General features: G+C 52.8%; 2 protein-coding genes and 1 pseudogene across 2 annotated transcripts; 1 reads left to right on the top strand and 2 right to left on the bottom strand.

Moving 5' to 3' along the window:
- Positions 1-12223: 12223 nt before the first annotated feature.
- Positions 12224-26456, bottom strand: LOC129031342 (intestinal-type alkaline phosphatase). The gene is made up of 13 exons (XM_054477512.2): positions 26249-26456; positions 23165-23297; positions 15815-15931; positions 15585-15700; positions 15211-15385; positions 14962-15134; positions 14582-14716; positions 14414-14486; positions 14149-14283; positions 13875-14066; positions 13536-13652; positions 13020-13424; positions 12224-12509 (listed from the first exon to the last, which is right to left on the bottom strand). The coding sequence occupies exons 1-12, from the start codon at positions 26375-26377 to the stop codon at positions 13111-13113; spliced, it is 1809 nt and encodes a 602-aa protein (XP_054333487.1). The 5' UTR covers positions 26378-26456; the 3' UTR covers positions 12224-12509; positions 13020-13110.
- Positions 26457-26484: 28 nt separating this feature from the next.
- Positions 26485-32092, bottom strand: LOC134737734 (DIS3-like exonuclease 2). The gene is made up of 4 exons (XM_063648226.1): positions 31959-32092; positions 30572-30755; positions 29775-29861; positions 26485-26619 (listed from the first exon to the last, which is right to left on the bottom strand). The coding sequence occupies exons 1-4, from the start codon at positions 32090-32092 to the stop codon at positions 26602-26604; spliced, it is 423 nt and encodes a 140-aa protein (XP_063504296.1). The 3' UTR covers positions 26485-26601.
- A 20683-nt stretch (positions 32093-52775) lies between these two features.
- Positions 52776-60948, top strand: part of LOC129031624 (endothelin-converting enzyme-like 1) — a 10530-nt pseudogene continuing 2357 nt past the window's right edge.

The following is a 60948-nucleotide window of genomic DNA, read 5'->3' as shown; positions in this document are numbered from 1 at the left end:
ATACTATACCCAGCAATTCTGTCTCTAAAAAATGAAGGTGTGATAAAGACTTTCTCAGACAAAAACTGAGAGGGTTTTTGTTTTAGACCTGCTTTACAAGAAATGCTAAAAGGAGTTTTTCAAGCTGAAGGAAGAGGATGTTAATTAGCAGTAATATGAAAACATATGAAAGTATAAAACTCATTGGTAAAAGTAAGTACATTGTCAAATCCAAAACACTGTAATACCATAATGGCAGTTAGTAAATCATTTATATCTCCAGTACAAATGTTAAAAGGTAAAACTATTAAAAACAACTAGAGCCACAGTGATTTTTTAAAAGATACAAATTATAAAAAGATGCAAAGTGTGACATCAAAAACATAAAATGGGAGGAGGAGAAGTAAAAGTGTAGAGTTTATATGTGCAATCAAAGTTAAGTTGTTGTCAACTTAAAATAACCAGTTAAGTATAAGATGGCTTATGTAAGCCTTAGGGTAACCACAAAGCAAAAGCCTATAATAGATACACAACAGATAAAAAGAACAGATCCCAAGCATAGCAGTATAGAAAGCCATCAAATCACAAAGGAAAAAAAACAAGAGGAAGAAAGGACAAAAGATCTACAAAATACCCAGAAAACAATGGACAAAATGGTACTAGTAAGTCCTTACCTATCAATAATTAGTTTGAATGTAAATGGGTTAAATTCTCCAATCAAATGCACAGAGTAGCTAAATGGATAAAATAACAAGACCCAACATATGTTGCCTACACAAGACTCACTTTGCCTTAAAGGACACTCATAGACTGAAAGTGAAAGGATAGAAAAAGATATTCCACGCAAATTGGATAAAAAAGAGAAGAGAGGTAGCTATACTTATTTCAGACAAAATATACTTGTGTGTGTGTGTGCGTGTGTGTGTGTGTGTGTGATGGAGTCTTCCTCTGTTGCCCAAGCTGGGGTGCAGTGATGCGATCTCAGCTCACTGCAACCTCCATCTCCCAGGTTCAAGGGATTCTCCTGCCTCAGCCTCCTGAGTAGCTGGGATTACAGGTGTGCACCACCACGCCTGGCTAAATTTTGTATTTTTAGTAGAAACAGGGTTTCACCATGTTGGCCAGTCTGGTCTTGAACTCCTGACCTTAGGTGATCCACCTACCTTGGCTTCCCAAAGTGCTGGGATTACAGGTATGAGCCACTGTGCCTGGCCCAGACAAAATATACTTTAGATGAAAAACTGTAAAAAGAGACAAAGTCATTGTGTAGTGACATTCTATAGTGGTGAATTCATCAAGAGGATATAACAAGTACAAATATATATGCACCCAACTTTGGAGCACCTAAATATATGAAGCATGCCTGCAATCTCAGCACTTTGAGAGGCCAAGGAGGGAGGATTGCTTGAGGCCAGGAATTTGAGACTAGCCTGGGTACCATAGCAAAACCCCATCCCTACAATCCATCAATCAAGCAACCAAACAAGCAAACCTTAAGGGATCTGAAGAAAGACGTAGGCTACAACATAATAATAGTAGTGAATTGCAGTTCCTCACTTTCAGCATTCCTCACAGATCCAAACAGAAAGTCAATCAGGAAACATCAGATTCGAACTACACTTTAGACCAAATGGGTCTAACAGATATATATAGACCATTCCACCTAAAAGCAACATAATACACATTCTTCTCAAGTGAACATAAAACATTCTTCAAGGTATGTCATATATTAGGCTACAAAATAAGTCTTAACAAATTTAAGAAGATTGAAATTGGCCGGGTACAGTGGCTCACTTCTATAATCACAACATTTTGGAAGACTGAAGCGTGAGGATCACTTGAGCCCATGAGTTTGAGACCAACCTGGGCCACATAGAGACGCTGGACATGGTAATGCATGCCTGTAGTCCCAGCTTCTAGGGAGGCTGAGTCAGGAGGATTGCTTGAGCCTGGGAGTTCGAGGTTGCAGTGAGTGGTGATCAGCACCACTGCACTCCAGCCTGGGTGACAGTGAAAGACCTTGTCTCAAAAAAACAGAAAAAGATTGAAATAATATCAAGTATCTTTTCCAACCACAGTAGTATGAAACTAGAAATCAATAACAGAAGGAATTATGGGAAATTAACAAATATGTGGAAATTAAACAATATGCTTCTCTGAACAACTGGTGAATCAAAGAAGAAATTAAAGGGTAAACTTGAAAATATCTTGAGACAAACAAAAAATGGAAGCACAATATACAAAAACTTATGGGATGCAGCAAAGGCAGCTTTGTTTTGTTTTGTTTTTTGAGATAGGGTCTCACTCTGTTGCCCAGACCGGAATGCAGCAGCACAATCACTGCTTACTGTAGCCTTGAACTCCTGGGCTCAAGCAATCCTCCCACCTCAGCCTCCCAAGTAGCTGGGACTACAGGCAGGTGCCACCATACCTGGATAATTTATTTTTATTTTTGTAGAGATGGAGTCTCACTATGTTGACCAGGCTGGTTTCAAACTCCTGGCCTCAAGCAATCCTCTCGCCTCAGCCTCCCAAAATGCTGGAATTACAGACATGAACCACCACACCCAGCCTAAAGCAGTTCTAAGAGGGAAGTTTATAGCAATAAATGCCTATATCAAAAAAGAAGAAAAATCTCAAATAGGCTAATATTATGCCTCAAGGAACTAGAAAAAGAAGAACAAATTAGCAGAATGAAGGAAATAACAAAGATCAGAGCAGAAATCAATGAAATAGAGACTAGAAAAACAATAGAAAAAAATCAACAAAACTAAGAGTTGGTTTGTAAAAAGCTGAGCAAAATTGACAAACCCTTAGCTAGACTAATAAAGAAAAAACAGAGAAGACTCAAATAAAATCAGAGATGAAAGAAGAGTTGTTACCATTGATAACAGAAATACAAAGGATCATAAGAGACTGCTATAAGCAATTATATGCCAACAAATTGCACAACCTAGAAGAAATGGATAAATTCCTAGACATATAACCTAAATACTGGATCATGAAAAAATTGGAAATCTGAACAGACTAATAACTAATAAGAAGATTGAATCAGTAATTAAAAGTCTACCACCAACAACAAAAAAATCCCAGAATGAGATGGCTTCATGGTTAAACTCTACCAGATATTTAAAGATGAGCTAATACCAATTCTTATCAAGCCCTTCCCAAAAATTGAAGAGGAGAGCATACTTCCAAACTCATTCTACAAGGCCAGCTTACTCTGATACCAAGCCAGACAAAGACACTACAAGAAGGAATAATTATAGGCTATATCATTGATGAACGTGGATGCAAAAATCCTCAAGAAAATACTAGATAACCCTATTCACCAGTACATTAAAAAGATCATTCACCATGGGCCAGACGCAATGGCTCATGCCTGTGATCCCAGCATGAGGTTGAGGTGGGTGGATCACTTGAGCTCAGGAGTTTGAGACCAGCCTGGACAATATGGCAAATTCCTGTCTCTACTAAAGATACAAAAATTAGCCAGGCATGGTGGTGCACGCCTGAAGCCCCAGCTACTAGGGTGGCTGAGGCATGAGAATTGCTTGAACCTGGGAGGCGGAGGTTGCAGTGAGCCAATATTGTGCCACTGTACTCCAGCCTGGGCAACAGAGTGAGACTCTGTCTCAAAAAAAAAAAAAAAAAAAAAAGATTATCTCTGGGATGCAAGTTTGGCTCAACATATGCCAATCAACGTGAGTCACCATATTAGCAGGATGAAGGACAAGAAATCATATATTCATCTCAATAGATGCAGAAAAAGCATTTGACAGAGTTCAATCCTTTCATGGTAAAAAAAACTCTCAACACACTTTGGGAGGCCAAGGTGGGTGGATCACGAGGTCAAGAGATTGAGACTTTCCTGGCTAACACGACGAAACCCCATCTCTAGCAAAAATACAAAAAAATTAGCTGGCATGGTGGTGCGCACCTGTAGTCCCAGCTACTTGGAAGGCTGAGGAAGAATGGCATGAACCCGGGAGGTGGAGCTTTCAGTGAGCCGAGATCACACCACTGCACTCCAGCCTGGGCGACAGAGCAAGACTCTGTCTCAAAAAAAAAAAAAAAAAAAAAAACACTCTCAACAAAGTAGGTATGCAAGGAATGTGCCTCAATTCAGTGAAGATCATGTATGACAAGTCCACAGCCAACATCATACTCAACAGTGAAAAGTTGAAAGCTTCTCCTCTAAGATCAGGAACAAGGCAAGGATGCCTGCTCTGTTCCACATGGTACTGGAAATCTTAGCCAGAGCAATTCGGCAAGAAAAAGAAATAAAAGGTATCCTAATAGGAAAGGATGAAGTGAAATTGTCTCTGTTTGCTGACATGATCTTATATATAAAATATCCTAAACAGTTCCCCCAAAAAAACCGTTAGAACTGATAAACAAATTCAGTAAAGTTGCAGGATACAAAATCAACTTACAAAAAGCAGTAGTGTTTCTTTATACTAACAACTAACTGTCTGAAAAAGAAATTAAGAAAACAATCCCACTTAAGAGAGCATAAAAAAGGTCAGAGTGCAGTGATGCAATCATAGCTCACTGTAACCTTAAACTCCTGTGCTCTCACAATCCTCATACCTCAGCCTCCTGAGTAGCTGGGACTACAGGTGCGTGCCACTATGCTGAGCTAATTAAATTTTTTTTTTTTTCCAGAGATGGGGCTTGCTATGTTGCCCAGTCTGGTCTCAAACTCGTGGCCTCAAGTGATCCTCCCACCTCGGCCTCTCAGAGGGCTGGGATTACAGGCACGAGCTACTTTACCTGGTCTTGGACAATGGGGAAAGGACGGTCTCTTAATAAACGGTTTTGGAAAAACTAGATCTCCACATACAGAATAATGAAAATGGGACTTTATCTCACCCCTTATACAAAATCAACCCAAAATAAAGACTTAAATGCAAGACCTGAAACTATAAAACTACTAGAAGAAACATAGGGGAAAGGCTCCATGCCATTGGTCTGGGCAGAGATTTCTTGGATATGACCCCAAAAGCACAGGCAACAAAGGCAAAAAGAGACAAATTGTATTACATCAAACTAAAACGCTTCTGAACAGCAATGGCAACAGTTAATAGGGTGAAGAGACAACTCAAAGATTGGGAGAAGATATTTGCAAATCATACACTGGTAAAGGGCTAATATCCAAAATATACAAGGAACTCAAATGACTCAATAATAAAAAGCAAATAACCCTATTTTAAAAAGGCAAAGGACTTGAACAGACATTTCTCAAAACAAGACATATAAATGGCCAACAGTTATATGAAAAAGTACTCAATATCACTAATCATCAGAGAAATGCAAATTAAAACCACAATGAGATATCACCTCACACCTGTTAGATTGGCTGTTATAAAAAAGATGAAAGATAGTAAGTGTTGACAAGGATGTGGAGAAAAGGGAACCGTTATACACTGTTGGTAGTATTGCAAATTAGTACAGCCATTTTGGATAACAGTATGAAGGTTTCTCAAAAGACTAAAAATAGAATTACCTGGAGGGCTAGGTGTTGTGGCTCATGCCTATAATCTCAGCACTCTACTCTAGGAGACCAAGGGGGAAGGACCGCTTCAGGTCAGGAGTTCAAGACCAGCCTGGACAACATAGTGAGACCCTATCTCTACAAAAAAAAGAGAATTACCTGTATCAAATAATCCAGCAACCCCACTACTGGGTACATACCCAAAGGATTGAAATCTGTATGCGGAAGAGATGTCTGCACTGCCATGGTCGTGACACCATTATTCACAATAGTCGAGATATGGAAACAACCTAAGTGTTCCTAAACAGATAAATGGATTTTTAGCACGTGGTGTATTTACATGACAGAACACTAGTCAGCTTTATAAAAACAGGAAATTCTGTCATTTTCAACAACATGGATGAACCAAGAGGAAGTGAAATAAGCCAGGCATAGAGGGGAGGTGAACGGGTAAGGGGAGAGGTTGGTCAACAGGTACAAAGTTACAGCTAGTAGGAGGAATAAGTTCTGCTGTTCTATTGCATAGCAAGGTGACTATAGTTCATAATAATGTATTGTATATTTAAAAATAGCCAAAAGATGAGATTTTACTGTTTTTGTTTTTTTTTTTTTTGAGACGGAGTTTTTGCTTTTGTCACCCAGGCTGGAGTGCAATGGCATTATCTCAGCTCACTGCAACCTCCACCTCCTGGGTTCAAGTGATTCTCCTGCCTCGGCCTCCTGAGTAGCTGGGATTACAAGCGTGTGCCATCATGCCCAGCTAATTTTTGTATTTTTATTAGAGACGGGGTTTCGCCATGTTGGTCAGGCTGGTCTTGAACTCCTGACCTCAGGTGATCTGTCCTCCTTGGCCTCCCAAAATGCTGAGGTTACAGGCGTGAACCATCACGCCCAGCCAAAGATGGGATTTTAAATGTTCTCATCACAAAGAAATAATAAATATTTGAGGTGGCGGATATGCTAATTAGCCTGACTTGATCATTCCACAATGTATACATGTATTGAAACATCACATTGTACCCCATAAATACATATAATTTTTATTTATCAATTAAAAATAAAATAAAACTGGCCAGGGCATGGTGGCTCACGCCTGCAGTCCCAGCACTTTGAGGGGCTAAGGCAGGTGCATTGCTTGAGTCCAAGGGTTCAAGACCAGCCTGCACAACATGGCAAAACCCTGTCTCTATAAACAATACAAAAATTATCCAGGTGTGGTGGTGTGCACCTGTAATCCCAGCTACTTGGGAGGTCACTTGAGCCCAGAAAGCAGAGCTTGCAGTGAGCTGAGATAGTGCTTGGGAGACAGAGCTAGGCCCTGTCTCAAAAATAAAATAAAATAAAATAAAAAAGAAAGAATAAACACACACACAAATAAAATAAAAGCTATAAACACATCCACATATAAAGCAACCCCATTGGTCACAGTGAATGCTTCCTCCTCCCCACCCTCCCCACCACCCTGGTGCAAGGTTCAAGGTGCCAGAGGGCTACACCGTTCAGTCCCGAGCTGGGCCTGTGTCCAGCATGAGCTCATCAGGTTGCAAGGGAGTGAGATGGGTTCCTGGCTTCCCCAACCTCAGCTGCCACCCAGGATCCCGTAGCCTCTGGCAGCAGCTCACGGCTGGTTCATTGGACCGGCAGGCAGCTCAAATCCCCAAGAAGCTGTCACATGGGGCAGTCAAATCGCATCTTTCCTTGTCTATATTTTGCATAAATAATAATTTTAAAAAGCTTCTACGATCCTGTGGAACCAAACCATTGTAGGGACTGCTGTCAGGAATCTGTGTGGAGAGATCTGAAGGTAGCTCCTTGGGGAGAATTTTCCTTTACTCTAAGGAGCCCAGACAGGGTGGGTGGAGGTGGGGAAACTGTGCTGGCTGATAAATTTGCAAATCTGGTGAACAAAGAAAGTGCCAGAAGAGGGCACCAGGGCCTGGCCACCTCCCTGTTAAGGGTGGATGGTGGCCTCATCTTTTGACAGGGGGCTTCTGTTTCCTCCTTGAAGGGCAGCTCAAGAGCCATGTGGCTGGTTCCCAGGCACCATGCCAAGTGCATTAGCAAAGACTGGCATCCCTAGTGGCAAGGTTCTATCAAGGGGAGCTTCCAGCTGCTTGTTGGTGTTGGGGTCTGGTGTGTGCACTGGCAGTAAATGGTCAGCTGGGGTCAGTAGACCCTGGGGCCGCCTTAGATGAAGGGGTGCAACTACAAATCCCACACAGCTTTGGGAAGGCCTCTGGAGCCCCTCTGGGAGGCTGAGATTCAGGGAGGCTTCCTCTAGGGGCAGAGGCCAGTTATGCAGCTGCTAACCCAGTGGGGAGGCCTGTTCCTAGAACCAGTGGAGCCAGGGCATGATCAGATGCAACGTCAGCACCCAGGCCAGAAGGGCACAGCTGGGATCCCCCTTGAGTCCTCCCGAGAGGCTGCAGGGAGTGTGCTCCTCTCCCTGGATCATGAGGCTTCCTGTGCCAATCACTGGATCTGTGCAGGGGCAGGGGCTCAAGGGAACTCAATGGGCAGGGGTCTTCGAATCTGCTGGGAACTGAACCTGTGGTGCCTTCTGGGGTCTGTGCTCTGCAGGGAGTGAGATGGCCCTGCTCACAGGGAGTTGCTCAGCCTGGGCATCCTGCCCAGTATTCAAGTACTTCAGAACTCACCTGGACCTTGGGGTTTGGTTAAAGGGATGTCAGGCACTCAGGAGTGCCTACTGTTTGCTCCAGCTTGCCACATGCCTTGCCACAGCCCTGAGCAGTGGGCGCCCCAAGAGCTCATGTTTAATATCAAGTTCCATGCTGGCGCCTTCACCCTTCATGCAGGTACCACCCCACGCAGTTCTCTGGTGTCCCAGAAGGAGGGAATTTGGTGCCCCAGGCCAGGGGTTGATGCAATATCCACTCTGGATTGCATGCTTTCAGCAGATTGCGGAGGATTAGAGTTTAGTGCGTCTACGTGGATTGATGGATTATATGATCTTGTTTTTTTTTTTTTGAGACCGAGTTTCACTCTTGTTGGCCAGGCTGGAGTAAAATGGCACCATCTCGCAACCTCCGCCTCCCGGGTTCGAGTGATTCTCCTGCCTCAACCTCCTGAGTAGCTGGGATTATAGGCACGCGCCACCATGCCCAGCTAATTTTGTATTTTTAGTAGACACAGAGTTTCTCCATGTTGGTCAGGCTGGTCTGGAACTCCCGACCTCAGGTGATGGCCGATCACCTCAGCCTCCCAAAGTGCTGGGATTACTGGCGTGAGCCACCGCACTCGGCCTATATGATCTAGTATTAACGGAACTCATCCTCCAAAATGGCCAAGTGGCTCACACAAGATTCCTGTAAGGAATCTGCAGTGAACACCAGAAATCCAGAGCAGGTGAACCACGGCAGAAGGGAGAGCTGAGAGTTCCTTATTACTCCTGGCTGAGCTCAAGGTACAGACCTGACCAGAAGTTAGCCCCTAAAATAAAAAATCAGCAAACAAAACTCTTTGAATTTCCCCCACTCTGTGGTTACTGCTGAAGTTTGCCCCGGGTGCCTTGTGCCTGGAGCTATTAAGTCATCAGCAGTGTGAAATCCTGATGGTTGGCAAGGTGTCTAAAACTCAGCTTTCAGAACTGAAGAGAAACCCGTGCAGTTTTTTTCCCAGCGATGTTTAAAGTTCTGTGCTGTTCAACCCAGTACTTCTTAGTTATTTCCCTAAGCAATGATAAATATTTGGAAAGCTCTTTTAAAGTTTCTTGCATGATAGCATAAAGCAAAAAACACCTACCAACGGGCAGACACTTATTCTTTCTGCTGCAGGAAAAATGGCAGAAACAATGAACAATAAATGATCTGTCGACAAACCGAAAGGCATTTCTTTGTCAGCAAACACCATCGAAAGATGTAAAGAAAACACTGCCGAAGATTGGAAGAAACTCCTGTTAGAGCAAAGTACCCAGTGTGGGAGGTTTGCTTTGCAGTGAGCTGAAAGCACAGATGTTTCCAACATGGCTCAGCTGAAGGTATTTGCCAGGTTCTATTCCAATAATGAAATACACAAACCGCTTCTTTCTTTTCTTTCTTTCTTTCCTTTTTTTTTTTGAGCCACTAAAGGGAAGATATAGCAGACAAGATATATTGCCAACAGTAAATTCCTTCTTTAATAAAAACGATGTCATATGGGAAAAACGGTAAAAATGCGACCACAGATAGAATAGCTACTCAGAAAGGGTTTTTTTAAAAAAGGATTCTGGATACGAATCAGGGTGCAGAGGTAGCTTCACCCTTACCCCTCACTCATTGGCTCATCCACGGTCTAATCAGCGCAGGGAAGAGGTAGAAGCCTGGAGGGTATAGAATGTTGCAGACCATCAGTGGGCTAATGTTATAAAGCCAAGACTGTGGCATTAGAGTAGAATCTTTCCCATACTCGGTAAGGAGATTGGGTGTGACCATGAAAACTTTCCAGCCACACAGAATGACTTATCTTCATAGCAGAATACCGAAGAGGGTTGCCCCAAGTTCCCCTCCCTCTCTGCTTAACTTTCCCTCCCTCCTTATTTATTTATTTTTTTTGAGACAGAGTCTCACTCTGTCGCCCAGGCTGGAGTGCGGTGATGTAATCTCAGTTCACTGCAACCTCCGCCTCCCAAGTGATTCTCCAGCCTCAGCCTCTTGAGTAGCTGGGGCTACAGGTGCCTGCCACCAAGCCCGGCTAATTTTGTGTGTTCTTAGTAGAGACGGGGTTTCACCGTGTTAGCCAGGATGGTCTCGATCTCTTGACCTCGTGATCCGCCCACCTCGGCCTCTCAAAGTGCTGGGATTATAGGCGTGAGCCACCGTGCCTGGCCCTCTCTCCTTATTTTAAAAAAATTTATCAGTAATTTTTAATGTATGTCTGTTTCTGCTTCCCTGTGATTAAGTCTTTTTTTTTTTCCTGTGAATATACTTTTTTTAAAGTTTAGATTCAGGGGTACATGTGCTTGTTTATTACATGGGTAGACTGCATACTGGTGGAGATTAGGCTTCTAGTGAACCCAATACCCATATAATGAGCTTGTACCCGATAGGTAATTTTTCAGTCCTCACCCCCACTCCCACCTCCCTCCTTTTTTTTTGAGAGGGAGTCTCGCTCTGTCACTCAGGCTGGAGGCAGTGATGTGATCTCGGCTCACTGCAACCTCCACCTCCAGGTTCAAGCAATTCTCCTGTCTCAGCCTCCGGAGTATCTGGGATTATAGGCCCCCGCCACCACGCCTGGCTAATTTTTGTCTTTTCAGTAGAGACGGGGTTTCACCATGTTGACCAGGGTGGTCTCAAACTCCTGACCTCAAATGATCTACCTGCCTCAGCCTTCCAAAGTGCTGGAATTACAGGTATGCGGCACCATCCCTGGCTAATTTTTGTATATTTAGTAGAGATGGAATTTCAGCATGTTGATCAGGCTGGTCTCGAATTCCTGACCTCAAATGATCTGCCCACATTGGCCTCCCAAGTGTTAGGATTACAGACATGAGCCACTGCGCCCGGGCTCCCTCCTTCCTAAAGACCAAAGTGCTGACACTTTTGAGATGACAAGAGCTGTCTGTTTTAGGCAATCAGGAAAAAGCTTGAAAAATAATTGTACTTTTCTTACATCTGCTCCTTCAAGGTAAAGATGTCCTTTCAATGAAAAAATGAGAAAGTAATCATCTTGGAATGAAAACTCATACCAAAGAAAACATTTTTTAGAACTGAGGTTTGAGAATGTTTTCATTGACATGTGAATTTTGTGGTCAAAAATGTATTTGACTGATAAAACCCTGATCCCTACACATTTAAAAAAACTTGAAAGCAGATTATATATTCGAATCTGTTTTTTAAAATTTAGATATAATTTACATACCATAAAATTCATCCTTTTATTTCATTTTTTAGACACGGATTTTCGCTATGCTTCCCAGGCTGGAGTCCTATGGCTATTCACAAGTGGGATCATGGTCCTCCAATATTTTTGTGACAGCTACTAAAACCCAGAATTAAAAAAGAACTACCCTGACAGGCCTTCAAACTGATGTTTTACAATTTCATTTCAAGATTTTAGTAAATAAGAAAGCATATTGAATGATGTTACTATTTCTTGCAAAAGCAAGATGCTTTTTTGCACCTTTGTAAATGTACAAATAAATTTGTAATACTGCAAAATTTGCTGGAAAATGTGGTTGATTTCACCTTTATTTAATTCTTTTCAATGTTCTCTTGGGGCAGGTGTGTACTCACTAAGTATGGCTGTATTGGGATGGGAGCTGCAGAATACTTTAGGTGGGAGATCAGAAACACCTGGAGTCAGCTCCTTCCCCAGCTTTCACCTGGGCCTGCCACCACCCCTACCCTCCGCCCAAAAGTCCAGACCCTTCTCCTGGCAGCAGCCAGAGTGCTCATTTCCCAGCCAGGGCGGGTCACAGCCCTCCTCAAAGACCTCCAACTACACCCCTCTAACCAGACTTCACAGTCCCCCATGCACACCCCTCTCTCCTGACCCCTCAGGCTTTTCCCACTCTGCCCACCCACCCCCACCCCTCTGATCCAGCCCTTGGCCTCCTAGAGCACCTGCTGACACTGCCCCAGGGCATTTGCACTGCTGTGCTGCCTTGCTCAAGCCCCCACTCTGTTCAAGTCTCTTGCTCAATCATCTGCCCCTCAGCAGTACCTCCTGGCCTGCGTTATCCACCTCTCCAGATACCTTGCCCACACTCACTCATGATTTTTCTCCTAGGAAGTAGTACTGGCATTACATTGTCAAACACTTCCTTTTATTATTGCTTTGTCTCCTAGGAGAATGGAGACCTTGAGGAGGCAGGGGAGTCTTCCTTGTTGAGAAATCTATGCCCAGCATCCAGATGTCCCGGGAGGGTCCATGGGCTCTGGGCTGCTGCCCTGTACCCAGAGCTCCTCAGGCGCTCCTTGGATCTCCTGACCTGGAATGGGCACTGGGGGGCAGGAAGCATCTGAGTGGCTGTGACTTGGGGCAAGCCTCTGCCTCATTGGTCCCTTGGTCAGGTGCAGCGGTGTGGAATATCCTAGTGGGGAGACAGCAGAGGACTGTGTCAAAGCCCCCCTGGGGATCCCCGCCCCAGTAGCCTCCTTGGGTGGGTTGCAGGGTTGCCGGAAGCTTCTCTTCTTCAGGTGTCCTGATCCACCCAAGTCCTTGGGTCTACCAGGTGCTACCAGGATTGAAGCTAAGACGGTAGGGCACGCGGTCTGGGTGTGTTGTGTCCCGGGCTGGGGGACGTTTCTGGGTCCAGGCCTGCTTGGTCTTCCTTAGGCTAGAGGCAGGGTGGGGGCTGGGTGGTTTTGGTCCCTTTATTGTCTGGGGTGCAGGCAGCCGCATGGCACAAATCTGCAGTCTCTGGGGTTTGGGAGGAAGAATGAGAGAGCAGCCTTGGGGGGAGGTCCTGGGAGTCCCAGGCTCAGCTCCCAGGGCGCCCTGGGCTCCTGCTCTCTGAAGGGGATGCGGAGGGAAGAAGGGCCCCGCTGCACCAGCTGAGGCTGGTTTATCTCTAGGAGGTGAAGGTCCAACGGCAGGACACCTGTATGTGTTCGCTGGACGTGGCAGCTCAGGACGGGGAACAGGGCAGGACGCCTGGAGGTGGGGAGCATGATAACTCTGGAGTGGGGAGCTCAGGGAGCAGCGGACGCCCCCAGCAGCAGCAGGGTCCCGGCCAGCAGAGGCAGCGACGCGAGAACCGGGGGCGCGGCGTCTGTGGTGCAGGCGGGAGGCGTGGCATCGGTGGTGCCGGCTGGGGGCGCCAGGTCGCAGGCCGTGTAGGGCTCCAGACAGGCAGCGAAGGCCATGACATGCGCTACGAAGCTCTGCTCCTGCACACCATGCACCAGGTGCGCCTGCGGGCCGCGCGCAAACACCGCCACGTCTTCGCCTCCGTGGGTCTCGGACGACAAGGGCACCGCCGCCTGCTGCTGGTAATCGGGGCTCCCTGTTAGGAGGGTGAGTGCAGTTCAGGGCAGGCAGGCGGCTTCCCCCTCCCGCGAATGCCCCCATCCCTGGCACCCTGGTCCCCCTGAACGGGCCATTCAGCCTCACTCACCGCTCTCGCTCTCATTCACGTCTGGTCGCACGCCTGAGTTGAGCACGTAGCCCGGGCCATTGCCGTACAGGATGGACGTGTAGTCTTTGCTGTCCTGAGCCTTGCTGGGGGCCAACCCTGTAGGGAGATGGGGTCCCTGTAGTTGAGCTGACCACAGCTGTGGGAGTGCCTCCTATGTGCCAGGCACTGCCACTTTTTGCCTGTTCAGGGACTCGGTCCTCACAAGATTCCTACAGGGCTTGTGCCAGCATTACACACGTTTGACGGAGGAGGAAACTGAGGCTCAAACTTCACCCACATAATTGATGCAGCAGCACCTGCCACTCTCCCCAGGCCTACCAAAGATGGAGCTCCCTCGCAAGGTGTAGCCACCAAAGGAGAAGACATGGGAGTGGTCAGCGGTGACGAGGGTCAGCGTGTCCTCCTCGCTGGTGAGCTGGCCCGCCCTCTCAATGGCGTCGTCGAACATGACCGCCTCAGTGAGCGCATAGTAAGCCACACCCTCGTGATGACCATGGTCGATGCGACCGCCTGCAGGAAGGCCAGAGCGGGGGATGCTGAACCTGCCCCACCCCACCCCGCCTTCCTCCACTCCCCAGGGGCCACCATGCACCCTCCACAAAGAGGTAGAAACCGCGAGGGTTCCTGCTCAGCAGGCGCAGGGCAGCCTCTGTCATCTCCATCAGGGAGGGGTCCAGTGTGGGGTCTCGGTGGATCTCATATTTCATGTCTCCGGGCTCAAAGAGGCCTGTGGGACAAGGAGCTTGGTGGTGATTGGCAGGCTGCGAGCGGGAGGGTGCTGGCAAATGGGCACATAGGCTCGGATGGCACCCTCTGAGGCTGTCTGAGGAATGCCACAGCAGGAAGGGGGTCGTTACCCATGAGATGGGTCACAGACTGGTCCAGGGACGCCTGCATGAGCTCAGTGTGGTTCCACACATACCGGGCACCCTGCAGGGACAGAGCCAGGCTTCAGCCCACAGCCCTGAGACCCACACACTTGGCCTCCCCCTGCCATGACTTCCACACCCGTCAGCCCCCATCACCTGGTGCTTTGCCAGCCATTCCTGCACCAGGTTCTTCCCATCCAGCCTGATTCCATTCTGGCTGGCATCACTTGGGTACTCAGGGTCTGGGGTCCCCATGGGAAACATGTACTTGCGGCCTCCGCCAAGGATCACCTGGGGACAATGGATGGGGCAGGTGGGTTGGGAGCCTGGCTGGCCCCATGCCCCCTCCTCATGCACAGCCCCTGGCTCCCCTCCCCAGGGCTGTGGGAATGGCCCAGCCTGTGTTGCACATTCTACATCCCCAACTCCACCTCCAGAACCTGCTGACCCAGATCAGGCTTTTGGTTGCCTGGATCTGAGCCTGTGCCCCCACCTTCCCCTCTGCCTAGCCCCAGCCCTTGGCCCTGGGGTCGCACATCAATGTCCATGTTGGAGATGAGCTGTGTGGCGATGTCCTGGCACCCCTCCTGGCGGGCCGAGGCAGGCATGTCAGCATCTGAGTACCAGTTGCGGTTCACCGTGTGGGCGTAGGTGCCGGCTGGCGAGGCGTGCTGCACCCGTGTGGTGGTCACCACTCCCACTGACTTTCCTGAGGGTGATAGAGGTCAGGATCGGTGACCAAGGTCTTGGGCCTGGTCCTGACCCCGCAGCGGGCCCCAGCTCACCTGCTTGCTTGGCCCGATTCATCACAGAGATGACCTCGTTGCCGCGTGTCGTGTTGCACTGGTTAGAGCGGGCGGCTGCACTCAAGCCGATGGTCTGGAAGTTGGCCTTGACCCCGCACAGGTAGGCCGTGGCTGTGCCTGCACTGTCTGGCACCTGTCTGTCCACATTGTATGTCTAGGAATGGAGATACCCTGAGCTCTACTTCGGGGCAGACACCCAGACCCCAACCAGGGACCTGGTTCTGGTCCTCTGGGATCCTAACTGCTCCCAGCTCCTTAGGCCCCAGCTGTCCTGGCTCCCTCCCTCCTGCCACACTCCATATCCTTGACCCCTCTCCTCTGCTTGGAGGACTCTGAGGTGGCCCAGCCCTTACCTTGGACAGAGCCAGGTATGGGAAGCGGTCCATGGCCAGGGGCGTCTCAGGCCCCAGTTTGCCATTCTTCTGCCCCTTTAGGATCCTGGTGGCTGTCACCGTGGGCACCCCCATCCCTGAAGGAGCAGAAATGTGTGAGTCCCGGGCCCCGGGGCTGGCCTGGAACCACTGAAGTTCTCGGGTGCTGGGGCTGTGAGGACTGCGGGGCTGGATAGGCCTTGCTCACTCACCATCGCCCAGGAAGAGGATGAGGTTCTTGGCGACCTTCTGGATGGGCTGCAGCTTCTTGGCGGCATCCAGGGCCTCAGCTGCCTGGCGGTTCCAGAAGGCCGGGTTCTCCTCCTCAACTGGCCAGGGGGAGAGCAGAGATCAGGTCAGCCTGGCTGAGGGGGCGCCGTGTGTGTGGAACAGCTTGGGGAGCCTCATTACCTGGGATGACGCCCAGGGAGAACTGTAGCCTCAGGCCCAGCAGCAGCAGCACCCAGGGCCCCTGCATGTCTTGGGGGCAGCAGGAGGGAGACGAAGTGGGGACACCAGGAACCGGCTGCAGAGCAGGCTGCCTGGGTTTAAATCAGGGGAGGACTTTGCCCCTGGCTGTAAATGCTTCACATCCCTCCCCACACCCTGGTGTCCACCTTGACCCCGCCCAGTCCTGTGACCTGAAGCCAAGCTTGCTAAAGGGAAGGGACTGGGTGTAGCTCACAGTGTCTTGTGGGAGACCCGTTGCCACTCCTTCGTTCACCTCATTCAAGGTGTGAAGAGAGGTGAGACCGGAAACACACAGCCTAGGCCAGGGCCCGGGTTAGGGCTCACAATGCCATGAACCCCAGAGGAGTGTGAAGGGAGGCATGTTAGGTGGCCTGGCTGCCCTAGAACCCACTTGGTGTGTATGGGTGCCCACACCTATGTCCTGAGGACGCAGGCTGGGGAGGGGCCAGTGCCCTGGGTCAGCCAGGCCTGGGCTGGGTCTTCCAGAGCAGCTTGTGCACTTGAGGTTGACCCCTGTTCCCTTGCACAGGTAGATGGAGCCTGGGGTGAGTCTGTTTTCCATGGGCCCCGGGCACACCCAGAAGTGTAGCCTCTGATAAGGAGCTCAGAGAGTTTGGTAACCTCAGGCTGAGTTCAAAAGTATTGCTCCAGTCCAGACATCCCACTCTGAGTGTGTAGCCAAAGGAATGCAAACTAGGGACTCGTACAGATACTGCACACCCATGTTCCCAGCAGCATTATCCACAGCAGCCAAGAGCTGGAAGCAACCCAAGTGTCCAGCAACAGAGAAATGGAGAAACCAAAAAGGGCACACACATACAATGGAGTATCACGCAGCCTTGAAAACGAAGGTGACCCTGACACCTGCTACAACATGGATGAACCTTAGGACATTATGCTCAGTGAAATATACCAGTGCAAAAGGACAAATACGCATGAACACACTTCTCTGAGGTCCCTAGGGGAGTCAAATACATGGAGACAGAAGTGGAATGGAGGTTGCCTGAGGCTGAGGGAGGAGGCAATGGGTTAGGGTTAGGGTTGGGGTTAGGGTTAGAGTTGGAGTTTAATGGGGACAGAGCTTCAAGGTTGCAGGATGAGAACATTCTGGAGATCAGCTGCACAACTCTGTAGGTGTACTCAACACTGCCGCCCTGTACACTTGAAAATGGTGAAGGAGGTAAACTTGATGTACCGTGTTTTGTAGCACAATTCAAAAACTGGTTCAAGAAGAAAAGGCTCCTCCAGCTCCACCCACCCCAGCCCAAGCACAGCAGCCCCTTCTCCACTCAAGCCTGTTTAGCTCAAACCCCAGGCTTGGCCCTCTGAACCCAGGGCACCTCACCTGCTGCCCAGCCTCTGCCTGCCCTGCCCCACTCCCCACCATGCCTAAGGCCTCCCTCAGGCTGAGCTTTCCTGGGTCCTCCTGCCTGCACCCTCCTGGCTTCCCGCTAGTCGTCCTGGGGCTCTCAGGGAATATGTCGCCCTCATGGGCCCTTCCTGCCCCCTGCTTGTTGCCCCCTTAGTTTCCTCTACCTCCTGCTTCATCTTGCTGAGTTAGGAACATTCTTGGCTAAAAGTCAGAGGAGACTCACTAATGGGGAGGCAATTAATTGATTGATTGATTCCAAAGTCAAGATGAGTCAGGAGGCTTTATAGCCACCCTGAGTTTCATGTTTAAGTTGGAATTTTTGATAGAACGATAGATTCACAAGTAGTTGTAAGAAATAATACAAGCCGGGCGCGGTGGCTCACGCCTGTAATCCCAGCACTTTGGGAGGCTGAGGTGGGTGGATCATGAGGTCAGGAGATGGAGGCCATCCTGGCTAACACAGTGAAGCCCTATCTCTACTAAAAATACAAAAAATTAGCCAGGTGTGGTGGCATGCGCCTGTAGTCCCAGCTACTTGGAAGGCTGAGGCAGGAGAATCGCTTGAACCTGGGAGGTGGAGGTTGCAGTGAGCCAAGATCGTGTCACTGCACTCCAGCCTGGGTGGCAGAGTGAGAGTCTGTCTCAAAAAAGAAAAAAAAAGGGAAATAATACAAGAGGCCCTACGTAGTGGCTCACCCCTGTAATCCTAGCACTTTGGGAGGCTGAGGCGGGAGGTTCACTTGAGCGCAGGAGTTTGAGACCAGCCTGGGCAACATGGGAAAACCTCATCTCTACAAAAAATACAAAAATTAGCAGAGCGAAATGGCGTGCTCCTGTGGTCCCTCCACAGGAAATAAATTAAATAGCCTTTGGGTCTGAGCTGAAATTCTCTCTCCACCTACTTGGGAAGCTGAGGTGGGAGTATCACTTGAGCCCAGGAGGTGGAGGTTGCAGTGAGTCAAGACCATATCATTGCACCCTAGCCTGGGTGACAGAACAAGACCCTGTCTAAAAAAAAAAAAAAAAAAAAAAATTACAAGAGATATCTGTGCACTTTGCTTAGTCTCCCCCAGTGGCATAATCCACAGTTATTATTCAGATTTCTCCAGTGTTACCTGTATTCGTGTGCATGTGTGTGGGAGTGTGTATACAATTTTATCACCTAAGTAGGTTTGTGTAACAGCACCATAGTTGAGATGCTGAAGAGCTCCAACCCCACAGGGTACCTTTTATAACCAGGCCACCTCTTTCCTCTACCTCTTTCCCTGTCCCTAATCCTTGACAACCAGATATGTGTCCAACCTGGGTGACAGAGTGAGACAACATCTCAAAAAAAGAAAAAGAAAAAAATAAGAAATGCCTTGTGGACTCTGCATAGTTTCCCTACCTTTGGTTAGTTTCACTGCCACCCTAACTTTGCCATCTCCCCTTTAACAAGATAAAGAATGCTTTAGACTCAAAACATCTAAGGAGGCTGTAAGGACGTTGCTTTTGGTGTGTGTGTGGAATACACAGTTGCTTCTGTTTATGGCAAGAGATGGTGGTCTTCCATTTTTCAGTTACAAGTTTCCTTTTCTAATAGATTTAAGGCAAATCTGAGCTTACGTAGGGAAAAATATCCAGTAAATAATACCACAGGCAGTAATGTGGCTATGGCAAAAAGTTGTCAAGGTGATACGTGACTAGCTGAGTGCTAAGAAGCATGGATTTAAAAGAAATAAACTAAATAGCCTTTGGATCTGAGCTGAAATTCTCTCTCCACCACTTACTGAATGTCCTTCAGAACGGAACCTCTCCAAGCCTTAATTCCCTCATCTACGAACAAGAAGAATGATAGTCCTGTCAACCTCAAGAAACAGAGAGAGGCTTTCCCAAACTATGGAGTTTAATTGGGAACAAGCAGCAGCACTGCATGCAGAGCCCCGGCCTTAGTAAACTAGGGGTGCATCGGAGGAGGGGAGGCAAGGGGGGCTTTGAAAGGCAAAAGGAGCAGTGCATGGTTGGTTTTTGGTTTTTGTGTGTTTTTTTTTTTTTTTTTGAGTTGCTCTGTTGCCCAGGCTGGAGTGCAGTGGCACTACCTCAGCTCACTGCAACCTCTGCCTCCCGGGTTCAAGCAATTCTTCTGCTTCAGCCTCCTGAGTAGCTGGGATTACAGGCACTCGCCACCACATCCACCTACACAGCTGTTTTGAAAGGAAGAGAACACTGATTCCAGGGGCTTATCCCAGGAACCGGCATCAGTTTATGAGTGGACACAGCATATCAGGCAAGTGTTCTTGTGCATCTGGCTAGCCATCCTTGTGACTCACGTAGTAAGCTGCAAAGTCCTGGCAAAAGGTCTTGTTGCAGGCATCTGTGCCCTTCCCAGAGGCTTCGGAAGAGCTCTGATCATAGGCAGGTGTGCGGGAGGGCCCTCCTTCAGAACCTTCTGGCCGCATTATTTTGTTGTTGCTCTTAGGGTTGGACAAAAGTGGCTCCATTTTGATTCTAACAACTTTCACAGAGCCTAGGTCTCCGGGCTGTTGCGAGGACTTAATTAGTCCAGGGCCTGCTGCAGAGTTAGCAGGGGGAGCAGGGGGGAAGAGGTGAACCCTGACCTTTATGAACACGAGGCAACTCCTGAACATCCTTGAAACCTTTTTCCAAGCTGAGGGTCTGCACACCACACAGTTGGCCAAATGGTAGCGGAAGCAGCTCCTTCCTAGAGCACAAATCTCTGAATTCCTAATTAAGGGCTGTGTAGGCAAGACCTCCCTCTGGCCCATCCCACCTACCAGGGAGGGACATCCAGGCATTCCTCATGCACACGAGAACTTGGGTCAGGTACCTGGGGTGGGAACAAGAAGGGACTGTCCCACCCCCAAGGCAGGAGACACCCCAACCTCCTCCCCATAGGCTTCCTGGGGAGGCCTCTCAACAGGCCATTGAGCCCCCTCAGCAGCACAAGCAGGGCACTGGGGCCTCAGCCTGTGGGAAGCTGCAGGCACAGGAGCGGGCTCAGTGGAGGGGGCGCTCAGCCAGGTGCCCTGAGCCCTGATCTGGCCACCTCCTTCACCCCCGCCCCCCAACACCGGCAGTAGTGACAGTGGCAGGGGTGGCTGGCAGGTTGGCCCTAGTGCATGGTTGTCCCCTGAGAGCGAGGGACAAAAGACAATTCTGCCCTGAAGGGTGCTTCGGGTGTCTATATGGATGTGCGGAAAGGAAAGTTTATGAGGTCAAGGATGCTGCAATTGTGTTTAGTGGTTTAACTTTGATCTTGTATGACGGGATCCAGGAGGACAATTGTATTCCAATAGCACCCTGGTGAGTTGAAAACCTGTTAAGTTGAATACACTATTGGAGAGTTTTTGTTCCATCTTCTATTTTGCACTTCAATTTCTGTTGCTTTTTAAATATCTGGCTAAGTGCTTTCCAGAACTGAGCAACGTACTATTGATAAACATTAAGAACACAACACAGCTCACGAACGAGGTTGAGCAAAACTGTTTTTTAAGTAAAATAAATTATTTAAATGGATCAGTTTCCCCCTCAAATGATTTTCTATCTGCTAAAAAAACAAATCGGCCGGGCGTGGTGGCTCATACCTATAATCCTAACACTTTGGGAGGCTGAGACAGGAGGATCACTTGAGCCCAGGAGCTTGAGACAAGCCTGGCAACATAGTAAGACCCCATCACTACAAAAAATTTTTAAAACTAGCTGGATATGGTGGCACTCGCTTGTATTCCCACCTAGTGGGGAGGCTGAAGTGGGAGGATCTCTTGAGCCAGGGAGGTGCAGGCCTCAGTGAGCCCTGATCGCCCCACAGCACTCCAGCCTCTGCACTCCAGCCTGGTTAACAGAAGAAGACCCTGTCTCAAAAAACCAAAAACCAAAAAACCAACAACAAAAATAAGTAAAATTTCCCCCAAACCATAAAACCCCACAATTAGAGAAAAGGTTCAAAGAGATGATCTTACAATAAGGTTTTAAATCTGGAACCTAAACTCAGGTATGTGGAAACTAATACTCATCATTCTAAGAATCATCCCCTTCTCCAGAACCTTCTTTAACATGAAAGGTATCACATCCTGTAGCCTCCACCAGGGCTCAAATATTTAATTCACTTCACCCCTCCCAATTCCCATCCCGACTGCCATCAGCCCCTGAATTCTGATTCCAACCCAGGAACCACTCTCTCGTCCATGCCCAGCAAGGACTGGGGCAGGCTCATGTGCAGAGCTGGCCACGGCCAGGCCAGCAGCACCATCTGTGCTGTAGAACTCCCTGGAGAAAGCCCATCCCACCTGTGAATTTGGCGGCCCATCCCCGCCAGGCCTCTCTGGATGTCTGCACTGTCCCCTCTCAGCCCTTCCTCCCGGCACCTGGGCCATCACAGCCCCTCCTGCCTGGCCTCCCACTTCCTGCCTCGTGGCGGCGCTGCTGGGTGGTGGAGCCGCTGCAGTGGCCTCTGGTGCTGCTTCTGCACAGGCCTTTCCTCCTCTGGAGCCCGCTTCCCAAGCTTCATGCCCGTCCCTCCCTTCTGCGGCCTGACATCCTCCTCAGGGGCCAGGAGGCCGCCACCCCAGGCTGCGTGATCCCAGTTCTTTCCTGAGGTCCTTCCTAACAGGAACTGGGGAGGCGTCAGTCTCTCGCCAGGAGGGTGGCTGCAAGCTCTGGGAGCTTCAGCTCCTTCCCCAAGCCAGGTCACTGCCTGCGCCATCTTCCCCTGTGTCCAGCGGGCCGGCACTGACCCTTCAGGGCGGGGAACACACTCACTGGCCTCTCTGAGCATCGCCAGTCCCTGGTCATGGAATGAGGTTGGTGGTGTCCACCTCTCCCTCCCTCCCCCACGGTGTCTCCTTGAGGAAAAGACAGTCTCGCTCTGTGCCCTGGGCCCTGGCCGGCAGGTGCCGTGGGACAGCCCAGGGAATGGCCAAGTCCTCCTGCAGATGAGGGTCGGTGCCTGGTCACTCTTTCTGTTGAGTCCTTTTAGCGAGGGGCCACATAAGAGGCTGGGCCCCCAGTGGACCCATGGAGAGCCATCCTGTAACTGCACGGCACCGGACTGAGTCAACCATGTTCCTTAAAGGAGTGAATGCAGACGGGGGGCTCGGCGTGACTGGTGTGGGGAGAAGTCTGGGTCGTCTTCTCTGAGCTCTGGGTAGGGTGCGGGGCGGCCTGGGCCTGAGTCCAGGTCCTGGCTGGGCACAACCTTGCCAGGTCACTGGAGGCAGAGGCCTGACCTGACCCTCATGGATACGGTTTCCACTTCCCCAGATGGGGTGGGGTGGGATGGGGCTGCCATGGCCTCCACAGCCCCAGGGACCCGCCATGCTCTGGGGCCAGCACGGAAGGCAAGGCTGTCTGAAGAAACTTTGAGCCCAGCATCTGCTTCCCAAGCAAGCCCAGGCAGCAGGAACCCCCTTGTTCATCCCCCTGGCTACTCCTCACTGGGGCCTGGGGGCACTGGGGCATAGGGACAGGTGTCCGTCTGGGTTTGTGCTGCCTGTGAGGGAACAGCTCCCAGGCTTTGTGGGAGGCCCTGGGGGACAGGGCCAGCCTGGCCTGAGAAGCCCAGAGAGGAACTTGGCCACTGCTCGTCAGAGGGTGGGCAGCATAGAGGGGAGGGGAAGGGGCTGGGATGTCTCCTGTTTGGGGCTCTCACAGTCAGGCTGCCTGGGCCAGGGCAGCACCCCACAGCCTTCTCCACCCCAACATCAAACCCCCAGATGCTCACCTGTCTGTCCCTGCAGATACTTGGCTCCAGGAGAAGGTTCTGGGGACAGGAACAGATGGGGTGACTGTGGCCTCTGGGACATCTCGGGGGTGGTAGGACGCACAGACTGAAGGCTGCCTGAGGTGGCTGAACCCTGGAGGAGGGAAAGGCTCTGAGGGCAGGTGCGGGATGTCTTTGGTCACCTCCCACAGCCAGCCTCGTCTGACGGTGGCAGAACAAAGGCAGCCGTGCCCAGTCACTGTCGTTCAGGCGCTGCAAGGCACTCTGACAAGGACCCTATTGAGTGTTTCTTTGAAGAAAATTCACTGTAACCAGATCAAATGAGCTTGTTAATCCCGACACCCCAGGAAATGGTGCAGAGGAACAGAGGCCGTGCTCACCATGGCTTTCATCCTAGTTTCTGGCAGCTCTCGAGGAAGCCAAGCCACGGAGCTTCCCCCACGGAGGGGGAAGGAGTGCAGGCTGGGGTCAGGCTGGCTGGAGAAGAGACTGCCCAGTGGCCGGCCAGCTCTGCCCGGGACCCGAGGCAGGTGGGATCCGTGGGTGCTTGGGACACTGGGTGGGCAACGGGGCCAGGTTGGGAAGGCACTGGAGGGCCCTCCTCCCTTCCCCGAGGCCCAAGCCTGCTTCTGTCCCCAGAGCACAGGATTGGGCCTGGAGCTGCCAGGGCACTGACTCAGACCCAGGGTATAGACAGGGCCATTCAGAGTGTTGGCCAAGGAACTGCGGGGAGAGGGTGTCACAGGACCCGTGACCCCCAGCAGGCCCTGCGGAGCTGGTGCAGAGAGGAAGTGGGGGCAGGGTTGGACACAGTCACATGCGTCAGGGTGACGGGGGCGCTCTCAGTCCTGCATACTAATTACATTTTTAATCAGGCAGAATGAGACTCCGGCATCAATCTGCCACGTAGCCGACTCTGAATCGTGCTGGAACTGACAGGAAGGTTCTGGGCGGTGACATCGGCTCAGCAGTGAGGGGTGGAGCCTAGGCTGGGTCCCTTGCCCTGGGTGCAAGGGGCATTCCACTGCCCAGGCTTCCCAGAGGCGCCCCACACACCAGATGGCACTCCACACTTGATTTTATTCCCTGACACTGATTTGCAGAAAAGGCTCCATTCCCTGGGCTGGAGAAGGCAGTGGGGCCCAGGCAGAAGGGGAGCCGGTCTCATTGCTGGCCAGGTCTCAGCCTTCCTTCCAGCTCCATCCTCTCCCCTGCAGTTTGTTTAAAAACTGAGCTGCAAACACTAAATAAAATGCAAAAGTAAAACCAAAAGCAAACCCTTGAGTTGTTAAAATCTAAATAAAAAATCCCCCTTGGTGTCATCAGGTCCTATTCCTAAAGCTAGCGGGCTGGGGCAGAAGGGTCGGCTGAGCTTGGCCAGAACATCAGCCCTCAGGTTCCTTTTCAAACTCGACCTCTTCCTCCTCTTCCTCGGGGCCCAGGTGGCCCTGGTTGCTTGGCTGCCTCAGGACAGCACTATACTAGAGGGCCATGGCTGCCCGCAGGACCACCTCCACCAGGCTGAAGATGGCGATGACCTGTGCAGAGCCCGGCCATGAGGGGACAAGGACGGCAGGGCCTGATGACGAGGCGCAACTCTGCCTCCATCCCTGCAGCAGGACCCCAGGACCCTCCCTTGGCCTCTGGAAGCCTCTGCTCGCCTGTCTGTAACGGGGGCCTGCTCCAGGATGAATGCCCTGGGTCAGGGCAGAACTGGGGAGTCAGATGCATTCTGAGCGCTCCCAAGGCTTATGAAACACAACCTGAGGGCCCGGGTCCACCTTCAGGGCACGTTGTTGGTGAAAACGGTGCCAACTTCTTGCTTGTAAACTCATAGCTTTCATCAGGTTCTCTAAAGGACCCCAGAAGGCCAGCACCCCTGCATTAGCGGGACAGGCAGAGCCCCGCCTCTCTGCACTGTGGTTGTCCCCAAGGAAGGGAAGGTGGTGCCAGAAAGCAGGACCCTCAGGAAGGGTCTGGGTGAGCTGGGAGGGCTTGGGGGTCCTGAAACCCTACCCGGGAGGCTGCAGTGCTGGGGGAGCCCAGGGGACACAGAAGAGGGCAGGCGACACCGCAGGAGGCAGGCGAGAGTTTGCCAGGACTAAGTGGGATGGGACACAGAGGCGGCCACCTGCCCTTCCACCCTGGAGGGCTTTACTGCTTGGAGGTGGCCCTCGGCCCTGGCCCACCCCTGCATGGCTGGAGGGAGATTCAGGGAGGCCCTGCCAGGCCACCTTCGGCTGAGGCAGCAGCTGAGAGTGACCAAGGGCCAGGGGTGGGGGCTGGGAAGGCCCGTGACTCTGTGTGCTACTGGGGGCAAGTGGTGGGGGGTCCAGGGCTGACTGCACTGAGGTGTGGACAGAGAACTGTGGCAGTGGAGCGCTGCGCCCCCTGCTGGTGCCATCTGTCAGTGCAGGCGGGGCTGGGCCCACTGCGGGGTGAGCTAGGCTTGAACTGCAGGACACAGAGCCCCAAGGGTCTGCAGGGGGACTCTGTCCTTCCTTTTCTGCCCAGCTCCAGGTTATGAACACCACGTTTACTGCACACAACAGGCTGGACACTGCACTCCCAGGGCACTCTGGATGTTAGGAAATTCAAAGCCAGGCACAGGGCCAGCTGGAGCCAAGCCCCTAAGGCAGCGTTAGGACAGGCCCATGTCCCCTTGGAGAGAACTGTGAATCAACAGTCACTCAGGGCAGGAGCCAAGCCAGGGACAGCTCTCTTCCTTGTCTTCAGGGGACACAGTTTCCAGAGCGGCCACGGACCATTCTCTGGCTTTTCATTCCTTCACGTTCCTATAAACACAGTCCCCAAAGCTTGCACACCCTGCCGAGCTGTACTGGCCATGGAGGGGCCTGCTCTCCGGTTCCTGGGTCCTTGGGGAAGGGGGCCAGGCCTGACTCTGGGCCTGGAGCCACCATCCCAGGTGGGAGAGCTGGGCGTCTCAGCAAGGCCCATCAAGTGGGCTTTGTGCTAGCGCTGGGGGAGCGAGGGGTGGAGTGTGACCCATCACAGCCTGTACCCCTCCAGTGCGGGATGGCTTGGGCTGCCCCGCCCACCCCTGGGCTCTCCCAGGGCACTCACGTTGCAGTAGATGCGCTTCTGCACGCCGTAGCGCAGCACCAGCACGTCGAAGGCTTGGTTCAGGACGCCCATCACCATGGCTTCTGACTCCAGGGGGCCACTCTCCTGCAGGGACAGTGCTGCAGCCATGGCACCTCCTGGCACTGCCCTGGGCTCCTCGAGGCCTCCTGGTGAGTAGGTGCCCAGGAGGGTCGGGAACCAGAGGGAGGTGAGGGGCACCAGTCTGGAGGGCTCACCTTGACCAGAATGGCAAAGAAGAGACCAGTGCTGAGTTCCTGCACGCGCTTGGGCGCCATGCGGCCATCGTTGCAGTGGTCTGCCTGCTTCTGCAGAGTGTCGGGCGCCATGTCTAGTCAGTCGCTCCCTATAGCCTGGGAAGAGGGGGCGGGGTCGTGGGTGGTGGTGTATGGGGCATGAGGGTTGGGGGCAGGGAATGGGGAAGGGTGATGGCTGGGGGATGGGCTGCATGGTGCTCCGCCCCAGGTGACAGATTAGGACCCCAGCACCCAGCTCCCAGGGCAGCAGAAAGCGGCCCTCTGAGGTCAGTGCCCTCTTCTTGGCTGTGTCCAGGGCTGGCTGTAGACCCCCTGCAGCTTCCGCAGTACCGGCCCATAGGGAGAGTTCTCAGGCCAGGTTCCCCTATGCTTGGGTTGCCCGACCTTTGGACCTCCACCATCACCGCTGAATGGTCTTGGGCTACCGAGCACCCACTGTGGGTGAAGTGTGTGTACAGGTGCATGATGAGCGCGTAGTGCCGAACTGTGCCGGGTTCCGCAGCAGCCCCGAGCAGAAGTACAGTGCCATCTACAGGGCTGGTCAGAGCCTGGCCAGCCCAGAGCTTTCTGGCCAGTCCCGGAGGGCCTGTGCCACCCACAGCCCTGCTATCGGCAGCCTTGGTGTGCACAGATCTGATGGGCTGCTGGCTGCTGAGCAAAGCCAGGGAGGACCAGGGCCAGGACCAGTACCCCTTTCTGCACAAGGGGACCCAAGGGGAGGCCAGGAGTCTGGGCAGAGCCCAGGGGTGCCCATACTTCTCTGCAGGAGACAAATCTGGCCTGCCTGGACCTCCCAAATGCCCTCAAGGTGGCAGCAGTGAGAATGGCCCAGACATGTGCCATCGCTGCTGAGTCACTGCTGGGAACCACCAAGAGGGAACTGTCTCTGGTCTACCCCTCCCCAGCATGGGGATGGGGCTGCTACTCTGGCCCAGGAAGGAGGAGGGGGAAGCCTGTGGCCATGTATGACCGGGGGCTGCAGACGCTGTCTGCTGGAGACACAAGCAGAAGCTGAGGAGCCTGTGGGTCTTTGCTCAAGGAGGCCAAGTCCATTGCTCCATCTGGCTAGAGAGGGAGGCAGGCGAGAAAGCCCAGGATGCCATTCCCTGCCCCGTGCAACACAGGCCTCAGGCTCCTGGCGCTTCCTCTTGGACCCAGGCACACCTTTGGTCGGGGCTGACCTCATCCCTTCTGGCATTGATCCCACCCAGCTAAAGCCACGCTTCACCCCAGCACCTCTGTGCCCCCCGGTACTCCATCTCACAGCAGCCAAGGGAGGCAGATTCCGGCCTGCCAGCCTCAGCCCTTCTCATCTCCAACCACCTGACCCTCCCAGGGGCTGAGACACAGAGGCCTGAGTTCCAAAGGCTCTTGTGCTGGGCAGGAGGCAGGACTGGGGCAGGGGGAGATACCGAGAGTCTCTAGGGACCAGCGCACAGCCCGTCCCAGCTGGGGCCACAGCCCCTGAAGTTGCTTGTCCTGCAGTCCCCGAGCTTTTGAGGCTGGGTGTCAAGGCCAGTGCTGCTGCCTGGGAGCGAGTGAACGGGTTCCTTGCAGAGGTCCAAGGTCACTCCTGTGTGTCTCGCTGGCTCCCTTGCTCCCTGGCTGCTGTACACACTCACCCTCCTGTGCCCTTGGCCAGACAGACAGCCGGCTCCCGTTACTCTGTGCACACAGGCCCTGGAATCCAGGGCGCAGCTGGTGGTGACCTGCTCAGCTCCCTAACTCCACTTCCGTTCCAGCCCCTGCTAGGCCCTAGGTTAAGTCGGGGGCAAGTCTCCGGGGGAGGTGGGCACAGCCTCCACTCCCAGACACGTCTGGGCTTTGTTCTCAGTGGTGGCCCAGTTCCCCAGATGACCTAGGTGAGGCTGATGAAGGGCCCTGGCCCCTCCTGGCTGGTGGAGGTGGCTCAGGGTCGGGTGGGATGGGTGGGGACCATGGCTTTCCCACAGGCCCAGCCATCCCTGGGACAGCCCTGGTGTCCTGATGCAGATGCTCACTTGGGACTGCGTGCCCCCTCACACCTTTCTGCGCTCTCTGCTGCTGCCCTGCCCTGTCCCCACCCCAGTTCCCAGGGCTGAGGAACAGGAGCACTGCAGACCTGGTAACTCTCTGCCATCGGATTCCTGGGCGAGGGCGCCTCTGAGCTCCCTGGGAGGCGAGCCAGGAGAATGCAGCCTTTTCAGGCTCTGGCTGACTCCAGAGCAGCTCCGATCTCTGGAGCTCCAGCTTGGCTTGTACCTCCTTGGAGGTGATGGCGTCAGAGGTGGGGGCATGGGAGGGGCCCCAGCAGGGCAGAGCCAGAGGCAGTTCTGGGACTCAGGGGCTGCTGTGCATTCTCTGCCAGGCCTAGAGCCACTGCAGTATGGAACAGAGAGAGCCCAGTGGGCACGGCCCAGCCCCTCTCCGCTGTGGGTGCCGCAGGTGCTTGGCTGAGCAGACACTTGTGACTGGGGGCAGGTCAGGGCAGCCAGGCTCAAGCAGGCCCTGATGGCTTCAAACCCAGCAGAGCTTGAAGTGTCAGAAAATAAATCCACTGAGGTCAGCTGAAGCCATCCAGTTCTTGTGAACAGATTGAATCTGCCGCGTGACTGAGCCCTTGAAATACAGCCTGTCCCTGCCCCTGGGCCGGGCCGGGACCCAGAGCCGACCCATCAGCATCCACAGCTCCCGCTGACCCGAGGGTCCTCTGGCGTCCTGGTCCCAGGATGCTCGGGCCCTGCATGGGGGAAGCTCAGCCAGGGGGGCTGTGACAGGCGCCCCAGAGCAAGCCCAGCTGTCCACCCCACAGGCTGCCACCTCCCTGCGGGCCCCGGCCTAGGCCCCCAGCCAAGTCTGCTTCTTTCCCACACTGGCCAGAGGCCGATAGCTGGTTCTGGACTCCACATGTGGGGGTGGAGGCTGAGGAGTGTTCCCTGGGACAGGAAGCCACATGGGACCCTGTCTCTCCTCCAGGACCCCAGCCTGGTGGAGGTCTCAGTAGCCCCTCAGCTCCAGGGCACACTGTCCTTGAGCAAGTCTGAGCAGGAGGCAGTGACTCAAACTCAAGAGGCTCAGGGTGCCCCCTCCTAGGTGCTGCCTGGGGTCGGCCTCCTCTCCCACCCTCTGGCAGAGGAGGAGCAGCCCCTGTCCACCCAGCCATGTCCAGAGCAGGCAGGAACAGTGGGGGCCTGTGCTCGCATGTGGAGGTCACAGGTCTGGGGCCAGTGTGCTCCCTGGAGCGGGGGAGGCTGGGGCTGGGCCCTCCTTACCTGCATGGGCCGGGAGCACATATTGGTGAGCACCTCCTTCCGGGCCAGTGAGTACTTGTCATCTCCAAATGTTTGGGTCAGGCTTTTCTAGAAGCAAATCCCAGAAACCTTTGTGACGTGTGGTCCAGCTCAGGGAGAGACTCTGGGCCCTGTCATCCGCTGAGCACTTCATGCCCGGCTCTGGGGGGAGGAGTTGCCTGTGGGGCTCAGCCCTGCTCAGAGGGGATGGGTGGGGAGAGGGGGCAGCCACCTACACCCTGTGGCCCACGCTGGCCTGAGGTCAGTCCCTTCCGTGTTTTTGCTGGCTGGCCTGGACTCACTGGGCTCCAGCTCTCTGGCCTAGGGCACCTGCCTTCCCCTCCCAGGGTCGGGCCTGGGGGAGATGTCTCCCTCCTCCAGGACCAGAGCCAAGGCCCTGGGTTTCTTAGCTTTGCCCCAGGCAGGGGGCACCTGAAAGTACCCACCTGGAACATTCCCGGGATTCCTACAATTCCAGGCCCCACTCTGAAAGCCTCTGGGCCCAAGACCAGCCCTTTCTGGCCACAGGACCCCTGCCCTCTGCTAGGCCTCCAGGGTCCCCCCGCTTGGCACAGTCCTGGTGAAGGGGCAGGTCCCATTGTCAGGGCCCCTGTGACTCAGAGGGGCCCTTTCTCCCAGGGCCTCCTTCCCTACAGGAGAGACCTGGCTGAAGGGGAGGGACTCTGGGGGGAAGCAGAGGCCACTGGTCCCCCCACCTTCCAGGTCTTTCTCTTCTTTCCCCCAAGCAGGGCCTCCCCTGAATCCTGCCCACCACTCACATTGAGGGCTCCTGCGGAGCTGAAGTCCACGGGCAGCCCCATCTGGTCGCAGAATTCCACCAGGTCACTGAGCATCCTTGTCTGGGGCGGGGGGTGCCGGCGCAGCAGGGCCTGCTCGGGGAAGGCGCGGTGGATCTTGTGGGCCACTGCCATGTTGGTCAAGAGCATGAACTCCTCCACGAGCCTGCAGAGGGTGGATGGGATGGGAGGGACCGCTGGGGTTGGGGGACAGCTGCGCAGGCTTTCCCACGCTGCAGCCTGCCTGGCTCTCTATCACCCTTCAGGTCTCAGCTTAAAGACAACCTCCCAGCTGCCTCATCTCATGCGTTCCGCCAAGTCCCTGTCTTGCCCAGCACCCCCATGGTCTCCCCTGCACCAGTCGGTCTACACCGCCTTCTCCTCTGACTGGTTAGCTCCTGTGCCGGCTCTCCCAGAGGGGGACCCTGGAGAGCAGGGAAGCACCTATCTATTAAATAATTCACTGCAGCAGCCCCAGAGCTCAGCAGCCCACCCAATCCAGAGAAGGCACCGAGGAAAGATCTCTGCTGAATGACAGGACACCTGGAACGCTCGGGCAGCCCAGGCTGTAAGAGGGCACCATGCTCGCCCAGGCCATAGGAACCCAGGGGGGCCCGGCCCAGGCCCTAGTCCGAGGACTCCCTGGGGCATGTGGCAGTGGTGAGTGGACTGAGGACCCCACAGGGCCAGGAGTGATGGGCTCCCTTCTCCCTGGGGACGGTGCCTTGTTGGAGGGAAGCCTCCCAACAGGGTCTCTGAGGGTACACAGGAGAGTCTGAGGCAGCAGGAGGGAAGGAGTCAGGGTGGGGTGAGACCCTGGAGTCACCCTTTCAGGGCCTGCTGCTCCGGCTTTGCTGTACTTGAGTGTTGTTAAACTCAACAGTCGCTGTGAATGAACGTGGCTCCCGATGGAAGGACTGAGCCGGCCAAGTCCCTCGAGATCCAGGTGCTGCTTTCCTGTTGCCCCTCCTCCCCCGACATGGACAGCCAGGGGTCTCCCACACATGGCCTATGAGTCTCACTTCTGCCATCAATCCTGTCCCCTTGCCCCGCTCCAAGTCTTCCCTGAATGTCAGACAGAATTCCCTTCCATGGGCATTTATAGCTAGGGTCACCTGTGTCACTGTCTAGTGCCATTGGAATCTTATTTAGATTTCATACTTACATCTTGTCAGCCCAAGAGGAGTCCCAGTTCCTGCTGGAAAATGGCTCACGTGATCTATCTTGGTTGCGTCATCATCACCGAAAAGCATCAAAGGCATAGTTCATTCACTCATTCGTTCACTCATTCCACAAAGATTACCATGTGCCAGACACGGTTCTGGACTTTCTCCCCATGCAGTCGGACAATCCTCCTGGGCAGGAGTACCCGGGCTGTTCCCTGGTGCCCCCTTTTCCCTCCAGCCCAGCTGCAGGCTTGGGGGAAGAGGGACACCTGTAGCCTCCAGGCCGACCCTGGGCTGCATTTTGCAGTGTGGCCAGCAGGGGGCAGCATGACCCCATAGCGGGTTGCACTGAGGCTGCAGGCTAAGGAGGCCACCAGTCAGGCAGGGTGAAAGAGCAGGGCTGTGCGGGGCGGCCCTGGTTTCTCCTCTATGCCCGTGCCCCACCCTCTATGGGTTTAGGAACGGAATATCTGGGGGCCTCTCAGGACTGAGCCAGGCTCCTGCTCTCAGTTCCCACAGGGGCTCTCCACATCCCTTCTCATGGTCTTCAGTAAACACGAGGACAAGGACAGGAGGGAGGGGACAGGGAGAGGGCGGGGCCGCTGCTGAAGCCCCTGCCAAGACCACAGACCTCAGGCAAGCTGCTTCCCTGGCAACTCCGCTACCTGCCCTCCCTGGAGCCCAGCACAGTCCCGGGAGTCACCCCTGCCCTCGACAGAGAACAAGTGCATTCTTGGTGACCTTGAACGTGAAGCCTGGTGAGGCTTTGGAGGAGAGGTCCACCTTGCCAGGGCCCTTGGTGTGGCTGAGTCTCTGCTTCCCTTTCGGTCTCAGCCTCTCCCTCCCTCCTGAGGCTGGGAGTCGGGACAGCGCCTGTGGAGCTCTGGCCCAGTCAGTTGGGCCACATCAAGCAGGGACCCAGACAAAGGTCAAGGGCACTGAGGAGGGAGCTGGCACCGCAGAGAGTCCGCTTCCCAGGCGCAGCCTTGGCCATGATGTTTGAGGACAGCTGCAGGGGCTGTTTCCTGCCCTCATGTCCTTCTGATGCTGCAGGTAGTGATGGGGGCGGAGAGAAGAGGTGGGCTCTGAGCAGGAGTGAATGAAGGTGGGGCTGGCCCCTGGCTGTGGTGGTGGCACCCTGGGGTGACTGGAAGGTGGGTCCCCAGTGGAGTTTGGGGACAGAAAGTTGCAGGCCAAGCCCAGCTGCCAGCAGCCAGAGTTGTACCAAGTTAAGGATTCACCATTGCAAATGGGACCCCGCACCACGGGTGGGAGAACTGAGCTGGACAGTGCAGGGTGGGTGGGGTGGGGAAGGTGGGGGTCAGGGCTCTCATCTGCGGCCAGCATAGGGACCCCAGGCTCCACAGTCCCCCACCCTGTCAATTCCCTGGTGGGCCAGCAGGTGGCGCCCAGCCTCTTCCTCCCCAAGGTCCTGGGATGGGGCAGCTCCAGCTTAGAGCCTAGGCGCTCCTATGGGAACCCAGGGCCAGAGATGGAGGCTGTGACAGCGACCCGGTCAGCAGGGCCCTCTCCCCTGACCTCCTCCCTCCCTCTCCTGGGGAGCGGTGCTAGGTGCACAACAGCCTGGGCAGCCAAACCTCTGAAACGCCCCAAGCTATCCTGGGTGGTCAGGCTGTGCCGCTCCACACTCTGGGCCACGGGAGCCCTGAAGGGGGCGGAGTGGGCTGCTGGACGGGAAGGCGCCCTGCCCCCTGCCCCGGCCTCAGACCTTCCTCCTCTGATGTGGGCACCGGCCCTAGTGCCACCCCGCTCCTCCCAGCACCAGGGGCACAGGCATGAGATCACTGGGCCCTGCGGGGGATGGGGCGCTGGAGCTCAGGGACTGCCTGACAACTGCTCTCCGAGAGGCTGGGAATGGCTGCCAGCCAGCATCACCTTCCAGAACAGCAAGCTAAGGCCTCGGAGACGAGGCCTTGGATCCAGGCCTGGCATCAGCCAAGCGTCTGGAGCCTGCACCACCAGGGCCCCACCACTCTGGAGGTCTGGGGTGGGGCTGTGCTGTGACAGCGGCTGCAGGGCCAGGACCCCAGCTCCTCGGCACTCACTCCCAGCACCCCTCCTCCCTGGGTCTGGGCCTCCCCGGGGCAGGAGGGGACGGGGAAGGGGAGGGCAGGTGTGAGGCTCAGCAAGCCCCTCACAGGCTGTGGCAGAGAGCAGGGGAAAGCCACCAGCCCCCCACACACAGTAGACACTCCCCACAGCAAGGGTGACACTGGTAGAGACAGAGGTTCCCGCAGTGCACAAATGTTCCTCTGAAGAAAAAGCAACAACATCAATATATGAAACGCAGGGCTCTTCATGCGTTTACGACAGGGCGTCCTTCACGCTGAAGGTGCTGGCGAGCATCAAGACTGCAGAGGCAGCCACTGGGTGCCGCATTCCTGCTGGCTCAGGTGGGACCGGTTGCTGTCGCATCTTAAAGGACGATGCTGGGAAAGGCTGCTCTCGCCCTGGCAGTGCTCAGAGGTGATGAGATGAGAAAGGGGTGAAGCCATCTGCGCTTCAGAGGAAGGCTGCCGCCTTCCCTAACCACCGAGGAACTGGATCTGAATGTTTCTCTGCTCAGCTGGGAGGTTGGGGCTCGGTTTTGACATTCAGGGATCTGGGGCATCTGTGGCCAGGAAAGACCTGTCTGGTGGGTGGTGGAGGGGCGTCCTTCACCTCTCGTGGCCAAGCGATTGGGAGAGGGGCTTCTCCTCGTGGCTCGCATCAACATCAATCCCATGAAACATGCGCTCTTCATGCATTTACGATTGGGTCTCCTTTGCCTTTAAGGTGCCAGTGAGCATCGGGCCTGTGCAGAGGCAGCACTGGGTGCCGCGTTCCTGCTGTCTCAAGTGGGACCTGTTGTTGTCACATCTTAAAGGACGATGCTGGAACGCCAGCCCTGCCACTCTCGCTGCGTGATTTCAAACTTTTTTTTTTTTAATTTTGAGACAAGGTCTTGCTCTGTTGCCCAGGTTGGAGTGCAGTGGCACGATCTCGGGTCACTGTAGCCTCCACCTCCCTGGTGGCCCAAGTGATCCTGATCTTCCCATCTCAGCATCCAAGTAGCTGGAACCACAGGCGTGCACCACCTTGCCCGGCTAATTTTGTCTATAGAGAGGGGGTCTCACTCTGTTGCCCAGGCTGGTCTCCAACTCTTGGGCTGAAGCGATCCTCCTGCCTCTGCCTCCCAAAGTGCTGGGATTACAGGCATGAGACACCATGCCTTGCCAGATAAATTAGTTAAGCTTTCAGAATCTCCATTTCTTTCAAAGCCTGTAAAATAGGGAAGCAATGTGCCAGGGCCTGGCCTTGAAAAAAATAAGACATCATTGTAACACATCCTATGTTGTGACTGGCATGGTTGCCCCAACTCTAGGAATTGGGCTAAACACGCAGCTACATTTCTAGAAGCTTCTCCTGGCCTCCCTCTGACAAGGGCACCACTCTTGTCCCAGCCTCCGTCTCTTTTACCAGGTGGCCTCCCTAGTCATGCTCTGCTCTGCAGCCTTCACGCCAAAGCTGGTCCCATCCCTCTCCTGGAAAGGCCCTCTGTGGCTCCCCCGTCATGGGCTCAGTCCTACCTCCAGGGAATGAGGTTCTGTGTCCAGCTTCCCTCCCCTTTCACACACCCAGCAGCAAGCATCATCGTCCTTCGCCCTCCCTCCACCCATCTCCTGCCACCTGCTTCTTGACATCCCATTCAGAGCCCATCCCAGCACTCAGCCGCCATGTCTGTGTCAGCCTCTTTGATCACAGGGGCCATTTCCTTCCATGCCCAGTGTCGTGGACTCCGGTCCCACTCTAGATGCTAAGTGCATCTGCACAGAATGAAGGACTCTAAGATGGGGCATGCCAGGCTCCAATTCAGGAGCCGAGAAGGCTGGGTCCCTGCCCCAGTGCCCTGTTCTGCTGGGCACACAGCTCTGGGCTATGTGCTTCTGACGATGATGCTTGCTGCTGGGCGTGTGGATATCGTCAAGCTCCGCCTGAGGGAGCTCATTCCCAAACAGGCCAGAGGCAGCCAGGGCCCTGTCCTCTCTCCTCCCTGCTCCCCACAGGTGGACCGAGCACCACCCTTGGGCTGACAAGACGGTGGTGACATCTCAGAGCGGCATCCCTCCTCCTGCAGAGCTAGGCTTTGCTAGTGTCCTTGTGTCCTCACTCTCTTTTGCATCCTCAAGGCTTCCCTAAGTGGCTGCGGTCACCAAACTGTGCCCTTGGAGCAGCACCAGGAGAAGGAGAACAGGCAGCCCCTGCCCCTGCGGCTGCCCCTGCCTCCGCGGCTGCCCCGCGCGGTGCCGCCCACATGCTCGTCCCTTTCCAGGCCCCTGCAGCCCAGGCTGTTCCATCTCTTTCTGTGTGGGTCAAAGCCTAAGGCGTAAAAAATAAAAATAATAATAATAAAAAAAAGACTGGCCACACACAGTCTCCCCACCCCCAGGCCGCGGTCTGCACCGCTGCACCAGAGGGCCTTGGCCCTAACTTCCTGGAGCCTCAACAGCAGAGGTGCATTCCTGAGTGCAAGACTAATTCCAAGAGATAGTGAGAAAGGACTGTTTTATAGGAAAGGGGTGAGATAGCAAAGGCACAGAGGCAAAACAAAACAAAAACAAACAAACAAAACAGGCTGGGCGCAGTGGCTCATACCTATAATCCCAGCACTTTGGGAGGCCCAGGTGGGTGGATTACCTGAGGTCAGGAGTTCGAGACCAGCCTGGCCAACATGGTGAAACTCCCGTCTCTACTAAAAATACAAAAATTAGCTGGGCATGGTGGTGGGCACCTATAATCCCAGCTAGTTGGGAGGCTGAGGTGAGAGAATTGCTTGAACCCGGGAGGTGGAGGCTGCAGTGAGCCGAGATTGTACCATCACACTCCAGCCTGGGCAACAAGAGCGAAACTCCCTCTCAAAAAAATAAACAAATAAAGAAAAGCATCAGGTTAGTTTGGAAAATAAGAAGTCAAGGGCAGAATGTGTCAAGGGGAAACTGAAGGGCTGAGCCAGGAGGGGCACAGGGACAGCCTGGTGCCTGTCACACTCTACAACCGGCACCTTTTCTGGGAGCTGGGGAAGGCTGTTGGAACAAGGGAAGGACTTTGCACGGGGACCTTAATCAAGACACAGTGAGGGATGGAGGCTGGGCCAGAGGCAGGGCATGGCTGGGATGAAAGCTGAGCAGCCCAAGGCTCCCAAGAAGCAGCCCCAGGAAGCAAAAAAGAGCAGGGTAATCCCAGCACTTGGGAGGCCAAGGCGGGCAGACCACCTGAGGTCAGGAGTTCGAGACCAGCCTGGCCAACATGGTGAAACCCCGTCTCTACTAAAAATACAAAAATTAGCCAGGCATGGTGGCGGGCACCTGTAATCCCAGCTACTCGGGAGGCTGAGGTAAGAGAATCACTTGAACCTGGGAGGCAGAGCTTGCAGTGAGCCAAGATTGTGCCACTGCAGTCCAGCCTGGGTGGCAGAGTGATACTTCGTCTCAAAAAAAAAAAAAAAAAAAAAAAGGAAAGAAAGAGCAAGGCTGGAGACTGGGGGCCACAAGGGCGCCCTCTTCCCAACTGGGCACAGCAGGGCAGGAGGTGGGAAGCTCCCCGGCAGAGGTAGTAGGAACAGGAGGTGGCCGAGAAGCAGCTCTGGGACTTCGGAGGAGCCTGCGGGTTGTCCCCAGTGTGAGAGCTGCCGAGAAGAGCAGGGGCTTGCACAGGGCCCTTGGATTTGGCCAGAATGAGTAAGTCGCAGTGGCAGTGCGGCTGGAGAGGCTGGTTCAGAAACCCAAGAGGACGGAGGGAGGGAGGCTGGCAGGTGTGGACAGCTCCCCACCAGGTTGCTGCTGATGGGGCCGGAGTTGGCCTGGGGGAGATGCGGGGTGTCTGTCTGCTTCCTGCTTGCTGTCTGAAGCATCCCAAAGGCCGGAATGTATCTGCAGAGGAGCTCACAGAGGGAAAGACCCCAGGAGAACGGCCAGCTTATGTGGCAGCCTGCAGGGCCCAGGGCAGGAGGAAGGAGCTTGGGGTGGAAGACTGAGGTCCCGTCCTGGGGAGGACAACTGGCCAGCTCCCAGGAGGGAGCCCCACTGTGGTGTTGGGGGAGACGAGGAGGCCTGTCTGGGTGGGCCCTGAGGCCAGCCCCTGCTCAGTGTCCACAGCTCTGTCCTGACCATGGTCCCTGCAGAAAGGGTGGGTGCAGTCAGATGCTGCTTCCTTACAGCATCCTGGAGGCACTGAGGAGTGTTGCCCATGCCATGTGACAGTGGCCAAGAGATGAAGGACCTTGCCTAGATCAGACAGCCAGTCAGGGGCACAGAGGGCTGGACCCCACATCCCTGGGCCCCTTGACCAGCGCCCTGTGGGCCCAGGTCAGACACTTGCCCTGACAGCCCTAGCATGGAGGAAACAGGCTGGAGGCCAGACAGGTGACCCCGGAGCTCGGGCCCGAGGACTGCGCCCCTGGATCTATCTTTTCCATCCACTGGGCACAGCAGAGAGGAGAAAGCAGAGCATGGCCACCCCACAAAGAGGGGTTCAGGTTCCATCAGCTCAGCTCTGGCCTGGCTACACCCCAGCTGCCTCCTGTCCCCTCCCTGAGGACTCCATGGCTCCAGAGGAGTCGAGGGAGACTGGGCCGGCTGTGGGTCTTTCTTCAGGCCCAGGCACGTTGCTAAGGCAGGGCCCAACTCCTGACCTAGGCTGCTTGGGCCTGGCCCTCAGACTCTCGGCTCCTCTGCACTTGGCCTCTCAACCCTGCCTGGCAAGGAGGCTGTGTCTCCAAGGCTGTCCCGTTTCAGATCCACGCACCTGCCGAAGTGCTGAGAAACTCACCTCACCCCTTCTCCACACAGGACACTCAGAGAGTGGCTTTGGAAATGAGCGGGAGTCGGAGCAGAGGGGCAGGACTAGTGCCCAAAGCTGAAAATGTGTCCATTTTCAAAGGCCAAAGGCAAATATGGGACAGAAACAGCCTCTTCTGCCCTCAGCCACCAGGGCCCTTGCCACACTCTGTGGGAGGCTCCTGCTAATGGAATGAGGCCACTCACAGAGCCTGTTCAATTAGCTCTTGCTGAAAACTGCTAATGTGGCTTTGATAAGAATTGCTCCCAGCCAATTTCAGCCTCATTTCTTCTGCAGACCAAATTTTCCACACTTGGGCACCTGCTCCCTGTAAGCTCCAGAGCCCTGGGCTCTGCCGAGGCCATGAAGGCAGCTGCTGGGCCTGTCTCAGAAGCTGTGTACCCAACCATGGCCTCTTCTCCATGGCCGGGCAACCCATGGGGTGCAGGTGGCGGCCACCTTTACGTAGAACCTGCCGTGTTCTTAGCAGCCAGAAATGGAGTGTAGTGTGGTGGAAACCGCAGGGCCCCGGGAGGCAGGGGTCTACGGAGCACTGAACTGCAGGCTGCTGGGGAGGGAAAGTGGAAGAGATCTTGGTGGCCAGGGCCAGGCCAGGTGGGGCTGGGGGCCTGGGAGCCTGGGAGCTAGAAAGTGGAGGCCTAGAGAGAGGGAGCCGCAGGCAGAGCCCCTGGCCTGGGTGGGGGAGGGGGATGGGGAGAAAGTGCAGCTGCTTGACTGATGGACCCTCACCCACAGCTGGCCGTGCACCCTGCTGCCAGTCTCCAGCAGAGGGTGCCGTGGCCGCTGGGTGGCCCACCAGTCACAGCTCGGGCCTCTTGCTGACCCCTCTCCTCCTGGACGCACTGCAACCTCCTGAATGCATTGGACGTTTCCATGAAACCACAGGGAAATGAATGGGGCCCAGTTCACAGGCATGGAAAAGCCCAGAGGAGAAGGCCTCTGGAGCCAGACATCACAGGCCTGCAGGGGAGGCCAGAGCCAGGTTTCCTGGGCTGGGAGGCTCAGTCCACGGCAGGGCCTTGTCACTACCATCATCCCGTCCCTGACTGCCGAGGGCACCTCCTCCCCTCTGCCAGATCACAGCAGCTGCAGAGCCCAGGGTCACCCATCTGAACCTGGCACTCCACCTGCCCGGCCACCCCCCAGGGACAGAGCCTTTCCCCTGGCCTGCTCCCTGCCCCTAGGCCCTGAGGCTGGTCACAGGCACAGGCGCACACGCATGGCCCCCTGCAGCCACCGCCTGGCTGGGCTGGGACACTGTTGCCACCTTGGAAGCCTTGTTTCCAGGCCCCCACTTTGCCTCTGCCTCTGTCCCGCTGCAGTTGGATGAGAGCAGAAGCAGCACTCAGGCCTGCGCCACAGCCTCCCTGATAAGGCTGCCTTCTCCCGGCTGCCTCGGGCTCAGGCCCTTTCCTGTCTGAGTCGCCCAGGGCTGAGCAGGGTTGCTTTTCCTGCTCTTGGTTTCCCGTCACTGCCAAAGGCGCCCTGTGCGGGCTCACCTTTGCTGACGCTCCTCCCCCTCCACGGAGACGCACTGGGCCCCCGGGTTAGGAGGGCAGGGCAGAGTGGGCCACAGGCCACGGCAGCAGTGGGATGCCTTGGCCCACGTGACATCATGGCCCCTGGGTGCTGGGCCTCAGGTGAGCCTCTTTCCAGACTGTTCCAAGCGGGAGTTTTCGTGCTGAGCTCGGAGCTGGGCAATGAATCCAGGCATCCCCCATGTTTTCCCTGGTGAGCTCTAATTAGTCAGAGAAACCTCAAGAAGTCCCCAGGTCAGTCCCTCGCCCAGGCCTGAGTGCATCCCGGGGTCCTTAGCAGGCTGGCGCTCTGCAGGTCCTTGGCTGTCACACTGAAGGCTCCCTGGCCCCTGCAGGCTCTTACTGGCCTGTTCCTGGCCTCAGCCCTGCTCCCTTACCAGGCAGGAGGAGATTAGTGCCTCTGTTCCTCAGGGACCCCTTGGGGCCGCCTCATGGGTGACAGGCACCTAGACCTTTAAGAACCCCTAGGTTTCCATGCTGCCCCCTCTGCTCCCAACATCCAAGCCCACTTTCTCCACTCAGCTCCCCATGGCGCTGTACAGGTTAAGTTCAGCCCAGTCCTGGGCATTCTCCAGGTACTGACTCATGGAGCTCCACAGCAGTGTCATGCAGTAGGGGCTATAAACACCCCCTTTACAGATGGGCAAACTGAGGCACAATGAGATCCCCTTGAGGAGTGAGCCCTGTGTGTTTTGTGTGTGCACGTGTGTATATACACGTGTGTATCTGTGTGTATGCATGTGTTCATGCACATGTGTGTGTGCATGTGTGTATGCATCTGTGTATGTGTGTGTGCACAGGGGGCAGGGGGCTGAGGCCCTCCTGTGTGCCAGACTTGCTGCCTCTTGAGGTTTTCACAGCATCACCTCATACAAACCCTGCACCAGCCCTGAGAGGTTGGTTGGTCCTGTTATTATTCCCAAGTTACAGATGAGAAAATTGAGGCCCAGAGACAAGAAGGGCTCCAGCAGGGTCACTCAGCAGGTGTTGGGGGAGAGGACTAACTCCCTGCTCTGGGATTCCACTGGCCTCCATGGGGCCCTGTTCCCAGGTGTCCCAGTGGCCCCAAACACTCCATGAGCCTTGATCCTGCAGTCCCTGTCCATGTCACTGTCTCCTAGCCCTGCCTTGTGGGGGTCCCTCTCTTTAGCAACAAAGTGGGTCCCTTTTTTTTTTTTTTTTTGAGACTATGTTTTGCTCTTTGTTGCCCAGGCTGGAGTGCTGTGGTGCGATCTCAGCTCACTACAACCTCTGCCTCCCGGGTTCCAGCAATTCTCCTGTCTCAGCCTCCCAAGTAGCTGGGATTACAGGCACCTGCCTACACGCCTGGCTAATTTTTGTATTTTTAGTAGAAACGGGTTTTCACCATGTTGGCCAGGCTGGTGTCGAACTCCTGACCTCAGGTGATCCGCCCACCTCGGCCTCCCAAAGGCGGGTCCCATTTTTAAGAATTCCACAGAAGGCTGGGCATAGTGGTTCACGCCTATAATCCCAACACTTTGGGAGGCCAAGGCAGGTGTATCACCTGAGGTCAGGAGTTAAAAACTAGCCTGGCCATCATAGTGAAACCTTTCTCTACTAAAAATACAAAAATTAGCTGGGCATGGTGGAGCACACCTTAGTCCCAGCTACTTAGGAGGCTGAGGCAGGAGAATTGCTTGAACCTGTGAGGCAGAGGTTGCAGTGAGCTGAGATCACGCCACTGCACTCCAGCCTGGATGATAGAGCGAACTCCATCTCAAATAATAATAATCATCACAATAATAATAATAATGATGATAATAATAATTCCATGGAAGATAGTTGGATTTGAGGAAGCTAGAAGAATTCAGGATCTAGTCCTCTCTATGGGTAGATCAAAGAACTCGTAAATAAAGCACAGGGCTACAGTCTAATAACAGGTGTAAAGCTTTTCTTCATATACATAACTTTTCCTCTCTACATTGATTGAACAGGAATCTCAGGCTGGGCGCAGTGGCTCATGCTTGTAATCCCAGCACTTTGGGAGGCCACAGTGAGTGAATCACTTGAGTCCGTAAGTTGGAGACCAGACTGGGCAACTGTCGAAACACCATCTCTACAAAAAAAAAAAAAAAAAAAAAAAAAATCGGTAGGACGTGGTGGCATGTGCCTATAGTCCCAGCTACTAGAGAAGCCGAAATGGGAGGATCACTGGAGCCCTAGAGGTCAGGGCCGCAGTGAGCCATGATTGTGCCACTGCACTCCAGTCTGGGTGATAGAGCAAGACCCTGTCTTAAAAACAAAACCAAACAAAACACGGAATCTCAGATTATAAAACCTGTTCAGGCTAGGAAGCCAAACTAAGACAGACTTTAGATTTTTTTCTGCAGTCTGAAGTTTCCTGGGCCTGCCAGGAAGTGACAGTTTTTACTTGCTCGCTGTAAGGCTGGGAACCCCGGAAGCCAGGCATTCTATACACATTCACAAATATATTGCAATCAAAGCTTCGGTAATATAGCCAGTGTTTCCAATTGTATCCTATATAAAAAGAGAGCAAATTCTTAAACTTCAAATAACCATATTGTCATAAGAATACTCATGAATAGTATCTGAATTTTGGAGGGATCCTCTCTTGCCTGGATGACAGAGCAAGACCCTGTCTCAGAAAAAAAAAAAAGAAAGCTTCAGTTTAGATGGCTGTTAAACACAGAAGTAAAAATTAATGCTTCTTGTGGATTTACTAAAAGCAGATTTCGGCCGGGCGCGGTGGGTAACACCTGTAATCCCAGCACTGTGGGAGACTGAGGCAGCCAGATCATCTGAGGTCAGGAGTTCAAAACCAGCTTGGCCAACATGGTGAAACCCCGTCTCCACCAAAAACACAAAAATTAGCTGTGTGTGGTGGCACGTGCCTGTAATCCCAGCTACCTGAGGCTGAGGCAGGAGAATCACTGGAACCAGGAGGTAGAGGTTGCAGTGAGCTGAGATCACGCCACTGCGCTCCAGCCTGGGCGACAGAGCAAGACTCTGTCTCAAAAATAAATAAATAAAAATAAAAGCAGATCTATATTTCAAGGAAATCTTGTTGTATTAACATAGGGGACCAAATTTTTAGTTTTTAAATCAGTGTAGGTTTGTTTTGTTTGTTTGTTTTTTACTTCTCCTAGAGTCTTCAGATGAGCATATCGGTGTAGTTTTAATATGAAAGCTCAATCTTTAGAAAGACTCGTGAATAATTTCCTTCTAATTTTAGCCAACTTGATCACATACAAAAATCTCTTTCCCAAATTCATCCTTCCCAAAAAAATGGGAAGACATTATGTGTGTCTCTGCTAGATGTTTCAAGGTCATAAAACTAGAAACCCAACCCAAAAACAGTGATCTTTGTTCATGTAGTTCTTTGATAAATAAAACTAATTTAGTATTGCTGGTTTATAGAAAACAGCTGTTTTATACACACATACATATATACATAGTAATGAACAAATACCTTTTAGTTCATGTGATTTAACTATATCTTTGATAAATAAGCTGGTTTTAAATTGGTTGATAAAATAGAAATATCTCAAGCATTTTCTTTTCTTTTCTTTTCTTGTTTTTTTTTTTTTGAGACAGAGTCTCTCTCTGTTGCCCAGGCTGGAGTGCAGTGGTGTGATCTTGGCTCACTGCACACACCTTTCATGACTTAGCACTTCTATGACATGCTTAGGCCTCTGCTTTGATGTAAACTTCCCCTTTCTTAGGTAACAAGTCATTTTACTTTAGGACACAAAAACTTACCATACAAGATCCTTTCTCATTCCAAATTATTCTTTTTTCTTTTAACTGTACTTATCAAAAATATATCTTCATACCTTTCTTCACATTTCTCTCCTACTTACTGGTTCCTTTCTATCCTGTTTTTATTTCTTTCATAAATCCATATTTTGGATTTATGAAAACACATTTTGGCCAGGTGGAGTGGATCACACCTGCAATCTCAACACTTTGTGAGGTGGCCTAGAAATTGAGCCTAGAAATTCGAGACCAGGCTGGGCAGCGTAGCAGGATCCTATTTCTATTTTTTTTTAATTAACAAAAGTTAAAATAATTTTTAAATATACAAAAAACTCAAATAAAACAAAAACATGTTTTTATACATTTTAAATAGTTTTTCTCATCAAACATACATATTCTGTACACTTTGTCTACAGAATTGTATAAATTAATTAGAATTTTTAGTTCTTAGCAACCTTAATTTCTAGTGAAAAGCTAGGAAGCAAAAAATGTTTAAATGACTGTCACATATTAGTATTTTACAGATGGGAACAATTTATAATTTTAGAAACATGTTTCCCCATCGCATAATTTTTATGTGTATTAACCCCTATAAATTTGGTAGTTCCATAACATTTAAGAAGCCAACGGCGGCTCACGCCTGGAATCCCAGCACTTTGGGAGGCCGAGGCAGGCGGATCATGAGGTCAGGAGATCGAGACCATCCTGGCTAACACGGTGAAACTCCGTCTCTACTAAAAATACAAAAAATTAGCTGGGTGTGGTGGCGGGCGCCTGTAGTCCCAGCTACTCCGGAGGCTGAGGCAGGAGAATGGCGTGAACCCGGGAGGCAGAGCTTGCAGTGAGCTGAGATTGCGCCACTGCACTCCAGCCTGGGCAACAGAGTGAGACTGTCTCAGGAAAAAAAAAAAAAAAAGAAGCCAAAAACAAACTTATATTTGTGTTCAGCAATTTACGTTTTTGTGTTTTCTCTTACTTGGAAATGACTGATATATTTAATGAGTATCTGTCTGTTAAGGTAGCATAACATGACTTTAAGATTTCAAAGCTGGCCAGGCACAGTGGCTCATGCCTGTAATCCCAGCATTTTGGGAGGCTGAGGCAGAGGACTGCTTGAGACCAGGAGTTTAAGAGCAGCCTGGCCAACATGATGAAACCCCGTCTCTACCAATAATACAGAAAGTAGCTGGGTGTGGTGGCGCATGCCTGTAATCCCAGCTACTCAAGAGGCTGAAGCATGAGAATCACTTGAACGTGGGAGGTGGAGGTTGCAGTGAGCCGAGATCACACCACTGCACTCCAGCCTGGGTAACAGAGGAGACTCTGTCTCAAAAAAAAAAAAAAAAAGAAAAAAGATTTCAAATTCTGTGAAAAGCTCATTTATAGACATTCATCCTATTTACATTTACCTAATTTATATTTTTAACAGTTATACCTCCACTAATTATGAATACTGAGGTATTACACAAAGCTAGTACTCATTTCTGGGTATTTTCTTGTTCACTATTTTCATATTTCTCAGGTGTTCACTTAAGAAGCTTAAAGTTAAGTACATGGATATTTTGCCAGTAAGTTCTAAGACAGAGCTGTTTACATTAAACCAGCAATACTAAATTAGTTTTATTTATCAAAGAACTACACAAATAAAGATCACTCTATTTTTAGGTTGGGTTTAAAGTTTTATGACCTTAGGCCAGGCGTGGTGGCTCACGCCTGTAATCTGAGCACTTTGGGAGGCCGAGGTGGGCAGATCACTTGAGGTCAGGAGTTCGAGATCAGCCTGGCTAACATGGTGAAACCCCGTCTCTAATAAAAATGCAAAAATTAGCAGGGCGTGGTGGCACATGTCTGTAATCCCAGCTACTCAGGAGGCTGAGGCAGGAGAATCACTTGAACCTGGGAGGTGGAGGTTGCAGTGAGCCGGAATCACACCATTGCACTCCAGCCTGGGGGACAGAGTGAGACTCCGTCTCACAAAAAATAAAAAATAAAATACAGTTTTATGACCTTGAAGCATCTAGCAGAGACACACATAATCCTACCTGACCCGAAAACCCAGGGGAAAATGTACGCTGCAAATGCTAAAGATGGACATGCGTGGTGGCTCACGCCTATAATTCCAGCACTCTGGGAGGCCGAGGCGTGTGGATCACTTGAGGCCAGGCATTTGATTTTTAAATTTAATTTAATTTTAATTTTAATTTTAATTTTTTTTTGTCTTGAGGCCAGGAGTTTGAGACCAGCCTGGCCAACATGGCAAAACCCATTCTTTACTAAAAATACAAAAAAAATTAGCCAGGGGTGGTGATGAGCACCTGTAGTACCATCTACTCAGGAGGTTGAGGCATGAGAACCACTTGAACCTGGGAGGTGGAAGTTGCAGTGAGCCAAGATTGCACCACTGCACTCCAGCCTCGGCAACAGAGAGAGGCTCTGAGAGAGAAAAAAAAAAAAAAAAAAAGAAAGAAAGAAGGAAGGGAAAAAGAGAGGGAAGGAATGAAAAAAGAAAAGAAAATGCTAAAGATATTTCTATTTTTATCAACAAATTTAAAACCAGCTTATTTATCAAACCAGCTTATTAAATCACATGAACTAAAAGGTATTTGGGTTCATTACTATGTTATATATGTATGCAAATGTAATATGTATACATGTATTTATATATGTATGTATCTACACAGGTGTGTGTGCATATATATATGTATTTATTATTATTATTTTTGAGATGGAGTCTCACTCTGTCACCCGGGCTGGAGTGCAGTGGTACAATCACAGCCCATGGAAGCTTCTATTTCCCAAGTTAAAGTGATTCTCCTGCCTCAGCCTCCCCAGTAGCTGGGACTACAGGCACACACCACCATGCCTGGCTAATTCTTGTATTTTTTTGTAGAGATGGGGTTTTGCCATATTGCCCAGGCTTATCTCAAACTCCAGCTACTGGGCTCAAGCAATCCACCCACCTCAGCCTCCCAAAGTGGTGGGACTACAGACGTTTGACACGGCACCCAGCCTATATACATATTTTTTTTAGAGATGGGGTCTTGCTATGTTGCTCAGGCTGTCGTTGAACTCTGGGCTCAAGTAATCCTCCTGCCTTAGCCCCCTGAGTAGCTGGGAATACAGGCACGTTCCACCATGCCCTGCTCACTATATATTTTAACAAGTTTAATTAACCCAAGTCAACCTGAATAGAATTCCTTAAGGAATTTCTGGCCTATTGTGCCAGATTTCAAATTGGAGACACAACATACAACATGCAAAAACATACATAAACATAGACACACACACAAATAAGACTTTATAGCTCTCACTTGAGCATTTCAGTCATGAGACAGCAAAACAGACTAATACAGACTCACAGGTTTATAAGACACAGTTGGATCCAAATGAGATTTCTGAGAAAATGGGAGAGGTCCCAAAGCTAAACTTTAAGATTTTCATTTGTCTTCATGAGCAATCTTATGAGGGCTGTGAACCAAAATTTTGGGTAAAGCAGTTTGGTTTTCCTTTTTCGTTTGTCTTTAATTTTTATTTCTTTGATCGTACCTTTTCCCTTTTTCAGCTTCAAATGAGTTTAGGGGTTAAATGTTAAATGTTTATGTTTTAACTAAGACTGCCTGGATTTTATAAGAGAAAGAAAAGCACCGAGCAGTTTTGAAGTCCATAACCAATTGCTTTTGTTTGCCACTCTTATTTGCTTGACAGTTCCATGCAGGGAGGGAAGCATTTTAGCAGGTTTTTTTTTCAGGTTTTTCTGGCCCTGTGTGGCAGACAAAGCAATTTGTATGCTGGGCAGAGATCCTTTTTATTATTGCTCTGAGCTCACAATTTTGACCTCTTTGATCTGAGAGCCTAATTTTTATAAACATTTCTCTTGTTCTATTCTTTCTAATAGCAGTCCTTCCATGGACTGGTCCATCACCCAAAGCAACTGTTAGACAGGCAAACCTAAATTTACATTTCCAAAAGGTGTCTAGGTTGTGGGCTGCCATGGAGCTGTTGTAATGTGCAGAACCATTAATTTGAATGCCTTTTAAGACCTCTTCCTTATTGGCTTTTGTCTTGGCTGGAATGTGACATTGTGGGTTTATCTTAATACCAGCAGAAATGTCAGCAGATTTCAAGTAGGCAGAAAAAAGAGAGAGAGAAGTAGAGAACTTAGAAGGCTCTCCATTTAACTCTGTAGTTGGCGATTTTAAAATTCAGTATAAGGAAAAAACAAACTTGGGGAGTTCAAATGATTCCCATCATGCCACTGAGTTTAAAATGTGCATGAGAAAAAGCCACGTAGCTGGCTGCTAATGTTTGAGAATGTCATTGCCTTTCTTATGAATCTCGAGAGCAAAGAAAATCCTATAAATCCTGGAGTTTGCACAAGTATTTAGAGGTAGTGATGCCCTAGTTTCTTTTAATTGGCTATCTCATACCCATCTTTTTAAATTGTTTCGTTGTTGTTGTTGTTGTTGAGACAGGGTCTCATTCTGTCAACCAGGCTGGAGTGCAGTGGTGCGATCACAGCTCAATGTGACCTCCACCTCTCAGATTCAAGCAATTCTTATGCCTCAGCCTCCTGAGCTCAAGCAATCCCCCCCACCTCAGCCTTCCTAGTAGCTGGGCCTACAGGCATGGACCAACACACCTGGCTAATCTTTGTATTTTTTGTAGAGACAGGGTTTTGTAATGTTGCCCAGGCTGGTCTTGAACTCCTGAGCTCAAGCCATCCTCCCACCTTAGCCTCCCAAAGTGCTGGGATTATAGGCGGGAGCCATTGTGTCAGGCCTGCACTCAACATTTTTTATTTATTTTTAAGTGTTTTCCTATGGTACCAAACCATTTATGTTTATTTTTGCTATCAGATGATAAGAAGATGTTCACAAGCACGAAAAAAATGAGCCAAATCATTTACAGACGTGGGAAACCAAACCAAAATCAGAGTGCTCACAAAATTTCAACCAAGGTGTGCACATCAAACAAAATATTCAGCCAGGCATGCAGAAACAAAAGTGAATTCACCAGAAAAGACTTGCTGCCTAGACAGAAAATAAATTCTGTAGAAACCAGAGCCCTCAAACCAGAAGGGCACTTCTGTTTATACCAGAAAGTGCTTGCCAAAAGCAAAGAAGCAAATAAAAAAACAAAACTGGCTGGGCACAGTGGCTCACCCATGTAATCCCATCACTTTGGGAGGCCGAGGTGGGCAAATCACTTGAGGTCAAGAGTTCAAGATCAGCCTGGCCAACGTGGTGCAATCCAGTCTCTACCAGAATACAAAAATTAGCCGGACGTGGTGGTACGTGCTTGTAGTCTCAGCTACTAGGGAGGCTGAGGCACAAGAATCGCTTGAACCTGGGAGGAGGAGGTTGCAGTGAGCCGTGATCCTGCCAAGCACTCCAGCCTGGGCAACAGAGCAGGACTCTGTTGGGTGACCTAGCAAGACTGTCTCAAACACACACACACACACACACACACACACACACACACACACACACACACACACACGCCCCAACCAAAAACAAAACTCCAACCTCTATACTCCTGATAAGGATGTAAGCTCCTTTGTTTAAGGGAGCCGTATAACCAAAACAGATCTACTATAAAGTAAAAAGGAACTGACCAAAGGGAGGGAGTCTGAGTATTCGAGGAGATTCACCAGAACATGAAGGGGTGGGTTGCCCCTCCACACCTGTGGGTGTTTCTCGTTAGGTGGTACGAGAGACTTGGAAAAGAAAGAGACAGAGACAAAGCATAGAGAAATAAAAAAGGGGGCCCAGGGGACTGGCGTTCAGCATACGGAGGATCCCACCGGCCTCTGAGTTCCCTTAGTATTTATTGATCATTATTGAGTGTTTCTCGGAGAGGGGGATGTGGCAGGGTCATAGGATAATAGTGGAGAGAAGGTCAGCAGGTAAACACATGAACAAAGGTCTCTGCATCATAAACAAGGTAGAGAATTAAGTGCTGTGCTTTTGATGTGCAATACATAAACATCTCAATGACTTAAGGAGCAGTATTGCTGCCAGCATGTCCCACCTCCAGCCCTAAGGCGGTTTTCCCCTATCTCAGTAGATGGAATATACAATCGGCTTTACACCGAGACATTCCATTGCCCAGGGAGGAGCAGGAGACAGAAGCCTTCCTCTTATCTCAACTGCAAAGAGGCATTCCTTCCTCTTTTACTAATCCTCCTCAGCACAGACCCTTTACGGGTGTCGGGCTGGGGGACGGTCAGGTCTTTCCCTTCCCATGAGGCCATATTTCAGACTATCACATGGGGAGAAACTTTGGATGATATCTGGCTTTCCTAGGCAGAGGTCCCTGCAGTCTTCCGCAGTGTTTTGTGTCTCTGGGTACTTGAGATTAGGGAGTGGATTGAGATTAGGGAGTGGTGATGACTCTTAACAAGCATGCTGCCTTCAAGCATTTGTTTAACAAAGCACACCCTGCACAGCCCTTAGTCCGTTTAACCCAGAGTTGACACAGCACGTGTTTCAGGGAGCACAGGGTTGGGGGTAGGGTTACAGATTAACAGCATCTCAAGGCAGAAGAATTTTTCTTAGTACAGAACAAAATGGAGTCTCCTATGTCTACTTCTTTCTACACAGACACAGTAACAATCTGATTTCTCTTTCTTTCCCCTACAAGAACAGAAAAGCAACTCCTGGAAAGGCAGTCTGCAGAGGGCTCAGTCAATGCTGTGTTAGATTCCAGGAGACACTGATTCATCCAAGATGAGTTCACTTCAGTCCCACTTCTGACACCACTATGTGACATTGCATAACAGATACAGGAAGACCCTAAAATAAAATGAACTTTCTTTGGAAATAGGTACTGCAATGGGAATAGGCCAGAGGAAACTGTGTGAATTTAGAAAGGTGAAGGAAGACAAAGGTTTTTAAAGAAAAAAGGAGGATCACAGGATTGTTTTGAGATATTCATCCTTGGCTACAAGGATCAAGGATATAAGTGGCACCAGTTTGAGGTTGGACAGGCAGTTGCTGGGCAGATGTCCTTGCAGAAGTATTTTTTGGTGAAAGGTTGCGAAGGCCATTATGCAAGCTGGTTGTTTGCAGTCTTCTGTGATAGTTCTTGTTATGAGGTTTTTTGCATGATAAATCCCCTTCATGTTCCTGGCTTTACTTCTCAGGGTTTTTAACAAAAGGAACTGTTTTGATTCTGACAAGGTGCATAGGTTGGGTGACTGGGATCTGTCCTTAGTCAGGGGGGAGGCAGCCAGTCAGATTCTGAAGCCCTCACGGTCTGTGCCTGGCACCCCCTCGGGCCTTCTCTCTCCAAGGCAGCTCTGGCTACTCTACCCACCCGCCCACCCTCACATCAGGTATCCAGCTGCGTCACTCAGGGCTTCACTGGGTGTCGCTGGGCACTGCTGTGGTCTGTCATGCTCTTGCATATGAGTCATGGGGTCACCTGGGCAATCAGGGTGTATTAGTCCGTTCTCACCCTCCTATGAAGAAATACCTGAGACTGGGTAAATTATAAAGAAAAGAGGTTTGACTCACATTTCCTTATAGCTAGGGAGGCCTCAGGAAACTGACAATCATGGTGGAAAATAACTTCTCGCAGGGCTGCAGGAGAGAGAATGAGTGCAAGCAGGGGAAATGTTAGAAGCTTATAAGACCGTCAGATCTCGCGAGACTCACTCATTATCACAAGAACAGCATGTGCGGAACCAGCCCTAGGATTCAATTACCTCCACCCGGTTTCGCCCTTGACCTATGGGGATTATGGGGATTACAATTCAAGATGAGATTTGGGTGGGAACACAGAGTCAAACCATATCACAGGGGTAGGGGAAGCCCCCCACAGTGAGGGAACTGGAGCCTGGACCACGGCCATCACCCACTCACCCACAGCCTCGGCTTCCCTTTTGGGGAAACTGCAGGGGAGCCAAAGAGCTGGGCCTCAGACCCCTCTTTACTGGCAGTCTGTGCAGGGTGACCAGGACTGTATGGTCAGAGGCTAAACCCACGTCACCTCCTATAGGCAATGATTGCTGTGCTCTGGGACAACCGCCCATTGGGACCATGGGGGCCGCACTCATAGTCCCAGGCCTGCTTCTGGCAGGGCTCTGCGTTGCACTCCGTGGATCAGAGGCTGGGCGAAGGGGGCGAGACAACCAGAAGCCCAGACACCCCGGGGAGAGCTGATCCCGGACAGGGGTTCGGAGGAGGTAAAGGAAGCTCCCTGGTGAAGGTGCGCTCTGCGCAGGCGCTGTGCGGGCAGCCCAGGCACTGCAACGGCGCCCTTTCAATCCTTAGGAGGAGTCCTCCCTGGGCGGTGCTCCAGGCCTATGGGCTGGACCATGACGGCCCCCAGCTGCGTAGCTCCAGCTCCTTTCCAATCGGTTGGTGGGCGGTTCCGAGTGGGGACACGGGATCGGAGGGGACTCCTCCCGGGAGTACCCGCTGCCCTCACTAGTCCCGGGATGCGAGTGGATCCGGAGTCCCCTACCGCAGCCCGCGTACGACCCTAGGAAGCCTGTCTCCGCGGCCCCCGACCCAGGTCCCCGCTGCCGCCGCGCTGCCAGGTAGCCCGAGGGTCGCAGGAGAAAGGAAGGGAGAGCGGGACGGGAGGAGGAGGGTGGAGCCGCCGGCGGGTCCCCTCCCTCGGGAAGGCAGGCAGGCGGGCGGCAGCAGAGAAGGCAGCGGGCGGGGGGAGACATCGGCCGTCCGCGCCACTTGGCTCCTGCTCAGGCAGCGGCTTCGGCCCGACCCGCTCCGCCTCAGGCGCGCACCTGCCGGGTAAGTGGCGCCTGAGTCCCTGCAGCCGTGGCCACTTCCGTCATTTTCGTAGCCACTGCGCGGAGCCTCCCGGCTTTGTCTGCGTCCATCCGCCGGCTGCAACTCCCAGGCTCGGCTCTGGGGCTCCATGGACTGCGCTCCGCGCCTGCATGGCTCTGGGCTCGCCCGGCCAGCTCGCGCCCCGACGTGGGTGAAACTTCGCCCAAGTATGGGTTCTAGGGAGAACCTGTTGAAGCCAGCAGTGGGGCGGAAAGGAGATAGAGACGGACGGGTCTCGGGTTCCCCATCGCTGCCGTGCAGGGGGTGGGTTGTGTATCCGCGACCCTGGAGCAATGGCGCGTGCCCCTTGGGAAGGGGCGGGTGGGTCGTCGGGCCACGGAGCAAAAGGAGCCAGCAAGCGGGGTTGAAGTGGTCGATCTCGCAGACTTCCACGAGGACAAAGTTTGGTTCTTTGGCCGTTTTGCGAAGCGTCTGTCTGTGTCCGTCTCGGAGAGCTGAAAGTGCCGCATAGACGCGCTCCTGACCGCACCTCCTCACTCCAGCCTTCGTTCCTTCCCCCACCCCACTTGGCCTCGGCTAGGGCAGGTCGTGGACAAGAAAGGCGAAGGGAAGAGGTATGGCCTTGCAATGAAGGCCCCCTACGTGCCAGGCCCCGTGCCCGGCGCCTCCCCCTTCCCATAAGAGGCCTCCCAATCCAGCATCCGACACGTGTGTGCAGGGAAGAGGACAGGGGAGAAGACTCCACTGTGCACGCGGGGATGGTGGCCCCGCCAGACTCTCCTAGTCCCTGGTTTCCGCAGTGAATGAGGCCGGCAGCTGGGGCCTCTGCACCCAGGCCTGCGTCTCTCCTTGTGGTGCCTGGGAGCCCCGTCGGGCTGCTGCGCATCCTGAGCCTGACTCTGCTCTTCCTGCAGCTTTGGCCCCCTGGGGCCATGCAGAGGCCCACTAGGAGGCCAGCGGCCGCGCGCATCCCATAGCCCAGGTGGCCCAGGGCTGCACCGCGGCGGCCTCGGTGCCATGGAGCCCGGTATTCGCTGATGGCGCACTACGACGCGTTCCAGGAGGTCAAGTACCTGAGCTGCTGCGGCGCGGGGATCGTGCAAGGGCCTTTCTGCCCCCCAGGCTTCTCTCAAGGAGCAGCGCCACCAGGGCCTGGGCTGCCGCGCTGGAACCCTGCGTGAGGTGAGCCTGCTGTCGGGGCTGGTGTTCGCCGCTGATCTCTGCGCCATCCTGGCGGCTATGCTGGCGCTCAAGTACCTGGGCCCGGTCGCGGCGGGCGGCGGCGCCTGTCCCGAGAGCTGCCCCGAGGGCAAGGCCTTAGCGCGCGCCGCCAGCTTCCTGGCAGCCAACCTGGACGCCAGCATGGACCCGTGCCAGGACTTCTACTTTTTCGCCTGCGGCGGCTGACTGAGGGTCCACGCCATCCCCAACGAAAAGCTCACCTATGGCACCATCGCGGCCATCAGCGAGCAGAAAGAGGAGCGCCTGCGGCGCCTGCTGGCACGGCCCAGGGGTGGGCCCGGAGGCGTGGCCCAGCGCAAGGTGCGCGCCTTTTTCCGTTAGTGCCTCGACAAGCGCGAGATCGAGCTACTGAGTTCTCGGTCCGTGCTACAGGTCATGGAGGACCGCGGCGGCTGGGACCTGGGCGGCGCGGCGGAGCGTCCGGAGGTCGCGACGCGCTGGGATCTCAACCAGCTGCTGTACAAGGTGGAGGGCGTGTACAGTGCAGCCGCGCTCTTCTCGCTCTAGATCAGCCTAGATTACAGGAACTCCTCGCGCTAAGTCATCCGCCTGAGTGCGATCCCCGAGCGCCCAGCCAGCGGCCACAGACCCGGGGCGTGGCCTGCCCAGGGGTCCCTGCGCGTGGGAGGAGGGTGCACAAGAGGAGAGAAAGGGAAAGCAGGGGAGGGGAGCGCTTGGCGGCAGAGCGCGGGAGGAAGGCGCAAGTAATTTCCCTGGGTTAACTGAAATGTTTAGCGGAGCCGCGGGAGCCGCAATTTCCCAGCCCTCTGGAAGGCAGTGAGGGCAGGGAGGGAGGGACGAGCCGGCGGGCTGGGCTGACATCTCCGTGAGGGCTAGGGCTGGCGCCAAAGCCAGGAACCCCAAGGGTCAGTGCGGCACTGCGCAAGTGCCCCCGACAGGTAAAGTGCAGGCGTTCAGGGATAAGCTGAGACAATCAGGGATGGGGCTTTGGTCATTTCGTCTGGGTGGAAAGAGGGGCTGGGGTCTGCGTGCTTCTGGGGCTGTACCCATGGCTGTCACTCTCTGGGCATTGGGATGAAAATTCCATCTATTTGGGGAGTCTGGCATGTGGATCTCTGACCTCTGGCCCCTGTCTCTCTCCCCAGATTGACCAGGATGGGCTCAATCTGCCAGAGAGGACCCTGTACCTCGCTCAGGATGAGGCGAGTGAGAAGGTGCTGGGGCATGGGATGGGGAGGCAGGGAAGGCCTGGGGCCCCAGGAGGGGTGGCCCCAGGCTAGGCCTGTCCCTGTCCCTGTCCCTGGATGAGCCCCTTCCCGTGGTGCAGATACTGGCAGCATACAGGGTGTTCATGGAGCGAGTGCTCAGCCTCCTGGGTGCTGATGCTGTGGAGCAGAAGGCTAAGGAGACCCTGTGGCTGTAATGGGGGCAGCTGATGACAGGGGACCATGGGGCAAGGCTGGCTCAGCCCCGATCGCTACCCCCACCCAGATCACTGTGTCAGAGTATGATGATTTCCAGCAAGATGTCAGCTCCAGGTACAAAAAGGTGACGCTGGGGCAGCTGCAGAAGATCACCCCGCATATGAGTGTGGCCCAGGCCCCTCCCCTGCCCCCTGGACTTGCCTGCTGGGTGTGCCGTGAATTTCCACCTTCACTTCTGTCCAGTAGTCACACTAGAGGAGGCAGAACTCAAAAAGGACCCAGAGCCCGAGGATCCGATCCTGGCTCTCCCCTCTGCTTTCCGAGGCCCTCGGCAGGGCTGGAAGCTTCCTGAGCTGCAGTTTCCTCACCTAGGGATGGTTGGAAAGAGAAAGTGTGGATACAGTTCTGCTGTCCCTGGGCCACCCTTGGGAGAGCCTCGTGGTATCTATCCACCATGGGGAGGAACAGAGGCCTTTGCAGGCCAGCTCTGAGTCAGACAGTCACGCTCAAGGACCCACGCCGTCTCCCCATGGCAAATCAGGAAATGATAGAAGCCCTGACCCATCAGCATCAGGGGCTGGCATCAGTAGCAAGAGTGTCCTGCTGTGTCATTGAGCTCAGCACACTCCAATTTCAGCCTCCACATACCTGGGATGACCTCCTGCCCCTTCTTTGAGGGACTGTCTGGGTGCTGGGTCCAGCTGCAGGCTGGGTAGTACAGGCGGGGGTGGTGCCCTTGGTGGCCCATATGAATGTCTTTCTGGACACCCCACTGGCTTCATCTGGCCCCAGGGTCCTGCACAACTACCTTGTGTGGGACGTGGTGGTGGTCCTGAGTGACCACCTGTTCTCGCCATTCCATGAGGTACTGCACAAGCTGGTACAGGAGATGGAGGGCAGCAACAAGCTGCAGGAACTGGCCCGGGTCAGCCTGGGCCAGGCCAACCACCACTTTGGTGGTGCCCTCTTTGTATATGAACACTTCTCAGCTACCAAGGTGGGCTGCCCTGGTTTAGGGTGCGGAGGATGGTGCTGAACTGAGGGTGGAGCCCTCCCGAGGCCATGGTCCTAGCATGGGGAGCCCCAAATGTCCCCCTGCAGGCAGGGGGACCAGGCCCTGCTTAGGCCTCAGCCCATTCTGAGGCTCCAGGCTGCTCCTCCGCAGGCCTCCTCCTCCTGGTCTGTCAGCGGTAGGTGGCCTTCCCCGCCAGGCCCCTGCTCACCTTCTCAGCCATGCTCAGGAGGCATCTCCTTAGGGATGCCCATGGTGGTTGCTGCAGCCATTTCCTCTTCTAGCCTGTGAGCTTATTGTCGGAGGGGAAGGGTCTGGATCCCTACCTCCAACATGTCCTCTTGGCGCCTGGCACTGAGCTCTGGGCTTAGGAAGTGGTGCTTAAAGACTCCTTCATGCCAGGAGTGATGGACCAGAGTGAAAGGCTGCTGGGTTGACCCTTGCTCCCTGACCCCTGACCCTGCAGGTGTGGCAGCTGGTGGAAGACATCAAGTACATCCTGGGCCAGCGCCTGGAGGAGCTGGACTGCATGGAGACCAGAACAGCTGCTGGGGCTGTGGTGAGGGGCCCCCAGTGCCATCTGTTGGTCCCATGCACATTGACTGAGCACCTACTGTATGCCAGTGAAAGAGAATAGAAGGGACAAAGGCCTTTGTGGAGTTGCCCAGGCCTGCCTCCCCCACCGTGAAGCCCACTCCTAGGCTGGCCTAGTGCTCCTTTCCTTGGTGGGCAGCGGGTGGGTAGGGACGCTGTGTCCTGAGGCCCCGTGCCACCTCACCAGCCCTCTGGCCCGCAACTTCAGTACGTGGTGGTGATGGTTGCCTACCCAGACTTCCTTTTCAAACTGGGTCTGCGGACAAGGAGTATGAGGTGGGACTGTGTCCCTGCCTGCCCAGCCTGACCACAGCCCCTCTGCTAATGGCACCTGGGAGGGCAGGTGGCCTGCATGGCCCGGTTGTGGCGCTATCTGCAGCCTTGCCCTGGTCTGTAGCTGAGTGCTGCCCGTGCCCCTCATAGTTTAAGGTCCACGGGAAGACCTACTACAAGAACATCTTGAACAGCATCCGCTTCAGCATCCAGCTCTCAGTCAAGAAGACTGGGCAGGAGATGGACAAGTCCATGTGGGTGCCTGGCCCAGAGCTGGGGTGTCAGAGGAGGGTCATGAGGCAGTAGCCGGGAAGGTGGTGGCCCAGCCCAGAGGTGGCACGGAAGATGCATTGTCAGGAGATGGGTGTGGCTGGGCTGCCAGGAATGTCCTGCAGTCCAGGCTCTGTGACATTTCTACAGAGGTGGCTGTTCCCCCCACAGGTGCTCATTGCCTTCTATCTACCCAACAAGAACCAGATGGGTTCGGGGTGTGTTTCTATACCTATTGGGTCCAAATATAGGTGCGCTCTCCCACTTGACGACACCCTCCCTATAGTGTAACCACAGAATGTCCTGCAGTCCAGGCTCCATGACCTGACTTCAGTGATCAAGACATAATATACTCTGGCCAATGCATGCCCGGTGGCATCCTAGGTGGCAAGCTTCTATCAAGAGGAACTTCAGCTGCTTCTTGGTGTTGGGGTCCAGTGTGTGGCCTGGTAGCAAAGGGGGAATCTCTGGTCGGAGGGAGTCAGTAGGCCCTGGGGCCGCCTTAGCTCAGAGGGTACAATTACAAGTCTCACATAGTAAGTCCCACACACTGTAGACATCTCGGGACCCCCTTGGGAGGGGGGCAAAGGCCAGTTATGCAGATGCTAACCTGGTGGGGAGGCCTATTCCTAGAACCAGTGGGACCAGGGCATCATCAGATGCAACATCAGCACCCAGGCCAGAAGGGCACAGCTGGGATCCCTCTCGAGTCCTCCTGAGAGGCTGCAGGGAGCGTACTCCTCTTCCCCGATCATGAGGCTTCCTGTGCCAATCACTGGAACTGTGCAGGGGCTCACGGGCACTCAGCGGGCAGGGGGCCTCGGATCTGGTGGGGACTGAACTTGTGGTGCCGTCTGAGGTCTGAATTTTGCAGGGAGAGAGACGCCCCTGCTCACAAGGAGTTGCTCAATCTGAATGGCCTGCCCAGGCTGCAAGCACCTCAAGACTAATCTGGACCTTGGGGTTTGGTTAAAGGAACATCAGGCCCTCCTGAGTGCTTACTGTTTGCTGGGCTCGTCACATGCCTCAGCACAGCCCTGGGCAGTGAGCGACCCAAGAGCTCATGTTTAATATTGAGCTGCATGCTGGTGCCTTCACCCTTCGTGCAGGCACACACCCCATGTGGTTCCTGGGTGTCCCGGAGGAAGGGAATTGGGTGCCTCAGGCCAGGGGTTGACATAGTACGCCCTCTATCGCAAGCTTTCAGCAAATTGCGGAGTATTAGAGTTTAGTGTGTCTGCCTAAGTAGATTGACAGATTATATGATCTAGTTTTCTTTTTTTTTTTTTTTTTTTTTTTAGACGGAGTCTCACTCTTTCACCCAGGCTGGAGTGCAGTGGCGCGATCTTGGCTCACTGCAAGCTCCGCCTCCCGTCCCGGGTTCATGCCATTCTCCTGCCTCAGCCTCCCGAGTAGCTGGGACTACAGGTGCCCACCACCATGCCCGGCTAATTTTTTTTTTTTGTATTTTTAGTAGAGACGGGGGTTTCACCCTGTTAGCCAGGATGGTCTCGATCTCCTGACCTCATAATCCGCCTGCCTCGGCCTCCCAAAGTGCTGGGATTACAGGCGTGAGCCACTGCGCGCGGCCTTATATGATCTAGTTTTAACCCACCTCATCCTCCAAAAGGGCCAAGAGGCTCACACAAGACTCCCGTAAAGAATCTGCAACTAACACCAGAAATCGAGGGCAGATGAACCACGGCAGATGGGAGAGCTGAGAATTCCTTACTATTCCTGGCAGAGCGCACGTCACCCGGGATACAGACCTGACCAGACCTTAGCCCCTAATAATAAAAAATCAGCAAACAAAACTCTGAATTTCCCCCACTCTGTGATTACTGCTGAAGTTTGCCCTGGGTGCCTTGTTCCTGGAGGTATTACTTAATTACTTATGAGCAGTGTGAAATCCTCATGGTTGGCAAGGTGTCTAAAACTAAGCTTTTTTTTTTTTTTTTTTTTTTTTTTCTGAGACAGAATGTCGCACTGTCACCCAGGCTTGAGTGCAGTGGCACGATCTTAGCTCACTGCGACCTCCACCTCCTGGGTTCAAGTGATTCTCCCTCCTCAGCCTCCCAAGTAGCTGGGACTACAGGCATGCACCACCATGCCTGGCTAATTTTGTATTTTTTAGTAGAGACAAGGTTTCACCATGTTGGCCAGGCTGGTCTTGAACTCCTGACCTCAGGTGATCCGCCTGCCTCTGCCTTCCAAAGTGCTGGGATTACAGGCGTGAGCCACTGTGCCCGGCCAAACTAAGCTTCCGGAACCGAAGAAAGAGTGCAATTTTTTCGCATCAGTGAGTGTTTAAATTTAGGTGCAGTTCAACCCAGTACTTCCTGATATTTCCATACGCAATGACAAATATTTGGAAAGCTCTTTTAAAGTTTCTTGCATGATACCATGAGACTAAAAACACCTACCACCAGGGAGAAACTTAATTCTTTCTGTGGCAGGAAAAATGGCAGAAACAATGAGCAGTAAATAAGCTGTCCACAAACCGAAAGGCATTTCTTTGTCAGCAAACACTGTCGGAATATGTGGAGAAATCACTGCCAAAGATTGGAAGAAACTCCTGTTAGAGCAAAGTACCCAGTGTGGGAGGTTTGCTTTGCAGTGAGCTGAAAGCACAGATGTTCCCAACGTGGCTCAGCTGAAGGTATTTGCCAGCTGCTCTTCCAATAGGGAAATACACAAACCACTTCTTTCATTTTTTTTCATGTCCCACTAAAAGGTAGATATAGCAGACAAGATATATTGCCAACAGCAAATGCCTTTTTAAATAAAAACAACGTTATGAGGAAATGGTGGAAATGCAACCACAGATGGAATAGCTACTCAGGAAGGGTTTTTTCAAAAAAAGCATTCTGGATACGAATCAGTGTGCAGAGGTAGGTTCACCCTTATCCCTCACTCATTGGCTCACCCCCCGTCTAATCAGCGCAGGAAAGAAGCCCAGCGCGTACATGGGATGTTGCAGAAGGCAGTGGGGTTGATTTTGTAAAGTTTAGATAGCCGCATAATAGAAACTTAAACATAAATAGAAACTTTAAGATACTTGGTAAGGGGAGTGGGTGCACCCATGGAAACTTTCTGGCCACATAGAATGAGTCGCAGAATGACAAAGTACTGAACCCACCTGTCCTGAGCTCTCCCTCTTTCTTCCTAACTCTGCCTCCCTCCTTCTTACAATCCAGTTTGCTGACTTTGAACTGAAAAGCTCTCCATTTTAGGTGTACCATGAAAAGATTGAAAATAGAAACATACTTCCTGTGTGTCCTTCAGGTAAAGATGTCATTTCAATGACAAAATGAGAAGGTAATTATCTTTCAATGAAAACTCATGCTAAGGAAAGTGGATATTTTTGAATAGAAGTTTGAAAATATTTTCATGACACTTGATTTTGTGGTCAACAACATAGCTGACTGATAAGTCCTTATACCTACACATGAAAAACAAAAACAAAAAACAAAAACCTAGATCACGGAATAATCTAATAGCAGAACAATCTATTTTAAAATGTG

Source organism: Pongo pygmaeus, chromosome 11, assembly GCF_028885625.2.
Source record: "Pongo pygmaeus isolate AG05252 chromosome 11, NHGRI_mPonPyg2-v2.0_pri, whole genome shotgun sequence".
Classification (NCBI taxonomy): Eukaryota; Metazoa; Chordata; class Mammalia; order Primates; family Hominidae; genus Pongo; species Pongo pygmaeus.
Note: the sequence above shows the minus strand (reverse complement) of the source record. Positions and strands in the feature narration are given on the sequence as shown.

Coding starts and splice junctions, on each gene's coding strand:
- LOC129031342 (XM_054477512.2), bottom strand. CDS start 26,377: ATGGCTGCAGCACTGTCCCTGCAGGAGAGTGGCCCCCTGGAGTCAGAA. Junction 15,135..15,210: donor GAATCGGGCCAAGCAAGCAG/GTGAGCTGGGGC, acceptor TATCACCCTCAG/GAAAGTCAGTGGGAGTGGTG. Junction 14,717..14,961: donor TCTCCAACATGGACATTGAT/GTGCGACCCCAG, acceptor CATTGTCCCCAG/GTGATCCTTGGCGGAGGCCG.
- LOC134737734 (XM_063648226.1), bottom strand. CDS start 32,092: ATGGGGTCATGCTGCCCCCTGCTGGCCACACTGCAAAATGCAGCCCAG. Junction 30,756..31,958: donor GGCACCAGGGAACAGCCCGG/GTACTCCTGCCC, acceptor CACCCTCTGCAG/GCTCGTGGAGGAGTTCATGC. Junction 29,862..30,571: donor GCTCCGCAGGAGCCCTCAAT/GTGAGTGGTGGG, acceptor ATTTGCTTCTAG/AAAAGCCTGACCCAAACATT.